At 43.7% G+C, this 71,405-nt stretch overlaps 1 protein-coding gene and 2 long non-coding RNA genes across 3 annotated transcripts; 1 reads left to right on the forward strand and 2 right to left on the reverse strand.

Moving 5' to 3' along the window:
• Nucleotides 1–20,082: 20,082 nt before the first annotated feature.
• On the reverse strand, nt 20,083–21,210 carry LOC307070990. Its single transcript, XR_013811606.1, has 4 exons — nt 20,980–21,210; nt 20,819–20,883; nt 20,517–20,662; nt 20,083–20,220 (listed from the first exon to the last, which is right to left on the reverse strand). It is a non-coding gene; the product is annotated as an uncharacterized lncRNA (long non-coding RNA).
• Nucleotides 21,211–21,238: 28 nt separating this feature from the next.
• LOC307071334 (uncharacterized protein) lies at nt 21,239–39,628 on the reverse strand (the record flags this gene model as incomplete). The annotated part of the gene is made up of 4 exons (XM_079730320.1): nt 21,239–21,253; nt 38,415–38,609; nt 38,835–39,066; nt 39,618–39,628. The coding sequence occupies 4 exons, from the start codon at nt 39,626–39,628 to the stop codon at nt 21,239–21,241; spliced, it is 453 nt and encodes a 150-aa protein (XP_079586446.1).
• Nucleotides 39,629–67,511: 27,883 nt separating this feature from the next.
• Nucleotides 67,512–70,575, forward strand: LOC307070988. The gene is made up of 6 exons (XR_013811604.1): nt 67,512–67,623; nt 68,450–68,495; nt 68,666–68,877; nt 68,986–69,050; nt 69,207–69,352; nt 69,680–70,575. It is a non-coding gene; the product is annotated as an uncharacterized lncRNA (long non-coding RNA).
• The last annotated feature ends 830 nt before the right edge of the window (nt 70,576–71,405 follow it).

Genomic DNA, 71,405 nt, shown 5'->3' on the forward strand with positions numbered 1-71,405 from the left:
CACACACACACACACACACACAAACATTTTAAGAGCATGCTAGACAGTCTCCACCTACAATCTTCTCACAAACTCAATAATGTGGTTGATCATTTAGATAGTTTAGGTAGATTCCACATTCCATCATTAGCATTTCAACAACTACTAAAGGGGAACTAGGGGAACATTTTTGGCTTAATTTACCTTAATACAACAGGTTAAGTGTCATTGTGATGGTTCTATAACACCTTATGGGTCGATTGGTCCCTGTTTCGACTCCCCATAGCGCATCTTGACGGAGAAAGGTAAGATGGAAGTTTCTGCCGGCGACCCGCCGCCCACTCTCGCGGGGGTCTCGGGTCTCGCGAAGTAACGAATTGCTTTACGGTACTACAGACCCACAAACACGGAACCGGCTCGATATAAACACAAGCAGCGAAAGGATTGTTACATTCATCATGGCTCAGCCAACTAAAAAGAGATAGAGAAACTCAATGTCGGAGGTACAGAAGAAGAAAAAAGGGAGACTGACCGACAGAGAGGCCAGACACGAGTAAACAATGGGCGAGCTTCTCAGGAATAGCGTGAACTGAAGGAAAAAGAAGACTGCAAATCAGGTGCCAACTTGGCCGTGTTGCTCTTGAAATTGTAAGTACCCTTGGGTGAACCTTGTCCTCCTTCTATTGTGGCTTTCTTGATGTTGGTGGTCTCTGTACAAATGTGTTTGCTCAACCGTTTTTTTGTGGGCCATGTATGTTTCTAGCTATCAAACAAGTCTGTTTCCATGGTTGTTTTGCTGTTCGTCTGTCTCATCCCCCAGATAGAGGCTAAAACCCTGAATCCAGGTTCTTGTTTATTTAGATCACTAGACCGCTATTCGAATGCCTCAGATTTTCCTGAGTGTATAGCCTATATCATGTGATATGTCCGGCTGGCCATATAATGCAGTACCCTGCACGAGAGCTGCTAGTTAGCACATATTCGTCGTAACAGAACTTTTAAATTTTACGAGACGTGAACCTCCATTATAGCTTTGCCCATGTTATACTTTTGGTGTAGTTCCCCGCCTGTAAACATGTATGTAAAAATATTGCTTTGCATTGTTTCATAGTTATAAGCGTTGGCAAACAGCATTGTTATGAGACACGTTACGAGGCTTGATGACCCAAGACGGCTTGGCCTGCCTGCCCCGGTACAGCCACCACCCACATCCAAACTTGTGCGGGTACAAGTGTCACGAAGAAATCCAGAGAACCCTCAAGAAGATGCTACACAATAGCCCTAAGGCCAAAAACAAACCATGAAGAACTGTCACTTGCAATTTTTTCAATATCTCAAATAAATATTTATCTAACCAAACAGTGTGTATTATTGAACAAATGAAAGAAAGGTGGTGCAAACATCTGTTATATTATGAAAGGGAAACATTTTAAAACCCTATACAATAATATTTATTTAAAATGTTTATTTGCAAACATTTACACGTAAACATAAATGTGTCCCTAATTTTCCAGACACAGCATATGGCTATGACAACTCTCTTGCGGGGACTGGCGACAGCATACCCTCTCGATGTCTGAATCCATCTCCCTGCAATTCCGTACACAAGTGACGTACTTGAGCAGATACATAAATGTACGATTGCTGCGCAAATTGTTCATGCTATCGTTATGTATTATGTTACTCTTACACTGATCGTTCTGTTCAACAACCAAACATAAAACAATTCTAATCCAGGATATAACATCTCCCCGTCAACTTTAAAAAAGGATGGGTTTATGTTTATTGTCACACAAATACACCATTTCAAAATGTATAAACTTGCCTACTCTTTATGAACACCTACCTCGGACATGTTTTCTTTAAAAACAAATGCATATGGCTAGCGTAGAAGTGGATGGGGAAGGGTCGTCAACGAGTTGTTACAACAGTGTTGTAAAATATCTAGTACGAAGCTGTAGGGGGACCTGTGTAGAGAAAAGTGTGAGCGCAAACCGAGAAAACAGCTAAGAAATGGCCAATCCTGCATAGTGGGCCTTTAATCTGTTTCTCTATTCCTTATTAAGTGAGTGCTGGAAAGAGCGGTCGACTCTTGTTATTCTTAGGCTTTATTCTTTCTTTCTTTTGTATTCTCTACACATTTTGGGAACCTACTACGAATTTTACCACAGAGAGTCCATTCCACTTTTAAGATATTCACGTTAGATTTGAGTCATACACTACCATTATTATTTTTTTGAATGTTTTAAACTTTTTAAGATATCCTACTTTAAAAAATATTTTTATAATGGGAGTCAATGATAGGACGATGAAGCCGTCCGCCCATTCTTTGACGCCTCAACTCTTTCAGGCTTCGCAACTTGACCAATTTGTAACTGTTAACCTTCTTTCAAATATTTAACAAATCTACACACTTTGGTCTTCAAATATATCTTTACATTTTTTTTTGATTTTTTGTAACTTTTCTTTTTTACATAATTTATACTTTTTTCAGAATCAACTGTTTAATTTTATACCCACTTCATATATTTTCAGTTGGTCTCATTGATTTACGTTGAGGCTAGAGCATGAGAATTCCATCCGCTCTAGCCCAAGGCAGCTTTCACCAAAGCTAACCATTTCGGACGTTGCAGAGTCTAACAACGTCAATATTTAACCTAGAAACAAAATGTTAAGCTTAAACGGTTATGATATTTCTTGTTTCACTGGTGCTAAAATTATTAATCGATTGGAAGTATGATTGTTATATATCAGTCGTTTGTATGTGGGGAGCCCCACTAATATGGCCAGAGGCAAGTTGCTTCCTAAATATCTGGGGTACTTTCGGTAGAAGCTAAATGCTCATGTGCAAAAATACAATATTTTTCACGCCATTCATTTCTTATGAAAGCTGAGACTCAAAGGAGTCCAAAGTTATCATTGGACATAAGTCCAGCCTCATCATTTTGTGAGCTTATCTCGATTAACTAGATGTGAGAGAATAAGGTCAATAATACACACACAGGGTGCGATTTGTGAAAAAACCAGAGGGGGGGATGATTTTGAGAAACATTTTAAAATGTTTCAAAATGAAGACGGACCCTGTGTATTTTGGTTGTTAATAATTACGATGTAATGGTGAAAATACTTTGGGTGGGGGGGATAATTTTTATCCCCACCGAGGATAAAAATAATTCAGCAGAGGGTAGGACGTGTAAACCAGAGGGGGGGATAATCCCCACCATCCCCACCGGCAAATCGCACCCTGCACACACACTCTCAAATACACACACACACACTTGACTGTAACACTAACTTTAGTCAACCATTTGGAACAGCTCAGCTATTCTATATTTTATTTAAATTGTATTCAATGTACTTTATCACTTTAGATATTTGTTTAACTCTTTACTTTATTTGTTTCCAACCATTTTACATTTTTTAATTGGTGTGCATGTTAACATTCTTTGCTCCATTTAGACTTTTGAGCTCTGTTCAAATCTTTTCACTTGATTTCAGCCATCAACATTTCTTTATGTCTTAAACTATGTGGCTTTATTAAAACACAGTTTTCAACCACACTTTGCACCACAGCACTCACTGCATTTTCTGCAGCAAATGCATTTTCTAGTTCCTATTAATATTAGTGCATGAGGAATAACCTCTCACACATTAGGGGGCAATTGCACTACTTGCATAGGCACTACTCGTCTGGCGCACCTTAGAATAAACTGTACTAAATAATATGAATATGTGCGTGCGTGCTACAGAATAGAATAGATAATGGCCATAGGTCGTGAAAAACGGCTGTGGTTTGGGGATTCCGAACAGAATTGTAACAAATGGTTCCACATTGAAATATGTGTTGTGTAATTGAATATATAACTTCTGTGTGTTTCAGCCTTTGAAAAACCTACTTGTAATTGCTCATAAGGGGACAGCGAACATTCATTGGTCCATCTCCCTCTCTCTCAAACGCACTAACACAAACACACACACACACACACACACACACACACACACACACACACACACACATACACACACGCAGACATACACAGACACACACACACGAAAGAACAAGAAACTTCAACAGAAAAGAGTTGCTGTAGAAGCACAAACATGCCCAACCCTTATGCATTCTAGAGACGTAGGCCTACTACTCACAAGGTTGGTGGTGGTGGTGTTTGAATGCAAAATAGAAAAACGTATCCTATTTGGGCCAATTATGTGGCCATTCTTGACTTATAATGTGGTCAAGTTACTTGATATTACTTTACGTTAATGTATTTTCGATGAAAAAATTCACTGTTTAACATTGATACCCCATGGATTACAAACGTATTTAGTGTGTAACATAAAATGCTATTTAATGTAAATCATTAGGCTTGCCTTATCAGACCTGTAATTGTGTATAGGCTGCTACACAAATGTTTCCTACCGCAATATATATTTCGAAATGGCCTTTTTCAAATCTGAATACACTTGCCAAGGCATATCCGTCTGCAAAATTCACGCTCTTCCCTCCGACAGAGTTGTTAACGTTATGCTCTTAAAATACCTGATATTAGAGCATCACGCATAACTCAATGCAGTGCAGTAAGACTGCATTCCAATGTCTGGTATTCGTCCAATCAGCGGAGACCGAGCTCAAAGATGATATAATGTAATATATAACTATTGCTATTCTATGTTGTAGGTCATTAATGCATTATACAACATACATAACTGTATTCAATATTAGGCCTAAATTCAAAACATTTAGGCATATTGAAGCTTAATCAGGACTTGCCGAACTCTGACACAAGACATTTCTGTTTGCTTTAGAATTCTACTAAATCTTAAATACATTGCACTTTCTACAATGCATTTCTTAACTTTGCTATTTTATTATATTATTTGATTTGATTGTATGCATTTTTTTTACTTTGCCTTTGTTTTCTTTTACTTATATATTTTATTTTATCATTTCATTTCATGATATGATAAAATAATATATCATAAAACGAGGCAGCACTTTTAGTCTGCCTCGTGTATGAAAAGTGCTATATAAATGAAGTTGCTTTGCCTTGCCTAATCTAAGCAGAACACAATGCACTGTATGCCCACTAATCGATATTGGGAAACTCTTAAGAGTGGGGAATTTTAGATTATATTGCTTTTAGTTTTAATTTGGTTTTAACTAATGTGTTCTAATTTCGTACATTAAACACAGGCGTGTTACCACACGCATTTATTCACTTTAACGAATTCAGGTTCGATCGCAGCTGTCTGTCTAGCTAAAGTACTACACGGAACCCAAACATTTTGAAATGACGCTGAATTCTCTGAAATTAGTCAGACATTTGACATAACCTATAGGTTTAGTAGTCTGTATTAAGCGCCATGATTTGTAGCGCTCCCAGCCTTCAACCGGTCCATGATAGTTTTGGATAAGAGACGAGGACAGTGTCAGGTGCGTTCCAATCTCCCTCTCCTCCACGCTGAATACCATTGAAGACAATATTAAATTAATAAACAAAACACATACAGCAGCCTACTTACTATATATGGAAATGTTAGATTACGCATATTTTAAACATGGTTTCATAAAGACACTCAAAACGAAATGCCTAGAATATGGATAGAGGTCAGACAAAAGAGAAGATGAAGGCTACTGACACGTAACCGCTCTGCTTGGTGTAGCCAGCTCTTATCTTTACATCTGCAATTGCTCACTGAATTACCCTGAGTGACGGCATTTATCTCTTCCACATTTGATAATTAGTCAACAAATGCAACTTTGAGATTTATTTTAAGCCGTATGGAGTGAATAGGCCTATTATAAAGGCCCAGATACAGGCACTGTGTATAGGCTACTGACGTGTAATTCGGGCTTTATTTCGATATTGTATGCCGTTTAAACATTCTTTCCTTTGAATTTGCTTATGAGGAGACATACATTCACCGTTTAACATTGATACCCCATGGAATACAAACGCATAGGCCTACAGTGTATAACATAAAATTGTATTTAATGGAAATCATTAGGCTTACCTTATCAGTCCAGTAATTGTGTTTAGGATGCCACACAAATGTGTCCTATATCAATATATATTTCGTAATGCCCTTTTTCAAATATGAATAAACTTGCCAAGGCAAATCCGTATGCAAAATTCACGCGCTTCCCTCCGACAGAGTTGTTAACGTTATGCTCTCAAAATACCTGATCTTATAGCATCACGCATAACTCAATGCAGTGCAGTAAGACTACATTCCAATGTCTGGTATTCGTCCAATCAGCGGAGACCGAGCTGGAAAATGATATAATGTATAATTTAACTACTGCTTTTCTATGTTTTAGGTCATTGATGCAATACAACATATATAACTGTATTAAATATTTGGCCCATCTTTAATTCAAAACATGTACGCATATTGAAGATTAATCAAGACTTGCCCGAACTCCGACCCCTTTCAAAACAAGACAAAAGACGTTTCTGTTTGCTTTAGCTTTCTTCTAAATCTCAAATACATTGTACTTTATACAATGCATTTCTTAACTTTGCTATTTTATTATATTATTTAATTTGTTTGTATGCATTTTTTGTACTTTGCCTTTGTTTTCTTTTACTTATATATTTTATTTTATCATTTCATTTCTTAACATGATAAAATAATATATCATGAAACGAGGAACCACTTTGAGTTTGCCTCATGTATGAAAAGTGCTATATAAAATAAGTTGCTTTGCCTTGCCTTGCCTAATCTAAGCAGAACACAATGCACTGTACTAATCGATATTGGGAAACACTTAAGAGTGGTGAATTTTCGATTATATTGCTTTTTGTTTTAATTTGGATATAATTTGTTCTAATTGTGTACATTAAACACAGGCGTGTTACCACACGCATTTATTCACTTTAACGAATTTAGGTTCGATCGCAGCTGTCTGTCTAGCTAAAGTACTACACTGAACCCAAACATTTTGAAATGACGCTGAATTCACTGAGATTAGTCAGACATTTGACATAACCTATAGGCTTAATGGTCTGTATTTAGCGCCATGATTTGTAGCGCGCTCAGCCTTCAACCGTCGGCCGGTCCATGATAGTTTTGGATAAGAGACGAGGACAGTGTCAGGTGCGTTCCAATCTCCCTTTCCTCCACGCTGAATGTCATTGAAGTTAATATTAAATAAATGAACAAAACACATACAGCAGCCTACTTTCTATACATTGAAATGTTAAATTACGCATATTTTAAACATGGTTTCATAAAGACACTCAAAACGAAATGCCTAGAATATGGATAGAGGTCAGACAAAAGAGAAGATGAAGGCTACTGACACGTAAGCGCTCTGCAGCTCTTATCTTTACATCTGCAATTGCTCACTGAATTAACCTGAGCGAGGGCATTCATCTCTTCCACATTTGATAATTAGTCAACAAATGCAACTTTGAGATTTATTTTAAGTCGTTTGGAGTGAATAGGCCTACTATAAAGGCCCAGATACAGGCACTGTGTATAGGCTACTGACGTGTAATTCGGGCTTTATTTCGATATTGTATGCCGTTTAAACATTCTTTCCTTTGAATTTGCTTATGAGGAGACATAGCCTACATTCACCGTTTAACATTGATACCCCATGGAATACAAACGCATAGGCCTACAGTGTATAACATAAAATTGTATTTAATGGAAATCATTAGGCTTACCTTATCAGTCCAGTAATTGTGTATAGGATGCCACACAAATGTGTCCTATCGCAATATATATTTCGAAATGCCCTTTTTCAAATATGAATAAACTTGCCAAGGCATATCCGTATGCAAAATTCACGGCCTTCCCTCCGACAGAGCTGTTAACGTTATGCTCTCAAAATACCTGATCTTAGAGCATCACGCACAACTCAATGCATTGCAGTAAGACTGCATTCCAATGTCTGGTATTCGTCCAATCAGCGGAGACCGAGCTGAAAAATGATATAATGTAATATTTAACTACTGCTTTTCTATGTTTTAGGTCATTGATGAATTGCAACATATGTAACTGTATTAAATATTAGGCCCATCTTTAATTCAAAACATGTAGGCATATTGACGATTAATCAATACTTTTCTGTTTGCTTTAGCTTTCTGCTAAAGCTTAAATACATTGCACTTTCTACAATGCCTTTCTTAACTTTGCTTTTTAATGATATTATTTAATTTTATTGTATGCAGTTTTCTTTTACTTTGACTTTGTTTTCTTTAACTTACCTTTTTTTTTATTCTTTCATTGTATTGTAGGCTATGTGATGCACTTTGAGTCTGCCTCGTGTATGAAAAGTGCTATATAAATAAATTTACCTTGCCTTGCCTAATCTAAGCATAACACAATGCACTGTACTAATCGATATTGGGAAACCCTTTCGACTATATTGCTTTGCTTTTAATTTGGAACTAATTTGGTGTAATTTGCTATTTTTCACACAAGCGTATTACCACACGCATTTATTCACTTTAACGAATTCAGGTTCCTTCGCAGCTGTCTGTCTAGCTAAAGGCCGAAACGGAACCCATAAATGTTGAAATGACGCTGAATGCACTGAAATTAGTCAGACATTTGACATAGCCTACTAGTCTGCTTATCGCCGCACAAGAGGGCCCCAAGACCTTTGCAAGTGGCCCACGATGAAAAATTCCATTTCTCTCTGCTGCGTCCTTACATCCTTACACTAACTCATATTGTCTTGTATAGGCCTATTGTTTATTTAAATTCGATTATTTTTATATGAGATGGAAACTGTACTGAGGGATACACTCTAAGAAATGCTGGGTTAAAAACGACCCAATCTTAACCCAACTGCTGGTTTAATATAGGACCGACCAAGCGTTGAGTTAGGATAACCCAACCAAATGGGTTGACGATTTAACCCAACATGTTGGGTTAGCCATTTACCCTGACTGCTGGGTTATTTTAACAAAGCTTTTGGTTACATTTTTACCACAGTTGAGTTACTTTGCTTACCCAGTATTTTGGTTGTTTTGACTACAGAATTGGATTAACTAGTCAACAAGGTTGGGTTAAATTAATTTCATTTATGAGTTAAAACAAATGGGCTATTTCTTCTTATTTAATGTTATCACAATTCAGTTATAATCCTGAATACACTTATTTTAAAGTGCAATGATCATGTGCAAATCACAATAGTAACAATAACAATAGCAATAGCAAAAGCAACATCAATAGCAACCCTTACTCAGCAATAACTCAAAAATAACTCATAAAAATCACAAAATCTATAAGAATACAACAATTCTTATATATTTTGTATATACAAATCACAATAGTAACAATAGTAATAGCAACAATAACTGAACAATAACTCACAAAAATCTCAAAATCTATAACATTTTCAAAATTTGTCCAACAGGCGCATTTTGCCCCCAGCCACTCTTGGCCAACCCGGTCAGATAGCCGGTTGGGAGGCCACAAATGACACAGCAGGAGCTATTGGTCCTTCCATGTTGTATAGGGTTTGGAACAGCTCCCACACATGGACACACTGCCTGGGGTATTTGATATCAAAGACATAAAATATCTTGAAACAAATGTCGACAGCCCCTATCAATGTCCGCTGCTCCAGTGCCTTGCCGGCAAAAAACACAAAGGCCTGGGAACAGTTGTCCCCCAGGACCAGTATGTAGGGGTATGCCCTCGCTGCCCCAGCGTCCAATAGTCTGCCATGTTCGTTCTAATCTACAGTACAGAAAAGAAAGGGGGAAAGGCCTCATATTAAAAAAAATAGTAGAACATAGTATAGTTATAAAGCAATAACCAAAACAGTAGCAATGTTCAAAAAGGGGAGAAAGGACTTACTGGTTGAACATCGAGGAAGGCTCCTCTGGCCTCCTCGACACTATGACGAAGGGTTCGTCTTCAAACCCAGGCTGTACAGACTATTGGGCGCCACGGCTGGAAGGATCTTCACGGCCAGGAATGTCTTGGTTTCTACAAAATCAGAAACAGAAATGTGCTTTAATATCTTTATCTTATCATGTAGTATAATATTATCAAGGGAGGGCATTCTGCCATATTGGGAGTTTAATAGTCTTCATAATTTAACTGTAACCTTTAGGCACTATTCAGATTTTGTACAGTTAGTAATTAAATTCATCAAGGGGCTTTATGTAAAGCTACAAAAAGAATACAAATAAATGAATGAATAAAAAAGTAAACGCAACTCTGACGTTCCCCAGCTGGTGGGGGGCTAATGACGTCATCGTTTGCGTTTCAGGCGTCCACACGAATCCTAACACGAAACCGCATAGGTCCGGATAGATTTGAAACCACCTCCGAGGGTGGTTTCAGAAATGTGCGGTTTCGGGCACCGGATTCGCCGGCTCCGTCTGGACGGTCGGCCGAAACGCACAAGACTTATGCGGTTTCACCCAGAAATCGGCTCCGTGTGGACAACTGTGTTGTTTCTGAGTTATTACTCCGGACACCGTCACAGAGAGGTTTATTTTAATTAGTTATATTGAGTGTTTTGGTGCATCATGCAAGCAACTCTCGTAGTCGTGCGATGTAAGGGGCGCGAGAGTTGTAACTGCTGAACCAGGCTTGTGACTCATAACGTGCGAAAAGTTAAACGCCAAAACGCGTTAGTTAATCAGACGAGGCGATGGGAGAATGTGCGGGTGGGGTCGCCCTCCATGAACTCGTGTTTACTAAAGAATATCAGAGGTGAACCAGGGTGGGTGCAGGGCCGGCTGCGGTTACAATTCAAGGATGAGAGGGAGAAGAAAAAGAGGCATTTGAAGTAGCCTACCACCCAGGCCTGGCGCTATATAATATGACGCCCTAGGCGAGATTTCCGAGAGAGGGGAGCGAGCTTCAGTGATGGTTTCAATAACAATTCGATAGCTGTTGTCCCCCCGTTCCCCGCATTCTCCGTTCCATTTCGAAACGTGTTTGGACAGCATGTTTTATTTAGCTTGTTTCTTTAGCTTTTTTTTTTTATTTAGCTTTTTTCTTTCAGGGGGCGCCCCAACGCTTTTGTCGCCCCCAACCCATTTGCCGCCCTAGGCGACCGCCTAGTTCGCCTATTCCTAGCGCTCTGCTACCTAATTGGTGCCAGTTATTGTCGTGTTTGCATTGTAATGCACAACTTTGCCTCTCCTTGTTATAAATCAACGTGCATCCAAACAACTTTAGCCAATGCAGCCTCCTGTGTTACTTTAAAATATATAGCATATCGGATTATCAAAAAATGTTAAGTGTGTGCGTGTGTGTGTTGTCATGTAGGCAAAATACTAATTGTCTTGCATCCATGACATATTGTAATGTTATAGGCCTACTGCAAAATGTATATCGGTATTGGGTTGGATAAGATGGGGTTAAGAAAACTGCTGAGGTTAAAACTGGCGCGGACATAATAACTGTGCCAAGAATCACAATTGTCTTCACTAATCTGGAGGGACTATCCCGTCGACCAATTGCACATACATGCGGAGCAGTCTCAGAATTACCTTTCACGTACAACTCCTACCCTGAGCTGCTGATGGAGATGGAAAATGTACTTTCCAGCAATTATCTTCTAATGGACATTATGTAGTAATTGCAATCTGAGTTGTAACAAGCCATGCTGCAACTTCCAGAATCTTTTTTTGTTTGTAATCACTTGTTGAAATATTGAAATTTTATTTAACATCATAACATACTGCCAAATCCCTTTGTTAAATCCTTCAGAAGGTTAATGAAAAGGTTAAACATAAGTTTGTTAGTGTATGCTGCTCATCACTTGTTGAAATGTTTTTTGATACTTTCAGAGTAAGTACACAGGGACAATTCCCATGACCTAGAAAACAACCATCTGTATTGCATTTCATGTTATGAATTTAAATTGATATGGTGGTGCTCACCTTGTTTGTGGATGTCCAAATGAGAACTTGCATGTAATGCATTGACCAATTGAGGTGCCTTATGTTTATGAATGTCCATTGTCAACAGAAGAGTTTTAAATGACTGAAATGTTACTTGAAGTGCCTTAATAAATGGCAACATTTTATTGCAATTTGTGAATTTAATTTGCTGTAGATTCAGTTAATAACAAACAAACAAGAGAATATATGGAGAAAAAGAGAAGTCTAAGCGGTCCAGAAAATGTTTGTGGCATGTTGGGATGCAATCTTATTTAACATCATAACATACTGCCAAATCCCTTTGTTAAATCCTTCAGAAGGTAAAAAAACGAACAAAAAGTTTGGTAGTGTATAATGCTCAAGTGGAGCCATTTGTTTAGCCTAGGGAAATGGAGTTGAGATGCAGAACGAAGGAAAAGATGTGAGAACTTTCCTTAATGCTATCAATCAAGCATAGTTTTTTCAATTTTGCGATACTTGGGAGGTGATAAAAGGGGAGATTTGTACAGTATCAAGGCTCTTGAGGAGGTAAGAATATAAGACATATACAGTATGACAGAGTTAATCTATCTTGCAGGGGAGATGCTCTTGAAAAGATGGGGTAAAATCTCATAATACCAGGGGAAAAAATCACAGCTAGAATGCCTTTTGTCACAGTTAAGTGGAAATAAAGACTTAGTTTGAACATTATTTTTCCTGTCTGAAAGAGAACATAGGGGAAAAACGGGCAAAAGACAACCCAAAGGTGTTTTGGTCTGTATGTCTCCCCTTACAGCAGAGTATGGATGTATGCTCGCAAAAAAAGGTACAGTTCAATGGCTTCTTCTGTGTGTGCAGATGATTATGAGCCATTCATTACGAGACAGCAAATGTCAAAAACAGTCTCTTCACATGGAAATGGTCCTCTTAGTAGGCATTTCTCTCGGCATTGTTGTACTTGTTGAGGTTGTACAGTTTTCAAGTGATCTGTATTGCCAAACAGTTGTTGAAAGCTGTACAATATGATTGGTCGTCCACTTGGAGAAACGGCTTCCTGCTTGGGCGAATTCTGTGGCAGTTCCAAAGCTATGCCACTTGCTGCAGCTCCCTCTGAAAAAAATGACTAGAAATAGACTATGCAGGGGCCCCTTTACAGACCAAAGACAGCCCCTTTAAGTAACAATGTGGTACAAAATAAATGTTTTTGTTCGTTGAATCAGGAATTCAAAGAGAAACTCATGTTGAGGAAAATATAATTTAGTCCAGTAGAACCTCAGGACAACCATAATGCTGATTACAAATGTATATTTTGGCTGAAAATAACAGTCCTGACGGGTGCTGCTCCAGCACCAGCATTGTGGAAAAGAATTATCCCCACCACATGGACATTAGGTTTTGGAGATATGTCATATTTAGTATTAAATTAAATGGTATTGAATGGATAAATCAAATATCACAGTGGGAAAGTGCTTTGGTCAATCAGATGTGCCCCACTCAAAGCAAAATATTCATATTCAAAAAGTTTTCTTTTCTGTTGATTAAGGGCTATGGGCTTTCATTATAGACGCCGGAATCATCAGGGTTATAATTCCCTAGGACGCACCCATCTGGATGTGGAGGAAGAGAGGTCTGTCTGTCTGTCTGTCTGTCTGTCTGTCTGTCTGTCTGTCTGTCTGTCTGTCTGTCTGAGTGCAAACTAACTCAAGAGGTTCTGTGCGGATTTTGATGAAATTTTCAGACAGCGCGGGTATTAGGACAAGAAACAAATGTTTACATTTTGGCGACACCATCTGGAACTTGTATTCCAGTCAGCTGAGAGCTGAGATGCGCTCTCCAACGCAGTTTATACATAAACTGGACTCTACCGCAGGGTTACCATACCTAAAAATTAAACAGCCCCCATCGCCATCGCCCCCCAGACGCCGGGATGCCACCCCGCTGGCTGTTGGCGGTCGCGGAGGTGGCAGGGCAGTCAGAACGGGCCCAGCCGAGGTTCAGCTGGACTGCGTTGGTAGCTCCTCAGGACAAGTTACAGCCCGTGGTAGGTCCATCTTCTCTCAGGGCGACTGTCTATCGCCGCTGCTGGTGACCCATTGCATCCTTGGATAGCCCTTCTGTGTCCCAAGCAGTTTGGAGGAGTGGGGCCTCTCTGTGTAGTGTAGCAGTGCAGCCCCACAGCAATCAGACTGCCGGAGGAGGCTGCTTAAACCATCATCCATGCACACTCCCAGTCATCATTTAATTTTGTGATTTAAATGATATTCATCGCTGCATTGAAGTCAAAAGGGCTGGATGGAAGGTGTTAGAAATGTAATTTTCACAATGCATCCCCCTAAAATAAAGTCAGCATCCAGAAAAGAAAAGACAAAGAAGCTAAACAAAGAACAAAATAAGACAAGACAAAAATTTCAGGCTGTTTTTCTCAAAGACAGGTGTTGCAAATGAACACATTATTAATTAGTGATGGATCGTTGGGGACCGAATCAGTTTGAATGAACAAATCTTTAACAAGAACGATACCATTCAATATCAGTGAAATGGTAATTGCATGCTGTCTTTGTACTTTCTGCGTCATGCCAGATGAATCAAATATTTGAATGTCTCGTCAATCTGGCTCATTATTTCATGGTTCGTTCTCCACCCGGGACAACCACCATCATTGCTAAATCAAGTCTATTATCTTGCTGATAATAGACCCCCCCCCCCCCCCCCCGTCCCGCTGCGTTTGGTTAAAGTTGTAATGTTGATTGATGACAGACTTCCACGATCGCTTGAGAACGAATGAGAACGAGGGAGGAGCTGAGTTTGGCTGACTCAGCTAAGAACCATGCATTCCATGTTTAGATTCACCGCTACCGGAAACTCGACTGAATGAACGAAGGAACCATTCTGATGGACTCTTCTTGGCAAACTGACCGACGCGAAGTGAATCAAGGAAAAGAATCATTGAATCCATCACTATTGCTAATCCCATCTTGTAAGCATGTCATATTATATTAATAACTGCCACCTATTGGACGATATAGGATACTGACTATGACAGATAGAAAAATTACCCTGTGACAAAGCTATATTCTGTTGTACCTACGGTACAGTGCTAAGGACAAAGCGCCATGGCATGAAAGGCTGTTAGACTGTTTTAACATCGCATCTACATTTGCACAAATCATAGGTTGTTTTCCGTTTTCCTGTTAAGTACATTCATCAACCCTGTATTGTCACTCACAACCAGTTAAGAATCACACTAGACACTTAATCGCTCTGCGCAGTGTTTATTGTTTGCCGTTCCATTTACAGTTTCAGTTTAATTTGCATCGGATAGGACTTCCATTACATCCGCCATCTTATCTGTACATTGCTGTATACTCACTATACATATCAAACCATTTCAATCACTCATAACAATATTCAGTAGTCTGTGCAAACAGTGTCATTTGTTAGAACTGCCGGAGCTCTCCAGTGTTATCTGGCAAACACGCACTGCGCCCCCGGCGGCGAAATATTTTTTCCCAAACAGGTTTACCTATTCTCGCCTCTAATTGGTTTGAAGGGCTCTCCTTTAGATCATGTTTCAATTAGTCCTAGCTGTTTCCGGGAGTTTACCATAACCAATCGGAGAGGAGCCATTCTAACCAATCAGAGGCGAGAAATGTAAACCTATTTGGACTGTGTTTTTCGTAGGAGGAATCCGGAAAAAGTCATGTCTCAAGCGCTAGGATTGGACAAGTAGCCTGTCCGTCAAACGCGCGAGCTGACTAACCCTAACCCTATCCCTAACCTTATCAGAGAATTGTGTTTGACTAACGTTAGTTTAATGTAAATTAAAATTTTAATTAACTTCCCTGCGGTCACGTGACGGATTTTAGCCTTTTTGAATTGGATCAGGGATTTAAACCAATGTGATTAGATAATCTCCAGCTGTCACCTCATTAATATTCAAGATTTTCCCGGATTCTGCCTACGATAAACTAATTTGCATCCCGTACACACTGTCTGTATTATGTGACGGGATTGTGCTGGGGTAGACCACCGGATTAAAAGGAAGAGGGGTATTTAAAGGTGTTCACAAAATACCAATTGAAATTGTGTGTGAAATATATGAATGAAGATGTACTTTGTTGTTATTATATTATGGGATGACAATACAACTTAGTTTTGTGTTTTGGCTGGTTAAGCTTTGTATTTGAATTAATCGATTAATCAAAACTTTGTATAGCTCAGAGGTAGAGCTAACCAAATGTTTTTCTCGATTTAGCCCTGGATGACTTCATAGAGTGCAACAGTGTGGTTCCGGAAGTGCAAATTACATTCATATTCCGCATAGAGGTTTTGATGAAAAGCTCCATTGTGTAATCGGGAGGTGCAGTTGACGAAGGGCCTCAGTCTATTTGTTAATGTCAGTTTCTGTCTGCATTCTTGTTTGTCAGTGCTTCAGTTTTTGATTATAAACTCTCAATGCAACCTCAATGCATTGCTTGAACTTCAATTGAATATATGACACAGTAACCCTACGACAAACCCAACATGTTGCATGTTAACTTTAGGGTTCTGCTGGGATCCTTTGGAAGTTTTAGTTTTCAACCTTCTTAAATGTATCTTGAATACATATTTGATGATGTAAAACAACTACACAACATGTATTCTGATGCTTTGGTTCTGGATGTTGGGGATGCTGTCCACACCATTGCTGATTATTTATCTTCCTCCCCAAGAGAGATACTAAACTTAGCACAAAAAGTAAGAAAATTAGTGTTTGGTTGATTGTTTCTCTGTGGTAACAATGCTTTTTGGCAATAAATCGTATACCGTTGGAAAGCCTGTATAGTTCCCTTTCAAATGGTTCCCCATTCGTAAGGAACATGCACTTGTGGGATGAGCAGCAGAGCTGAGTATGTGGGTTGCGCCCATGAAAAAATTGCCAGAAAGCCTGTATAGTTCCCTTTCAAATGGTTCCCCATTCGTAAGGAACATGCACTTGTGGGATGAGCAGCAGAGCTGAGTATGTGGGTTGCGATCTGCCAAATCTTCTCTGCCAATGCCAAAAAAGCTTATTCTGCCATTGACTTGTTTGGTGTTTGGTGGAATGGATGATTGAAGTTTGAAGAAACAAGACATATTGGCAATTTAACAATTTATTCATTTCACAAACAGGAGCCTCAGTAGCGTGTGGAAGAACCATACACAGCCACAACAGCCTGGCACCTCCTCCTCATGCTGGTCACCAGCCTGGTCACACACTGCTGTGGGATGGCATCCCATTCTTCAACCAGCATTTGTCGCAAGTCAGCCAACGTGGTTGTGTTGGTCACTCTGGCACGAACAGCACGCCCAAGCTGATCCTACAAGTGTTCAATGGGGTTGAGGTCAGGACTGCTAGCAGGCCATTCCATCCTCTCCACTCCCACATTCTGGAGGTAGTCTCTGATAAACCCCGCCCTGTGGGGGCTAGCGTTGTCATCTTGGAGGAAAGAGTTCGGTCTCAGACTGTGGAGATATGGGATTGCCACTAGTTGCAGAATCTCATCTCTATATCTCTGTGCATTGAGATTGCCTCCAATGATGACAAGCCTTGTTTTTCCAGTGAGGGAGTTGCCGCCCCACACCATCACACTGCCTCCAACAAAAGATGTTATTCTATCAGTGCAGGAATCAGCATAGCGTTCTCCGCGTCTTCTCCACACTTTGACCCTGTGATCCAACTGCCATAGGCAGAATCTGGACTCATCACTGAACATAACGTTCCTCCACAATTTCAGGTTCCAGTGCACGTGTTGCACTGGAACAGGCCTGATGGTGAAGGGCATTCATGGGAGGACTCTTGGCAGCCCTATGAGACCGGAGATTGGCTGTGTGTAGTCTGTTCCGGAGTGTCTGGGCAGAGAGCCGTCGGCCAAATCGTCCTGCAAACCTTGACTGCAAATCTGTAGAAGACAGTCTTCGGCACCTAAGTGCTGACAGGGTGATGAAATGGTCTTCTTGGGGGGTCGTCTTCTTGGGACTCCTACTTTGCGGCCTGTCTTTGACATTACCCATTATATGGAACTTGGCCTTCAGTTTGGAGAGGGTACTAGGGCTCCCTCCAAATAATGCCGCAACTTGGTTTTGCGGAACACCAGCTTGAAGTTGCCCTATCGCAAGGGCCGATTCTTGGAGCAGACACTTTCTGACTGTAGCTGTACTTACAGTAGTAGGGCCAATGCTCACAGGTGCTTCCAATCAGGTGCCAATCAGGCACCTGATTGGCAGTACCTGGGGGTACCATAAGCTCAAAACAAGTGTCAATAGCAGCAGCAAAATAACCTGTTTGGCAATGGCAGAAAATATTTGGCAAATTTTTCATGGGCGCAACCCACATACTCAGCACTGCTGCTCATCCCACAAATGCATGTTCCTTACAAATGGGGCACCATTTGAAAGGGAACTAAACAGGCTTTCCAACGGTATAAGATTTATTGCCAAAAAGCATTAGTACCACAGAGAAATAATCTACCAAACACAAATTTCGGGAACAGCTTCTGGATCTCTTTGGAACCCTCAGCATGGCCCGAGACCAACAGACTCTACAAACTGGTGAGGAAGGCCGCCTCTGTTATTGGGCTAGAGCTGGACAGTCTGTGTATTGTATTATATTATATTATATTATATTATATTATATTATAATATGTATATTATACAATAATATGTATATTATACTGCAGTGTGTCTGGTTGTCTGTGTAAAGAGTAGGTTTGTGCTGGAGCCACAAACCACTAGGAAGCAATGATTCATTTACTTGACTTTATTTATATGATAATTATAATATCTCTCTTAAAAACATAAGTATGGCCTTAAAATCAAATTAAATACTTGACATTGCAGTGCTTTATAACATAATGTAACAAATTAAAGACAAGCCATTAAACCATCATATAATTTCTAAAACAAACACTAATCCAATAAGTAAAAATAAACGTACATTGAAGTTAATTCAAAAGACACACAGCAAACACCTTCACACGCTCAATCATGGTGAAACAAAGGGCAGAAGGCCTCACTAGGACTCTATTTATAGTGGGAGGAGCCAGCCAGTATACTAAATAACCAATTGGTGTCTCTTGTAGAGGCGAGGTGGAGTGAAATTCACCTGCAGTTTCCAACAGCCGCCCCCAGATTTGTGCAGCAAATACTTTTAATTTGTTTGCAATGCACCTGCAGTTTCTAACAGCCGCCCCCGGATTTGTGCAGCAAATACGTTTCATTTTTTAGTTACTTAATTTGTGATTTCCGGGAGGAGGATTAATCTGGAAACAGGGCGTATGTATGCTCGGTCCTTAACGATGACTTTAGCACTGCGGACCCTTCCATCCTTTCCAGGGTAGGTTTCGGTTATCCTTCCAATTGGCCAAGATGCTCGAGGATGTTGGGGGTCCACTACCATCACAGCCTGACCTGACTCCTGATCAGTTTCCCATTTCTGCCTAACCCTATATATATGTATATATATATATATACACTTGATGCTTCAGGGCTTCAACCCTCAATGTTGATAATTGTAGTCTTTTGAAAATCTTTTTCTTCTACCTTATAATTCATTGATTTTCTTTACGCTTCAAAAACCTTTGAGGCGTTATTGATCTTTATCTTTATAATCTTATCAAACATAATGTATGCATAAAATAAACCTTTCTAACACACTTTTTGGAAAAGCAATGGTGAACATAAACTGCCTCACAAAAACAGGATGGCCTAGTCTGTTGTGTTTTTGTGGGTAGAAGAAGAAACGTAGACCGGGGTTCTCTAGTAACGTTTTTATTGAAGGAACATCATCAGAATCAGTGACATAACATAACATAAACTATAATGCTAAATATATAAATAAAATATAGTTATTTGCAGTAACCTTTCAACAATACATATTGAACTGTAACCTATTAAATTTGAAGATATAACCATTTGATAGCAGCCGAGATATTGAACAAAAGTGCATCTATAAAAGTAACTCTAGTCCCACAGGTCCGAGATAGTCAGTGTAAATGTGTTCAGCTCTCTATTAGGTCTGTATAGCCCTCTTAAGACGTCTTATGGGAAGCGCTAGGCTATTTGTGACCCTGAGCCCCTTTCAGTAGCCCCTGCTACAGAAAAACGATTAAGCTTAAATTAACTTCAAAGTGTTGTTTTACTCAGTCTCCAACTCAAGCTGGTATGTGGGGAGGGTTCTGGTTCTTGATTTCATTGGTTATTGGAATAATAAAAACAAAAGATTATAATAAATAAGTAACTCCACATTCCACATAATACAAGACATGGGGGTTCTATGAACTGAACAACAGTCCTTTGATGACCGTCAAGAAGAAAGGCAAACAAAATGCAGTTGTGGTGGTCATTTTCAGAGTGGGTCCTCCTGAGGTGATTGTTGCTGTTAAAGTAACCAAACACATTGTGTTAGACCCCATATGTCTGCATTACATGTGAATAAGTATTTAAACAGTTATTTCAAAATGCTTAAGCAAAAATCCTGACTAATCTTCTGATTATAAATTAAGTCAATTCTTGACTTAAAGATATTGTATTTTTTCTACAATATCAAGAGAGAACATTTACCAAGATTAAAACAACATATTTCTTTAATGCTGTTAGCAGATATGTTTTAATCACAATAGCCAGCACTATTGGTTAATGCTGCAATGCTTTAAATTCTAGTGTTCAACTTACTTGCGTTAATTGTAGAAACATCCACGTTGAGGTTGGTGATGCCCATGGTTACGACACTCATGAATACCTGTTCTGCCGTCAATCCATTCGGAACCACTGATTGGTTATGGTAGACCAGAGTCATATTCACACGAATTGAGCCATTACTAGAAAAACATAGAAAGACAACAAAAAAGAGGTTACAAGTTTATCATATATTACATTTTCAAAATTGTATTATTTCTAATAATAATGTTGAATAAAAACAGGAATTTCAAATTAATTATTAATATTTAAATTGAGGAAGAGAATGAAATGCTTACCTGAAAGACCGTATTAGACATCGGGAATACGTACGTGGAAACACGGATCTGAAGCCTCTGTTGACCTAAAGTAAATAATTAAAAACATGTATATTATGGAATATAAGATGTATTGTAAATATAAGGCTAATGCAAACTTAATCAAAACATGATTATCTCACCTCTCTTGTGACTTCATTAGCCAGCACCCGATATGCTGGGGAAGTAGAATCCGACAAAGAGCTTTCAAATGTGCGTCTCAAACTGAAATTTAAATCCAAAGTGCCTTCGCCTGCTGCAGGAGACTCTGTAGAGTCAGGTGTAGTAGCTGCAATGGGTACAGGTGTTGTTGTAGTTGGTACAGATTGACTTGTCGTGGTAGTGGTTCCAGGTGTAGTTGAAGTGGTAGTGGTTCCAGGTGTAGTTGAAGTGGTAGTTGGATCAGGTGTAGCTGCACTGGTAGTGGGTCCAAGTGTAGGTGTACTGGGTCCAGGTGTAGTTTTATTTGTAATGGGTCCAGCCGTGGTTGGTGTTGCTTTAAATGAACCAAACAAATTGTGTTAGAGCCAAAATGTCTACATTGCATATTAATTAGTATTTGAATAATGATTTTTTGCTTGAACGATAACATTGACTTAATTTTCATGCTATGACTAGGTTTGCTTCACTCTATACTTCCAACTTATCTATACTATTCATTAATGTTGTTTGACTAAGCTCTGCAGCCTTTATGACAATTTAGTATTCATATAATCATTTCTGATTATAAATCAACTTAATGCTTCACTTAATATTAGCATATTTGATTTAATGAGGATGAAGAGAGAACATTAGGGGTTGCTAAGATTAAATAGGAAAGTGCCATGTTCTACTCATTGTAGAAGATGTTAAAGTATTAATCACAATAGCAAGTATTACTGATTAAAATTGCAACACTATTGTTAGACGTACTTGAGACATTAGTAGAAGAGGCTACAACAACATCTGTTGGAAGTGGCTCTGTTGGTCCATCAGTGGTCATGGTTGATGCAGCAGTTGTCGTAGTTGGTGCAGCAGTTGTTGTTGTTGGTGCAGCAGTTGTCGTTGTTGGTGCAGCAGTTGTTGTTGGTGCAGCAGTTGTTGTTGTTGGTGCTGCAGTTGTTGTTGGTGCAGCAGTTGTTGTTGTTGGTGCTGCAGTTGTTGTTGGTGCAGCAGTTGTTGGTGCAGCAGTTGTCGTAGTTGGTGCAGCAGTTGTCGTTGTAGGTGCAGCAGTTGTTGTTGTTGGTGCTGCAGTTGTTCTTGTTGGTGCAGCAGTTGTCGTTGTAGGTGCAGCAGTTGTTGTTGTTGGTGCTGCAGTTGTTGTTGTTGGTGCAGCAGTTGTCGTTGTTGGTGCAGCAGTTGTTGTTGTTGGTGCTGCAGTTGTTGTTGTTGGTGCAGCAGTTGTCGTTGTTGGTGCAAAAGTTGTCGTTGTTGGTGCAGCAGTTGTTGTTGTTGGTGCATCAGTTGTTGTTGGTGCAGCAGTTGTCAAAGTTGGGGCAGCAGTTGTTGTTGTTGGTGTGGCAGTTGTAGTCGTCGGTGCAGCAGTTGTTGTTCTTGGTGTGACAGTTGTTGGTGCTGCAGATGTCGTTGTTGGTGAAGCAGATGTAGTTGTTGTTGCAGCAGTTGTAGTCGTCGGAGTAGCTGTTGTTGTTATTGCAGCAGTTGTCGTTGTAGGTGCAGAAGTTGTTGTTGGTGCAGCAGTTGTCGTTGGTTCAGCAGTTGTCGTTGTTGGTGCAGCAGTTGTCAAAGTTGGTGCAGCAGTTGTCGTTGCAGGTGCAGCAGTTGTCAAAGTTGGTTCAGCAATTGTCGTAGTTGGTGCAGCAGTTGTTGTTGTTGGTGCAGCAGTTGTTGCTGCAGCAGTTGTCGTTGTTGGTGCAGCAGTTGTTGTTGTTGGTGCTGCAGTTGTTGTTGGTGCAGCAGTTGTTGGTGCAGCAGTTGTCGTTGTTGGTGCAAAAGTTGTCGTTGTTGGTGCAGCAGTTGTCGTTGTTGGTGCAAAAGTTGTCGTTGTTGGTGCAGCAGTTGTTGTTGTTGGTGCTGCAGTTGTTGTTGGTGCAGCAGTTGTTGGTGCAGCAGTTGTTGTAGTTGGTGCAGCAGTTGTCGTAGTTGGTGCAGCAGTTGTTGTTGTTGGTGCAGCAGTTGTCGTTGTTGGTGCTGCAGTTGTTGTCGGTGCAGCAGTTGTTGTTGTTGGTGCTGCAGTTGTTGTTGGTACAGCAGTTGTTGGTGCAGCAGTTGTCGTAGTTGGTGCAGCAGTTGTTGTTGTTGGTGCAGCAGTTGTCGTTGTTGGTGCAGCAGTTGTTGTTGGTGCAGCAGTTGTTGGTGCAGCAGTTGTCGTAGTTGGTGCAGCAGTTGTTGTTGTTGGTGCAGCAGTTGTCGTTGTTGGTGCAGCAGTTGTTGTTGGTGCAGCAGTTGTTGGTGCAGCAGTTGTCGTTGTAGGTGCAGCAGTTGTTGTTGTTGGTGCTGCAGTTGTTGTTGTTGGTGCAGCAGTTGTTGTTGTTGGTGATGCAGTTGTTGGTGTTGGTGCAGCAGTTGTTGTTGTTGGTGTGACAGTTGTTGGTGCTGCAGTTGTCGTTGTTGGTGAAGCAGATGTTGTTCTTGCAGCAGTTGTAGTCGTCAGAGCAGCTGTTGTTATTGCAGCAGTTGTCGTTGTTGGTGCAGCAGTTGTCGTTGTAGGTGCAGCAGTTGTTGTTGTTGGTGCAGCAGTTGTCGTTGTTGGTGCAGCAGTTGTTGTTGGTGCAGCAGTTGTTGGTGCAGCAGTTGTCGTAGTTGGTGCAGCAGTTGTTGTTGTTGGTGCAGCAGTTGTCGTTGTTGGTGCAGCAGTTGTTGTTGGTGCACCAGTTGTTGGTGCAGCAGTTGTCGTTGTAGGTGCAGCAGTTGTTGTTGTTGGTGCTGCAGTTGTTGTTGTTGGTGCAGCAGTTGTTGTTGTTGGTGATGCAGTTGTTGTTGTTGGTGCAGCAGTTGTTGTTGTTGGTGTGACAGTTGTTGGTGCTGCAGTTGTCGTTGTTGGTGAAGCAGACGTTGTTGTTGCAGCAGTTGTAGTCGTCAGAGCAGCTGTTGTTGTTATTGCAGCAGTTGTTGTTGTTGGTGCTGCAGTTGTTGTTGGTGCAGCAGTTGTTGATGCAGCAGTTGTCGTAGTTGGTGCAGCAGTTGTTGTTGTTGCAGCAGTTGTCGTTGTTGGTGCAGCAGTTGTTGTTGGTGCAGCAGTTGTTGTTTGTGCAGCAGTTGTTGGTGCAGCAGTTGTCGTAATTGGTGCAGCAGTTGTTGTTGTTGGTGTGGCAGTTGTAGTCGTCGGTGCAGCAGTTGTTGTTATTGGTGCAGCAGTTGTCGTAGTTGGTGCAGCAGTTGTTGTTATTGGTGCAGCAGTTGTCGAAGTTGGTGCAGAAGTTGTTGTTGTTGGTGCAGCAGTTGTCGTTGTTGGTGCAGCAGTTGTTGTTGGTGCAGCAGTTGTCGTAGTTGGTGCAGCAGTTGTTGTTGTTGGTGTGGCAGTTGTAGTCGTCGGTGCAGCAGTTGTTGTTATTGGTGTGACAGTTGTTGGTGCTGCAGTTGTCGTTGTTGGTGAAGCAGTTGTTGTTGTTGGTGCTGCAGTTGTTGTTGGTGCAGCAGTTGTTGGTGCAGCAGTTGTCGTAGTTGGTGCAGCAGTTGTTGTTGTTGATGCAGCAGTTGTCGTTGTTGGTGCAAACGTTGTCGTTGTTGGTGCAGCAGTTGTTGGTGCAGCAGTTGTCGTAGTTGGTGCAGCAGTTGTTGTTGTATGTGCAGCAGTTGTCGTTGTTGGTGCTGCAGTTGTTGTTGGTGCAGCAGTTGTTGTTGTTGGTGCAGCAGTTGTTGTTGGTGCAGCAGTTGTCGCTGTTTGTGTGACAGTTGTTGTTTGTACTGCAGTTGTCGTTGTTGGTGCTGCAGTTGTCGTTGTTGGTGCAGCAGTTGTTGTTGGTGCAGCAGTTGTCGTTGTTGGTGCAGCAGTTGTCGTTGTTGGTGCTGCAGTTGTTGTTGGTGCAGCAGTTGTTGTTGTTGGTGCAGCAGTTGTTGTTGTTGGTGCAGCAGTTGTCGTTGTTGGTGCTGCAGTTGTTGTTGGTGCAGCAGTTGTTGTTGTTGGTGCAGCAGTTGTTGTTGGTGCAGCAGTTGTCGCTGTTTGTGTGACAGTTGCTGTTTGTACTGCAGTTGTCGTTGTTGGTGCTGCAGTTGTCGTTGTTGGTGCAGCAGTTGTTGGTGCAGCAGTTGTCGTAGTTGGTGCAGCAGTTGTCGGTGTTGGTGCAGCAGTTGTCGTTGTTGGTGCAGCAGTTGTAGTCGTCGGTGCAGCAGTTGTTGTTGTTGGTGTGACAGTTGTTGGTGCTGCAGTTGTCGTTGTTGGTGAAGCAGATGTTGTTGTTGCAGCAGTTGTAGTCGTCGGCGCAACTGTTGTTGTTATTGCAGCAGTTGTCGTTGTTGGTGTGGCAGTTGTAGTCGTCGGTGCAGCAGTTGTTGTTGGTGTGACAGTTGTTCGTGCTGCAGTTGTTGTTGTTGGTGCTGCAGTTGTTGGTGCAGCAGTTGTCGTTGTTGGTGCAGCAGTTGTTGTTGTTGGTGCAGCATTTGTCGTAGTTGGTGCAGCAGTTGTCGTTGTTGGTGCAGCAGTTGTCGTTGTTGGTGCAGCAGTTGTAGTCGTCGGTGCAGCAGTTGTTGTTGTTGGTGTGACAGTTGTTGGTGCTGCAGTTGTCGTTGTTGGTGAAGCAGATGTTGTTGTTGCAGCAGTTGTAGTCGTCGGAGCAACTGTTGTTGTTATTGCAGCAGTTGTCGTTGTTGGTGTGGCAGTTGTAGTCGTCGGTGCAGCAGTTGTTGTTGGTGTGACAGTTGTTGGTGCTGCAGTTGTTGTTGTTGGTGCTGCAGTTGTTGTTGGTGCAGCAGTTGTTGTTGGTGCAGCAGTTGTCGCTGTTTGTGTGACAGTTGTTGTTTGTACTGCAGTTGTCGTTGTTGGTGCTGCAGTTGTCGTTGTTGGTGCAGCAGTTGTTGGTGCAGCAGTTGTCGTAGTTGGTGTAGCAGTTGTAGTTGTTGCTGCAGCAGTTGTCGTAGTTGGTGCAGCAGTTGTAGTCGTCGGTGCAGCAGTTGTTGTTGTTGGTGTGACAGTTGTTGGTGCTGCAGTTGTCGTTGTTGGTGAAGCAGATGTTGTTGTAGCAGCAGTTGTAGTCGTCGGAGCAACTGTTGTTGTTATTGCAGCAGTTGTCGTTGTTGGTGTGGAAGTTGTAGTCGTCGGTGCAGCAGTTGTTGTTGGTGTGACAGTTGTTGGTGCTGCAGTTGTCGTTGTTGGTGCAGCAGTTGTCGTTGTTGGTGCAGCAGTTGTAGTCGTCGATGCAGCAGTTGTTGTTGTTGGTGTGACAGTTGTTGGTGCTGCAGTTGTTGTTGTTGGTGCTGCAGTTGTTGGTGGTGCAGCAGTTGTTGATGCAGCAGTTGTCGTTGTTGGTGCAGCAGTTGTTGTTGTTGGTGCAGCAGTTGTTGTTGTTGGTGCTGCAGTTGTTGTTGGTGCAGCAGTTGTTGGTGCAGCAGTTGTCGTAGTTGGTTTAGCAGTTGTTGTTGTTGGTGCAGCAGTTGTCGTAGTTGGTGCAGCAGTTGTTGTTGTTGGTGCAGCAGTTGTCGTTGTTGGTGCAGCAGTTGTTGTTGGTGCAGCAGTTGTTGTTGGTGCAGCAGTTGTCGTAGTTGGTGCAGCAGTTGTTGTTGTTTGTGCAGCAGTTGTTGTTGGTGCAGCAGTTGTTGTTGTTTGTGCAGCAGTTGTCGTTGTTGGTGCAGCAGTTGTTGTTGGTGCAGCAGTTGTCGTAGTTGGTGCAGCAGTTGTTGTTGTTGGTGCAGCAGTTGTCGTTGTTGGTGCAGCAGTTGTTGTTGTTGGTGCTGCAGTTGTTGTTGGTGCAGCAGTTGTTGTTGTTGGTGCAGCAGTTGTTGTTGGTGCAGCAGTTTTCGTAGTTGGTGCAGCAGTTGTTGTTGTTGGTGTGGCAGTTGTAGTCGTCGGTGCAGCAGTTGTTGTTATTGGTGTGACAGTTGTTGGTGCTGCAGTTGTCGTTGTTGGTGAAGCAGATGTTGTTGTTGGAGCAGTTGTCGTAGTTGGTGCAGCAGTTGTTGTTGTTGGTGCTGCAGTTGTTGTTGGTGCAGCAGTTTTTGGTGCAGCAGTTGTCGTAGTTGGTGCAGCAGTTGTTGTTGTTGGTGCAGCAGTTGTCGTTGTTGGTTCAGCAGTTGTTGTTGGTGCAGCAGTTGTTGGTGCAGCAGTTGTTGTTGTTGGTGCAGCAGTTGTCGTAGTTGGTGCAGCAGTTGTCGTTGTTGGTGCAGCAGTTGTCGTTGTTGGTGCAGCAGTTGTTGGTGCAGCAGTTGTCGTAGTTGGTGCAGCAGTTGTTGTTGTTGGTGCAGCAGTTATCGTTGTTGGTGCTGCAGTTGTTGGTGCAACAGTTGTTGTTGTTGGTGTGACAGTTGTTGGTGCTGCAGTTGTCATTGTTGGTGAAGCAGATGTTGTTGTTGCAGCAGTTGTAGTCGTCGGAGCAGCTGTTGTTGTTATTGCAGCAGTTGTAGTCATCGGTGCAGCAGTTGTTGTTGTTGTTGGTGTGACAGTTGTTGGTGCAGCAGTTGTTGTTGGTGCAGCAGTTGTCGTAGTTGGTGCAGCAGTTGTTGTTGTTGGTGCAGCAGTTGTCGTTGTTGGTGCTGCAGTTGTTGTTGGTGCAGCAGTTGTTGTTGTTGGTGCAGCAGTCGTTGTTGTTGGTGCAGCAGCTGTTGTTGTTGGTGCAGCAGTTGTCGCTGTTTGTGTGACAGTTGTCGTTGTTGGTGCAGCAGTTGTTGGTGCTGCAGTTGTTGTTGGTGCAGCAGTTGTTGTTGTTGGTGCAGTAGTTGTTGTTGGTGCAGCAGCTGTCGCTGTTTGTGTGACAGTTGTTGTTTGTACTGCAGTTGTCGTTGTTGGTGCTGCAGTTGTCGTTGTTGGTGCAGCAGTTGTTGTTGGTGCAGCAGTTGTCGTTGTTGGTGCAGCAGTTGTTGGTGCAGCAGTTGTCGTAGTTGGTGCAGCAGTTGTTGTTGTTGGTGCAGCAGTTGTCGTTGTTGGTGCAGCAGTTGTCGTTGTTGGTGCAGCACTTGTCGTAGTTGGTGCAGCAGTTGTCGTTGTTGGTGCTGCAGTTGTCGTTGTTGGTGCTGCAGTTGTCGTTGTTGGTGCAGCAGTTGTTGGTGCAGCAGTTGTTGTTGTTGGTGCAGCAGTTGTCGTTGTTGGTGCAGCAGTTGTTGTTGGTGCAGCAATTGTTGGTGCAGCAGTTGTCGTAGTTGGTGCAGCAGTTGTTGTTGGTGCAGCAGTTGTCGTTGTTGGTGACACAGATGTAGTTGTTGTTGCAGCAGTTGTAGTCGTCTGAGCAGCTGTTGTTGTTGTTGCAGCAGTTGTAGTCGTCGGAGCAGCTGTTGTTGTTATTGCAGCAGTTGTCGTTGTAGGTGCAGCAGTTGTCGTTGTTGGTAAAGCAGTTGTCGTTGTAGGTGCATCAGTTGTCGTTGTTGGTTCAGCAGTTGTCGTAGTTGGTTCAGCCGTTGTCGTACTTGGTGCAGCAGATGTAGTCGTCGGTGCAGCAGTTGTTGTTGTTTGTACGACGGTTGTTGGTGCTGCAGTTGTTGGTGCAGCAGTTGTCGTAGTTGGTGCAGCAGTTGTTGTTGTTGGTGCAGCAGTTGTCGTTGTTGGTGCAGCAGTTGTTGTTGGTGCAGCAGTTGTTGGTGCAGCAGTTGTCGTAGTTGGTGCAGCAGCAGTTGTTGTTGGTGCAGCAGTTGTCGTTGTTGGTGCAAAAGTTTTCGTTGTTGGTGCAGCAGTTGTTGTTGTTGGTGCAGCAGTTGTTGTTGGTGCAGCAGTTGTCGTAGTTGGTGCAGCAGTTGTTGTTGTTGGTGTGGCAGTTGTAGTCGTCGGTGCAGCAGTTGTTGTTGTTTGTGTGACAGTTGTTGTTTCTACTGCAGTTGTCGTTGTTGGTGCAGCAGTTGTCGTAGTTGGTGCAGCAGTTGTTGTTGTTGGTGCAGCAGTTGTCGTTGTTGGTGCAGCAGTTGTTGTTGGTGCAGCAGTTGTTGTTGTTGGTGCTGCAGTTGTTGTTGGTGCAGCAGTTGTTGTTGTTGGTGCAGCAGTTGTTGTTGGTGCAGCAGTTGTCGCTGTTTGTGTGACAGTTGTTGTTTGTACTGCAGTTGTCGTTGTCGGTGCTGCAGTTGTCGTTGTTGGTGCAGCAGTTGTTGTTGGTGCAGCAGTTGTCGTAGTTGGTGCAGCAGTTGTTGTTGTTGGTGCAGCAGTTGTCGTAGTTGGTGCAGCAGTTGTTGTTGTTGGTGCAGCAGTTGTCGTTGTTGGTGCAGCAGTTGTCGTAGTTGGTGCAGCAGTTGTCGTTGTTGGTGCAAAAGTTGTCGTTGTTGGTGCAGCAGTTGTTGTTGTTGGTGTGACAGTTGTTGGTGCTGCAGTTGTCGTTGTTGGTGAAGCAGTTGTTGTTGTTGGTGCAGCAGTTGTTGTTGGTGCAGCAGTTGTCGTTGTTGGTGCTGCAGTTGTTGTTGGTGCAGCAGTTGTTGTTGTTGGTGCAGCAGTTGTCGTTGTTGGAGCAGAAGTTGTCGTAGTTCGTGCAGCAGTTGTCGTTGTTGGTGCAAAAGTTGTCGTTGTTGGTGCTGCAGTTGTCGTTGTTGGTGCAGCAGTTGTTGGTGCAGCAGTTGTCGTAGTTGGTGCAGCAGTTGTTGTTGTTGGTGCAGCAGTTGCCGTTGTTGGTGCAGCAGTTGTAGTCGTCGGTGCAGCAGTTGTTGTTGTTGGTGCAGCAGTTGCCGTTGTTGGTGCAGCAGTTGTAGTCGTCGGTGCTGCAGTTGTCGTTGTTGGTGAAGCAGATGTTGTTGTTGCAGCAGTTGTAGTCGTCGGAGCAGCTGTTGTTGTTATTGCAGCAGTTGTCGTTGTTGGTGTGGCAGTTGTAGTCATCGGTGCAGCAGTTGTTGTTGTTGGTGTGACAGTTGTTGGTGCAGCAGTTGTTGTTGGTGCAGCAGTTGTCGTAGTTGGTGCAGCAGTTGTTGTTGTTGGTGCAGCAGTTGTCGTTGTTGGTGCTGCAGTTGTTGTTGGTGCAGCAGTTGTTGTTGTTGGTGCAGCAGTTGTTGTTGTTGGTGCAGCAGTTGTCGTTGTTGGTGCAGCAGTTGTTGTTGTTGGTGCAGCAGTTGTTGTTGGTGCAGCAGTTGTCGTTGTAGGTGCTGCAGTTGTTGTTGGTGCTGCAGTTGTTGTTGGTGCAGCAGTTGTCGTAGTTGGTGCAGCAGTTGTTGTTGTTGGTGCAGCAATTGTCGTTGTTGGTGCAAAAGTTGTCGTTGTTGGTGCAGCAGTTGTTGGTGCTGCAGTTGTTGTTGGTGCAGCAGTTGTTGTTGTTGGTGCAGCAGTTGTTGTTGGTGCAGCAGTTGTCGCTGTTTGTGTGACAGTTGTTGTTTGTACTGCAGTTGTTGTTGTTGGTGCTGCAGTTGTCGTTGTTGGTGCAGCAGTTGTTGTTGGTGCAGCAGTTGTCGTTGTTGGTGCTGCAGTTGTCGTTGTTGGTGCAGCAGTTGTTGGTGCAGCAGTTGTCGTAGTTGGTGCAGCAGTTGTCGTTGTTGGTGCAGCAGTTGTTGTTGGTGCAGCAGTTGTTGGTGCAGCAGTTGTCGTAGTTGGTGCAGCAGTTGTTGTTGGTGCAGCAGTTGTCGTTGTTGGTGACACAGATGTAGTTGTTGTTGCAGCAGTTGTAGTCGTCTGAGCAGCTGTTGTTGTTGTTGCAGCAGTTGTAGTCGTCGGAGCAGCTGTTGTTGTTATTGCAGCAGTTGTCGTTGTAGGTGCAGCAGTTGTCGTTGTTGGTAAAGCAGTTGTCGTTGTAGGTGCATCAGTTGTCGTTGTTGGTTCAGCAGTTGTAGTAGTTGGTTCAGCCGTTGTCGTACTTGGTGCAGCAGATGTAGTCGTCGGTGCAGCAGTTGTTGTTGGTACGACGGTTGTTGGTGCTGCACTTGTTGGTGCAGCAGTTGTTGTTGTTGGTGCATCAGTTGTCGTTGTTGGTGCTGCAGTTGTTGTTGGTGCAGCAGTTGTTGGTGCAGCAGTTGTCGTAGTTGGTGCAGCAGTTGTTGTTGTTGGTGCAGCAGTTGTCGTTGTTGGTGCAGCAGTTGTTGTTGGTGCAGCAGTTGTTGTTGTTGGTGCAGCAGTTGTCGTTGTTGGTGCAGCAGTTGTTGTTGGTGCAGCAGTTGTTGGTGCAGCAGTTGTCGTAGTTGGTGCAGCAGTTGTAGTCGTCGGTGCAGCAGTTGTTGTTGTTGGTGCAGCAGTTGCCGTTGTTGGTGCAGCAGTTGTAGTCGTCGGTGCTGCAGTTGTCATTGTTGGTGAAGCAGATGTTGTTGTTGCAGCAGTTGTAGTCGTCGGAGCAGCTGTTGTTGTTATTGCAGCAGTTGTCGTTGTTGGTGTGGCAGTTGTAGTCATCGGTGCAGCAGTTGTTGTTGTTGGTGTGACAGTTGTTGGTGCAGCAGTTGTTGTTGGTGCAGCAGTTGTCGTAGTTGGTGCAGCAGTTGTTGTTGTTGGTGCAGCAGTTGTCGTTGTTGGTGCTGCAGTTGTTGTTGGTGCAGCAGTTGTTGTTGTTGGTGCAGCAGTTGTTGGTGCAGCAGTTGTTGTTGTTGGTGCTGCAGTTGTTGTTGGTGCAGCAGTTGTTGTTGTTGGTGCAGCAGTTGTTGTTGGTGCAGCAGTTGTCGTTGTTGGTGCTGCAGTTGTTGTTGGTGCTGCAGTTGTTGTTGGTGCAGCAGTTGTCGTAGTTGGTGCAGCAGTTGTTGTTGTTGGTGCAGCAGTTGTCGTTGTTGGTGCAAAAGTTGTCGTTGTTGGTGCAGCAGTTGTTGGTGCTGCAGTTGTTGTTGGTGCAGCAGTTGTTGTTGTTGGTGCAGCAGTTGTTGTCGGTGCAGCAGTTGTCGCTGTTTGTGTGACAGTTGTTGTTTGTACTGCAGTTGTTGTTGTTGGTGCTGCAGTTGTCGTTGTTGGTGCAGCAGTAGTTGTTGGTGCAGCAGTTGTCGTTGTTGGTGCTGCAGTTGTCGTTGTTGGTGCAGCAGTTGTTGGTGCAGCAGTTGTCGTAGTTGGTGCAGCAGTTTTTGTTGTTGGTGCAGCAGTTGTCGTTGTTGGTGCAGCAGTTGTCGTAGTTGGTGCAGCAGTTGTTGTTGTTGGTGCAGCAGTTGTCGTTGTTGGTGCAGCAGTTGTCGTAGTTGGTGCAGCAGTTGTTGGTGCAGCAGTTGTTGTTGTTGGTGCAGCAGTTGTCGTTGTTGGTGCAGCAGTTGTTGTTGGTGCAGCAGTTGTTGGTGCAGCAGTTGTCGTAGTTGGTGCAGAAGTTGTTGTTGGTGCAGCAGTTGTCGTTGTTGGTGACACAGATGTAGTTGTTGTTGCAGCAGTTGTAGTCGTCTGAGCAGCTGTTGTGGTTGTTGCAGCAGTTGTAGTCGTCGGAGCAGATGTTGTTGTTATTGCAGCAGTAGTCGTTGTAGGTGCAGCAGTTGTCGTTGTTGGTAAAGCAGTTGTCGTTGTAGGTGCATCAGTTGTCGTTGTTGATTCAGCAGTTGTCGTAGTTGGTTCAGCCGTTGTCGTACTTGGTGCAGCTGTTGTTGTTGTTGGTGCAGCAGTTGTAGTCGTCGGTGCAGCAGTTGTTGTTGTTGGTACGACGGTTGTTGGTGCTGCAGTTTTTGGTGCAGCAGTTGTCGTAGTTGGTGCAGCAGTTGTAGTTGTTGGTGCAGCAGTTGTCGTTGTTGGTGCAGCAGTTGTTGTTGGTGCAGCAGTTGTTGGTGCAGCAGTTGTCGTAGTTGGTGCAGCAGTTGTTGTTGTTGGTGCAGCAGTTGTCGTTGTTGGTGCAAAAGTTGTCGTTGTTGGTGCAGCAGTTGTTGTTGTTGGTGCAGCAGTTGTTGTTGGTGCAGCAGTTGTCGTAGTTGGTGCAGCAGTTGTTGTTGTTGGTGTGGCAGTTGTAGTCGTCGGTGCAGCAGTTGTTGTTGTTTGTGTGACAGTTGTTGTTTGTACTGCAGTTGTCGTTGTTGGTGCAGCAGCTGTTGTTGTTGGTGCAGCAGTTGTCGTTGTTGGTGCAGCAGTTGTTGTTGGTGCAGCAGTTGTTGTTGTTGGTGCTGCAGTTGTTGTTGGTGCAACAGTTGTTGTTGTTGGTGCAGCAGTTGTTGTTGGTGCAGCAGTTGTCGCTGTTTGTGTGACAGTTGTTGTTTGTACTGCAGTTGTCGTTGTTGGTGCTGCAGTTGTCGTTGTTGGTGCAGCAGTTGTTGTTGGTGCAGCAGTTGTCGTAGTTGGTGCTGCAGTTGTCGTTGTTGGTGCAGCAGTTGTTGGTGCAGCAGTTGTTGTAGTTGGTGCAGCAGTTGTTGTTGTTGGTGCAGCAGTTGTCGCTGTTTGTGTGACAGTTGTTGTTTGTACTGCAGTTGTCGTTGTTGGTGCTGCAGTTGTCGTTGTTGGTGCAGCAGTTGTTGTTGGTGCAGCAGTTGTCGTAGTTGGTGCAGCAGTTGTTGTTGTTGGTGCAGCAGTTGTCGTTGTTGGTGCAAAAGTTGTCATTGTTGGTGCAGCAGTTGTTGTTGTTGGTGCTGCAGTTGTTGTTGGTGCAGCAGTTGTCGTTGTAGGTGCAGCAGTTGTTGTTGTTGGTGCTGCAGTTGTTATTGTTGTTGCAGCAGTTGTTGTTGTTGCAGCAGTTGTAGTCGTCGGAGCAGCTGTTGTTGTTATTGCAGCAGTTGTCGTTGTTGGTGTGGCAGTTGTAGTCATCGGTGCAGCAGTTGTTGTTGTTGGTGTGACAGTTGTTGGTGCAGCAGTTGTTGTTGTTGGTGCAGCAGTTGTCGTTGTTGGTGCTGCAGTTGTTGTTGGTGCAGCAGTTGTTGTTGTTGGTGCAGCAGTTGTTGTTGTTGGTGCAGCAGTTGTCGTTGTTGGTGCTGCAGTTGTTGTTGGTGCAGCAGTTGTTGTTGTTGGTGCAGCAGTTGTCGTTGTTGGTGCAGCAGTTGTTGTTGGTGCAGCAGTTGTTGTTGTTGGTGCTGCAGTTGTTGTTGGTGCAACAGTTGTTGTTGTTGGTGCAGCAGTTGTTGTTGGTGCAGCAGTTGTCGCTGTTTGTGTGACAGTTGTTGTTTGTACTGCAGTTGTCGTTGTTGGTGCTGCAGTTGTCGTTGTTGGTGCAGCAGTTGTTGTTGGTGCAGCAGTTGTCGTTGTTGGTGCTGCAGTTGTCGTTGTTGGTGCAGCAGTTGTTGGTGCAGCAGTTGTCGTAGTTGGTGCAGCAGTTGTTGTTGTTGGTGCAGCAGTTGTCGTTGTTGGTGCAGCAGTTGTCGTAGTTGGTGCAGCAGTTGTTGTTGTTGGTGCAGCAGTTGTCGTTGTTGGTGCAGCAGTTGTTGGTGCAGCAGCTGTTGTTGTTGGTGCATTAGTTGTCGTTGTTGGTGCAGCAGTTGTTGTTGGTGCAGCAGTTGTTGGTGCAGCAGTTGTCGTAGTTGGTGCAGCAGTTGTTGTTGGTGCAGCAGTTGTCGTTGTTGGTGACACAGATGTAGTTGTTGTTGCAGCAGTTGTAGTCGTCTGAGCAGCTGTTGTTGTTGTTGCAGCAGTTGTAGTCGTCGGAGCAGCTGTTGTTGTTATTGCAGCAGTTGTCGTTGTAGGTGCAGCAGTTGTCGTTGGTAAAGCAGTTGTCGTTGTAGGTTCATCAGTTGTCGTTGTTGGTTCAGCAGTTGTCGTAGTTGGTTCAGCCGTTGTCGTACTTGGTGCAGCTGTTGTTGTTGTTGGTGCAGCAGTTGTAGTCGTCGGTGCAGCAGTTGTTGTTGTTGGTACGACGGTTGTTGGTGCTGCAGTTGTTGGTGCAGCAGTTGTCGTAGTTGGTGCAGCAGTTGTTGTTGCTGCAGCAGTTGTTGGTGCAGCAGTTGTCGTAGTTGGTGCAGCAGTTGTTGTTGTTGGTGCAGCAGTTGTCGTTGTTGGTGCAAAAGTTGTCGTAGTTGGTGTGGCAGTTGTAGTCGTCGGTGCAGCAGTTGTTGTTGTTGGTGTGACAGTTGTTGGTGCTGCAGTTGTCGTTGTTGGTGCAGCAGTTGTTGTTGGTGCAGCAGTTGTCGTAGTTGGTGCAGCAGTTGTTGTTGTTGGTGCAGCAGTTGTCGTTGTTGGTGCTGCAGTTGTTGTTGGTGCAGCAGTTGTTGTTGTTGGTGCAGCAGTTGTCGTTGTTGGTGCTGCAGTTGTTGTTGGTGCAGCAGTTGTTGTTGTTGGTGCAGCAGTTGTTGTTGGTGCAGCAGTTGTCGTTGTTGGTGCAGCAGTTGTTGTTGGTGCAGCAGTTGTTGTTGTTGGTGCAGCAGTTGTCGTTGTTGGTGCAAAAGTTGTCGTTGTTGGTGCAGCAGTTGTTGGTGCTGCAGTTGTTGTTGGTGCAGCAGTTGTTGGTGCAGCAGTTGTCGTAGTTGGTGAAGCAGATGTTGTTGTTGCAGCAGTTGTCGTAGTTGGTGCAGCAGTTGTTGTTGTTGGTGCAGCAGTTGTTGTTGTTGGTGCAGCAGTTGTCGTTGTTGGTGCTGCAGTTGTCGTTGTTGGTGCAGCAGTTGTTGGTGCAGCAGCTGTTGTTGTTGGTGCAGCAGTTGTCGTTGTTGGTGCAGCAGTTGTTGTTGGTGCAGCAGTTGTCGTAGTTGGTGCAGCAGTTGTTGTTGGTGCAGCAGTTGTCGTTGTTGGTGACACAGATGTAGTTGTTGTTGCAGCAGTTGTAGTCGTCTGAGCAGCTGTTGTTGTTGTTGCAGCAGTTGTAGTCGTCGGAGCAGCTGTTGTTGTTATTGCAGCAGTTGTCGTTGTAGGTGCAGCAGTTGTCGTTGGTAAAGCAGTTGTCGTTGTAGGTTCATAAGTTGTCGTTGTTGGTTCAGCAGTTGTCGTAGTTGGTTCAGCCGTTGTCGTACTTGGTGCAGCTGTTGTTGTTGTTGGTGCAGCAGTTGTAGTCGTCGGTGCAGCAGTTGTTGTTGTTGGTACGACGGTTGTTGGTGCTGCAGTTGTTGGTGCAGCAGTTGTCGTAGTTGGTGCAGCAGTTGTTGTTGTTGGTGCAGCAGTTGTCGTTGTTGGTGCAGCAGTTGTTGTTGCTGCAGCAGTTGTTGGTGCAGCAGTTGTCGTAGTTGGTGCAGCAGTTGTTGTTGTTGGTGCAGCAGTTGTCGTTGTTGGTGCAAAAATTGTCGTTGTTGGTGCAGCAGTTGTTGTTGTTGGTGCAGCAGTTGTTGTTGGTGCAGCAGTTGTCGTAGTTGGTGCAGCAGTTGTTGTTGTTGGTGTGGCAGTTGTTGGTGCTGCAGTTGTCGTTGTTGGTGAAGCAGATGTTGTTGTTGCAGCAGTTGTCGTAGTTGGTGCAGCAGTTGTTGTTGTTGGTGCAGCAGTTGTCGTTGTTGGTGCAGCAGTTGTTGTTGGTGCAGCAGTTGTTGTTGTTGGTGCAGCAGTTGTTGTTGTTGCAGCAGTTGTCGCTGTTTGTGTGACAGTTGTTGTTTGTACTGCAGTTGTCGTTGTTGGTGCAGCAGTTGTCGTTGTTGGTGCAGCAGTTGTTGTTGTTGGTGCAGCAGTTGTTGTTGCTGCAGCAGTTGTTGGTGCAGCAGTTGTCGTAGTTGGTGCAGCAGTTGTTGTTGTTGGTGCAGCAGTTGTCGTTGTTGGTGCAAAAGTTGTCGTAGTTGGTGTGGCAGTTGTAGTCGTCGGTGCAGCAGTTGTTGTTGTTGGTGTGACAGTTGTTGGTGCTGCAGTTGTCGTTGTTGGTGCAGCAGTTGTTGTTGGTGCAGCAGTTGTCGTAGTTGGTGCAGCAGTTGTTGTTGTTGGTGCAGCAGTTGTCGTTGTTGGTGCTGCAGTTGTTGTTGGTGCAGCAGTTGTTGTTGTTGGTGCAGCAGTTGTCGTTGTTGGTGCTGCAGTTGTTGTTGGTGCAGCAGTTGTTGTTGTTGGTGCAGCAGTTGTTGTTGGTGCAGCAGTTGTCGTTGTTGGTGCAGCAGTTGTTGTTGGTGCAGCAGTTGTTGTTGTTGGTGCAGCAGTTGTCGTTGTTGGTGCAAAAGTTGTCGTTGTTGGTGCAGCAGTTGTTGGTGCTGCAGTTGTTGTTGGTGCAGCAGTTGTTGGTGCAGCAGTTGTCGTAGTTGGTGAAGCAGATGTTGTTGTTGCAGCAGTTGTCGTAGTTGGTGCAGCAGTTGTTGTTGTTGGTGCAGCAGTTGTTGTTGTTGGTGCAGCAGTTGTCGTTGTTGGTGCTGCAGTTGTCGTTGTTGGTGCAGCAGTTGTTGGTGCAGCAGCTGTTGTTGTTGGTGCAGCAGTTGTCGTTGTTGGTGCAGCAGTTGTTGTTGGTGCAGCAGTTGTCGTAGTTGGTGCAGCAGTTGTTGTTGGTGCAGCAGTTGTCGTTGTTGGTGACACAGATGTAGTTGTTGTTGCAGCAGTTGTAGTCGTCTGAGCAGCTGTTGTTGTTGTTGCAGCAGTTGTAGTCGTCGGAGCAGCTGTTGTTGTTATTGCAGCAGTTGTCGTTGTAGGTGCAGCAGTTGTCGTTGGTAAAGCAGTTGTCGTTGTAGGTTCATAAGTTGTCGTTGTTGGTTCAGCAGTTGTCGTAGTTGGTTCAGCCGTTGTCGTACTTGGTGCAGCTGTTGTTGTTGTTGGTGCAGCAGTTGTAGTCGTCGGTGCAGCAGTTGTTGTTGTTGGTACGACGGTTGTTGGTGCTGCAGTTGTTGGTGCAGCAGTTGTCGTAGTTGGTGCAGCAGTTGTTGTTGTTGGTGCAGCAGTTGTCGTTGTTGGTGCAGCAGTTGTTGTTGCTGCAGCAGTTGTTGGTGCAGCAGTTGTCGTAGTTGGTGCAGCAGTTGTTGTTGTTGGTGCAGCAGTTGTCGTTGTTGGTGCAAAAATTGTCGTTGTTGGTGCAGCAGTTGTTGTTGTTGGTGCAGCAGTTGTTGTTGGTGCAGCAGTTGTCGTAGTTGGTGCAGCAGTTGTTGTTGTTGGTGTGGCAGTTGTTGGTGCTGCAGTTGTCGTTGTTGGTGAAGCAGATGTTGTTGTTGCAGCAGTTGTCGTAGTTGGTGCAGCAGTTGTTGTTGTTGGTGCAGCAGTTGTCGTTGTTGGTGCAGCAGTTGTTGTTGGTGCAGCAGTTGTTGTTGTTGGTGCAGCAGTTGTTGTTGTTGCAGCAGTTGTCGCTGTTTGTGTGACAGTTGTTGTTTGTACTGCAGTTGTCGTTGTTGGTGCAGCAGTTGTCGTTGTTGGTGCAGCAGTTGTTGTTGTTGGTGCTGCAGTTGTTGTTGGTGCAGCAGTTGTTGTTGTTGGTGCAGCAGTTGTTGGTGCAGCAGTTGTCGCTGTTTGTGTGACAGTTGTTGTTTGTACTGCAGTTGTCGTTGTTGGTGCTGCAGTTGTCGTTGTTGGTGCAGCAGTTGTTGTTGGTGCAGCAGTTGTAGTTGGTGCAGCAGTTGTTGTTGTTGGTGCAGCAGTTGTCGTTGTTGGTGCTGTAGTTGTTGTTGGTGCAGCAGTTGTTGTTGTTGGTGCAGCAGTTGTTGTTGTTGGTGCAGCAGTTGTCGTTGTTGGTGCTGCAGTTGTTGTTGTTTGTGCAGCAATTGTCGTTGTTGGTGTGACAGTTGTTGGCGCTGCAGTCGTCGTTGTTGGTAAAGCAGACGTAGATGTTTTTGCAGCAGTTGTAGTCGTCGGTGCAACAGTTGTCGTTGTAGGTGCAGCAGTTGTCGTTGTTGTTGCAGCAGTTGTCGTTGTTGGTGCTGCAGTTGTCTTTGTTGGTGAAGCAGATGTAGTTGTTGGTGCAGCTGTTGTAGTCGTTGGTGCAGCAGTTGTTGGTGCAGCAGTTGTTGTTATAGGTGCAGCAGTTGTCGTTATTGGTGCAGCAGTTGTCGTTGTTGGTGCAGCAGTTGTCGTTGTTGGTGCAGCAGTTGTCGTTGTTGGTGCAGCAGTTGTTGTTGTTGGTGCACCAGTTGTCGTTGTTGTTGCAGCAGTTGTTGTTGTTGTTGCACCAGTTGTCGTTGGTACAGCAGTTGTCGTTGTTGGTGGAGCAGTTGTTGTTGGTGCTGCAGTTGTTATTGTTGGTGCTGCAGTTGTTGTTGTTGGTGCAGCAATTGTCGTTGTTGGTGTGACAGTTGTTGGTGCTGCAGTCGTCGTTGTTGGTGAAGCAGATGTAGTTGTTTTTGCAGCAGTTGTAGTCGTCGGTGCAGCAGTTGTCGTTGTAGGTGCAGCAGTTGTCGTTGTTGTTGCAGCAGTTGTCGTTGTTGGTGCAACAGTTGTCTTTGTTGGTGCAGCAGTTGTCGTTGTTGGTGCAACAGTTGTCGTTGTTGGTGCAGCAGTTGTTGTTGTTGGTGCTGCAGTTGTTGTTGTTGGTGAAGCTGTTGTAGTCGTTGGTGCAGCAGTTGTTGTTGGTGCAGCACTTGTTGTTATAGGTGCAGCAGTTGTCGTTATTGGTGCAACGGTTGTCGTAGTTGGTTCAGCAGTTGTCGTAGTTGGTGCAGCAGTTGTCGTTGTTGGTGCTGCAGTTGTCGTTGTTGGTGCAGCAGTTGTCGTTGTTGGTGCAGCAGTTGTCGTCGTTGGTGCTGCAGTTTTCGTTGTTGGTGCAGAAATTGTAATTGTTGGTGCTGCAGTTGACGTTATTGGTGCAGCAGTTGTCATTGGTACAGCAGTTGTAGTTGTTTGTGCAGCCGTTGTTGTTGGTGCAGCAGGAGTTGTTGTTGCTGCTACAATTGTCGTCGTTGTTGCAGCAGTTGCTGCTGGTGCTGCAGTTGCTGTCGTTGGTGCAGCAGTTGTCGTTGGTGCAGCAGTTGTTGTCGTTGGTGCAGCAGTTGTCGATGTTGTTAAAGCAGTTGTTGTTGTTTCTGCAGTTGTAGTCTGTGCTGCAGCTGTTGTTGCTGGTGTTGCAATTGTCGTTGGTGCAGCAGTTGTCATAGTTTGGCTTGCAATTGTCGTTGAGGTTGCTGCAGTCACTTGTCCTCCATTTTTGGTCATTATGGTTAGTACTAGTTTTGTGGAGGAAGAGTTTTTACAGAATAAAAATAATTATTTCTTTTTTTTATTGTTTTTAATACTTTTGCCCATAGTATCAGGTCTCAATAACAGAAAGATTTCAATACACAAAATGCATTTATATATTTTAGTGTCCTTCATTTTATAATTTATGCTTCGTTTAACAATTATTTAAAATCAAGGCTTACCAAAAAATATAAATCCAACAGCCTCCATATTCATCTGCATTCGCCTTGAGCTTTTGGAAAAATCACAAGTTTTGACAGCACTTTAGAATATTTGCTACCTTGAGTAACAACATATGTTTAGGAGCTTGCAAAGAATTATTTATATTATTTTTATTTGCCATTCTTTCACCTTGAGAGGTTTGTCGGCGAAGAGCAGAGGTGTGTGATAATGATACATGGTGCAAATTATACATGGTGCTATCTTACAGATCGATAAAGCAGTTGCGCAACTGAACGAAAAAGACCTGGTCTAAGTGAACTAGCTGATAGCGCAGTTGGATTTGCCATTTTGACGTACCATGGCAGGTTGGAACAGCAACATAAGCTTAAACACCAGTAGGCTATACACAGCACAAACATGCAAACGATTTTCCTAATTGAAATATTATGATGATGATGTGGATTGTGGAAAAAAATCCAAAAGGGGTTAAAATAATAATAATAACAATAACTAGAAAATGCATTTCCTGCAGAAAATGCGGTGAGTGCTGTAGTACAAAGTGAGATTGAAAATATTTTTTTGCAAACACGCTGTCAAAATATCAACTCGTCAGGTTCAAATGCACGCATATGCTCTTAAAGGGGATGGGAGATGACACTCTCATTGGTTTATTGCATGTTACGCCCAAAATACTCCTACGGGTATTCAGACCAACCCATTTTAGATTTGCGTCGGGTGCAAGAATAATTAATCCGCCGGTTTAATAGCAACAGCTCCAGAGATCCGCCCACAAAGCCATGTCCGTTTTGTGCTTCTCACTTGCATTTCAGACAGTTTCAATCAGTTAAAATAGGGCCCTACGAGACTTTTTCAAGATGTGAAGCGCAGTCAAAGTCGCTTTCTCCTTTTAATGCAGTTTCACTAGTTTTAAAAGCATCAAATCACTCTACAGGTTTTCCTAAAAAGTCGGGGAGGCAACTATGGAGTTGGGGGAGGTCTACGCCTATAATTGTCAATTCTAAACACATTTTGTCACACCAATACTAAACAGCACCATCTACTTTTCAGTTAAATAAAATAACAATCAACCTCAACTTCATATTGATGAGTCTGTGTGTCACTAACTGTTTGTAATAACGCCGTTCAAAAGAACAGCGTTAGGTAACTCCGTTGTTTTTTCAGTAACAGGGTAATCTAACTAATAACTGTTTCCGTCGTTACAACGACGGAAACAGTCGTTGTAACAGTCGTCGTCACTGTACGTTAAATGCAGTGCGTTACTATTAATTGATTGAATTGAACTGTGTAATCCAAACGCACCCCTGGCTCCAGGGAAGGAGACCGGTTGGGTTAACAACAAGATAAGCGATTATGATTGGCTAAGGCAGAGCCATGTTTCATGGTAGCCAATCGGATCCAGTGTTTTTACACACAAGCCAGGACACGCACACACACACATCAAACTGATTCGATTAAGCAGCTGAAATGGCGAGTCCGGAGCAATCCGATGAAATGTTGGCATTTTCTGTAGTATTCGACAGATGTTCCACAGCCTTTGCAACCAAGCAAATTAAAATTCAGTTGGAAGTATATCAGGGCCTTGAATGGGCAGTTCAACCATTTAACAAATCCAAATCCAAAATCCAAATTCTTTGACATATAGCAACTTTTTTTTTTTTACAGTAATGCAAATTTTTACTTTCCCTGGTAACTAGTTACTTTTATTATAGAGTAATTCAGTTACTAACTCAGTTACTTTTTGGAACAAGTTGTGAGTAACTATAACTAATTACTTTTTTAAAGTAACATTCTCAACACTGGTCACTAATAAATCCCGAGCATATATCGAGTTCGATGCTAAACCATTTAGAATTTAAAATGCGTAGGGAGACAACTAGCGAAATTTCAACAGACTACTGTAGTTTTCAAATTTCGAACATTTAAATCGTAGAATATGTAAATCAAACATGTCAACCTTTAAACCCTTAAAAAATATCTATGTATACTTAAAATAAGGGTGATTTTCAGATATATATATATTTTTTCTAGTTTTTACACTTTTGCTGGGACACTTTTGCTTGCTACTGTTGGCAGGAAGGGCATTGGGCTGAACGAATTACAAGTCTTTCTTCCTGCTGTTTAAAATCCAGATTGATAATTAAAACGACGGGTTTCCTGTTGTTTAGTTGGATCAGGTTTATCTAATGTAAATTTGAAAATGTGCGCCTCCAGCTGTGTGCGCCTCCAGACGATATTATGAATCACAAACAACTTCGTCGGGTTCTCCGACGTCTCTGGTTCTTCCACTTCCACATCAATCTGTTGTAGACTGAACCGCGCACTGCCTGCTGCCGGCTGCCCGCTGCCGGGCGGTGCTGCTTTGCGGCGGTGGTGCCTCGCGGCAACCGGCGCCTTGCGGCAACCGGAGGCAGGCAGCATGTCGCAGTTCATACTTCAGGGAGTCAAAGCCAAAGTTCCTATCCCCCAGTTCCTTCTCAACCATGGCTGAGACAACCTCAACTACAGTCTTGTTGTGGAAACACAAGAGACATCAAAGAACCGACGTGTTATGTGCCATAACATCAACAGCAAACACTGTGTGTAATCACACACACACACACACACACACACACACACACATGTGGTGCTCGCACGGTCGTGTCTCATTGGCGGGCCAAATTCTCTGGGCGGGCCAGGGAGAGAAAGGGGAGGAGTTTAGATCATTTATGACAACATATGGGACCACATTCCAAATCAGCGCGCTTGAGCCTCCGTTTTTTCAAAGGCGAGCAGAACACCTAGTGCTCGTTTTACACCAAACTTAAGTTTTAGCCACTGGGGGACCAAAGGCAGGCTAGGGGAACTCATATTTATGTTAGAAAACCTCATAAAGTGAGATTTTCATGCCATGGGACCTTTAAGTTTTAGAGCAATGCAGCCTACACATCATGCCTCTTGATTCGATTATGTACATATTAAAGATAGACCTTGTTTGTTGTGATGTGATCATTTTGGTGACTGTTATGTAGCTATACATATCCGTATGGCTACATACATTGGCCATTCTCCTCAGTGTGTTTGGGGCAAAGATGTTAAAAAAGGACATTTAGCTCAAATGTGACCAGAGCTCAAAGTGAAAGGTTAAGCCTGGGCAAGGGACAGCTCAACAGGCTCGGGCAGCCCCTCATCACCTGGAAGAGGCAGATGAAGAGGTAGTGTGGACCTACGACACGTTTTGGGTGGAAACGGATGAGGAACCACTTGAGCCTTTTTATTCCATGTTAATGTTGCTATATGTTGCAAATGCCATGTTTGAAAATAAATGATTAAAATAACAAGTATTCTAAACCACAAAGCATGTGGGCAACAACACAGGACGTAGGTGTACCCATGCAGTCTGGGTTGGAAGAACGCGGGTTGGCCACTTGTCAATGACTTGATTCCAAAAGCTTATGGATTAGAATTTCTGGCATGCTGTTATGAAAAGGTTGTTCCTGGTTGAAATGAATAAATAATGCACAGGTCATGCCGTAGGATCGTTAAAATAACATGAAAACTATGTGGGGGTGCTTTATTGCCACCTGAATTAAAATTAAATAAAGGAATTCGAGAGAACAATGTTCCGTGAAAAAGGGATAGGCATATTTTACTGTTGCAATATTGCCCTTTGTCACATTATTTGATTGGCATCTGAAGGTGTTGTTGTGCTGATCCTTGAAACATTCCAGGCTTATTTAATATATTGCAATTAACATTTAACAGTGCTGAATATTTACCATAACTTTGCCATTTTGAAAACAGACCTAAGCATAAGGTCGGATAGTATTAAGAGGAATGTGTAACCGATTTTGGAACATTTGGGTTTTCTGGTCGGTTTTCACGATTTTTTCAAGGTACAGCTAAATCGATCCTGACGAGGCAGAAAGATTCAGCATGTCAGATAAGGCCCAGATACCAGGTTTCAGACTTGGTTATAAAACGGGGTGGGGGCTGTTGCCGTTTAGATTTTACAGCGAGCTAAAGCGCCCCCAGCGTGATTTCTCTACAGGTGAATAGCGCTAGTGCTGTCGTGCAATTTCATCCAAACTTTGCACTATGTTCAAACCAACCATTTCCCTGGGATAATTGGAATTGTGCCTATGGCAGCCTTGTGCCTTCGGAAACGTTTTGGTAACATTGAAGCTCCGCCTGACTCGGACCGATGAGCGGATTATGTAGCAGTGGTTTTCTGCCTGCTCTGATTCGGGCAGGGAAAGATAGGTGACACTGACAAACTATACATTTTCTTACTTTTCGTTTCAAAATTTTCACATTTTCAAATTTGCGTTAGATAAACCTGATCCAACCTCATCTTAAAATTAGTTATTCAGTCAAGCCCTAAATGTTACTGACACAGATAGCCAACTTGCATTGTTATATTTCCTAACTTTTCCTAGTTGCTCAGCCGTGTTGCAGTCACGCACCTGTAACTGGCTGGCAACGTGTATTCCCCAAACTAATCAGAGAGGAGATAATTTGTTTATTAGTCGAGCTGTTGTGTGATTCAAATTGTGTGATTCAGACGCATGCGAAGTTAAGCGGAACAAATATTATCACTGGCTTGTCGCAGTCTAAAAGCAGACGGGTTGCTTTGTACCAATTCTTTCTAACAAATAATCTAATTTCAATAACAAATAACTCATCTTACAGCCCTTTCAATGTTTTCTGCTTCCCTTGTCTGATAATCGCTTGCGTGATAACACATTTCTCACGACTGGCCTATGTGGGCTATTGTCCTGTTCTCGCTCCGAAAAAACAGTTTAGTTTTGCAAATTGTAGACCGGTAACTTGTACTCTGTGTCAAATAAATAAGTCAACAGTTCAATTGTTATAATAAAAGCAGTGTTATTTTTATGTAGCCTAGGCCTATTTGTAATGAGTAGCCTGGTTATATAGGTCTAGCACTATGGCAGAAAGGTTGGTAACTATAAATGTAGGGTATAAGGCCACATTAATTACAAACAAACATTTTAAGTTACGTAAGCACAACAAATAGGGATACACAGTTATTAAATTCAAACAAAACCTAAATAAAATAGATCAATCTTCCAAACACTCTTTCTGGTAAAGGCTGATTTCTACTTCTTGGTCGACTAGTCGCCATGGGTATTGCTTGTCCCTATTTATAAATCTGCTCCGACGAGCCGGCAACGCAAGGCTAGTTAATTTATGCAGCACTGTTCAAACACAAAGCCATTTAAAGTGCTTTCCTAATTAAGGAATCACATATGAAAACGAATCGTTCTTTTAATGTAAATAATGTATAATACATGAAAAAATATTACCTACTTTATGAACAATTTATGTAAAATATATATACCATTAACTACCTGAAATAAACTAGCCCACAATCCACGACATATGCATCACGCTTCTGGAAAATAACGAGAATATTGGTTTGTAAATACTTTGATAGGCCTAAACCAAAATCATATATGATCAGGGCATCCTATTGCATTTGCAGAACTCTTAAGTTAAAAATCATCCGCTGATTCAAAATAGGATTCCATGGATAATGAAATGAATATCCTTCCAAATTATGTAGGTTAAGTATTAAATGCATACCTTGTTAACTTTCCTATACGTTTGAATTCAAGTCCCACTTGGTCCAACACTTCTTTCAATTTGCTCTAAATTGGTCTATATCATGAATGTGAAGGTAAATCCGTATCCACAACTGAACCTGTTCTGCACACTATCAATCTGTTTTATAAACCAGTAATATGGGCGGATCGGAGTTGCATTCAAAAGCCATTAGTTGGTTGCCGTTCATGTAATATGAAGTGTAGTAAGTCAATGCACATAATTGGGTTATTCTTTTTGAACATAATTTACACTACATAGGCTATGGGAAAATATTTTAGTCTGATGGATTTGCGCAATTGTTAAAACCCCGACAGCGTGTATGTAGATTTAATTTGAGGGCTGTAAAAGGAAAATGACATGTAAAGTCCAAGATTTACTATTAGAAATAAAATATATTTTTAAGTATTAAAATGCACTTAACTCCATTTAAGTATTTATTAATGAATGATTAAATGAAAAAATATTCTAATCCACAAAACATGTGGGCAAACAAAAATCACGTAGGCGTGTCCCTGCAGTCAATGGTCGAGGAATGCAGGGGGGGCACATGTCGATGACTCGGTTCCAAAAGCTTATTGATTTTAATTTCTGGCATGCTGATTTTAAACGGGTTTTTCGACCGAAGGAAGAATGCACACGTCAAGCCGTTGTAATAACATGAAAACTATGTGTGGGCGGTGTGCCTTTATGCCACCTGCATTGGAATTCCGGATCGGAGCTCAACAGAAGATTAAAGGCCGATTCCGAGAAGAAGGAATAGGCACGTTCTACTGTCACAATACTGGCAGTAGTAGGTTATAATTTAAACGACATTTAATGATAATATAATGTCCCGATCCTTGAAACATTTCAGAATGTTTTTCTATAAACTGCCAGGGCTATTTACTTATTGCAATGAACATTTGACGCTGCACTCAACTGACGCTGAACCTCAATATAACGAAATCAGTTCGCCGTCAACATCCTTGGTATTGTGGCGAGCAGTAGCCCTACGGGAAGGACGAGACGGGACGGGAGCCCAGGTTAAGCGGTAATGCAACTCTCGAGGAGGATGAGCTCTCTGAGTGGCCAACGACGTGCGTCGCGACGTAGGTCGCATTGGTCGCTGTGTCGGTCGCTCGTCTGGCTGCTTTCAGTCGCTGTGGTCGCTGGCTGGCTTGGTCGCTCGAAGTCCATAGCGGTCGTTAATCAGTTAATTTGCATGTTATAAACGTTTTTTTGCGACAGTTGCAGTACCAGAAAGTCATGCTCTCTGGCGAAAGCTACCTACAGCTCTTTATTGCTAATATTATTTTAATATTTTTCTATTCAATTAGTTTAAAATGATGAAATCGTTGCTCTATCAGTTTCAATAAAATATATTAGTTGTAATTTGGGGCGTACTCAAATAATGTATTTTATATATTATATATAGCCTATTTGTTTTGTTAAATGTCATTAAGCCTAATAAGGTATATTATATACAAAGTTCTTTGTAACATCGTCTAACATCTTTCGTTAAAGAGTGATATAGTTTAATATAAGTGTGACAATTGGAAGTCAATGCCACAGTGGTACAAGCGGTAGTGATGCTGGTTTAGTATTCAAGAGGGCGGGTGTCCAATCTCTCCACGGTCAGCTATGTTTTTGCTCTTTTAGTCAAACTTATTGACGCAACCGACCTCTTCCATTTTAACATTTTAGTATGATGGTATGATAATTATACGACGTAATGACGGGCTGCGACGCCTGGCTGGTGTCGGCTGGCTGGCTGCGACGACAGGCCAGCCACGGCTGGCCGCTGGCTGCGGCTGGTTCTGGCAGGCTGAGCGACTAGGTCGCGACCATCAAAGCGTCGCGACCTTTTTTGCGGCAAATAGGTCGCAACCAACCAGAGGTAAGTTCTCCGGGGCAACGCAGCTTGAGCCGTATCTTGCCCAGTTCCGGCTTGTTGAGTGGCACAACGGCTGGGTGCTGGGGAGGCGGTCGTCCACCTCGCTCTGGCGCTGGAGGGGATGGCGGTGCAGGTGCTCCTGGACCTGGCCCTAGAGGACCAACGGGACCTTCGGGCCCTGATCCGGGCGTTGGAGAGGCGTTTCGGGCAGCGGGCGGCCGTGAATCACAGCCGGGAGCTGCTAACCAGCCGCCGCCGCCGGGAGGGGGAACACTTGGGGGACTACGCAGCAGATTCAATTGTACGCCCGGCGTGGCTACCCCAACTTCCCTGCTGCAGCTAGGGATGAGCTAGCCCTTCATGCGTTTGTAACCAATAAACAGAATTTACTCGGGTTGTGATAGCAGTTTACTATCGATCCAGTTTTATTTAACATTTGCTGAACTGAAATGCATCTTACTTGATCACAATGTAGGTCAGGAACAACATAAAACAGTAAACCTTAAATCACATGGAAATGTGATTATATTTTTGGTAACCCTCAATAAGAATAAGAAAAAAAAAATAAAAAATATATATTTCCCCTTTTTAGGCAGTTAACCAAATACTTGTCTGATGTCTGAACAACACCCTGTTATTCAGTACAAAAATACCTGAAGGAATGTTACTCGTCCTCTTTAATTAAATGTCTTTTTCAGTCCATGAAAACAAAATGGATACCGAACGGTCTTCTTATAGAACATAGAACAAATCTTGAAGTGTCCTTATATTGTCTTTAGCAACAAAAAAAAAAAGCAAAATAAAGTAAAGTGCTGGCCAGCAATAATATTATAGAGCTCTATATGTGTGTGGTGGTTTAGTAGTTTTGCCTGCAATCCTCGGGATATTCAGAAGATGACGACGGCTCCTCACGAGCTCACTAGCCACAGGAAAGCACTCAGGAAACAGCGGCAGCGTCTCGTCAATGTTCATTCACTCGGCGGAGTTAATTGCAAACGGTCTTCTTGTGGATAAACGTTGCCGACGGACTTCCGGATATTATCCAAAGAAAACCGAGTACTTTGTACGGTAAATATTTCACTTAAAAATACTTTTAACAAGTTAAACTCCAAAATTAAACAGCAGGAGAATCACAGCTTGACCACACGTTGCTTGCAGGCATTGAAGAAGAGATCTACCCGTGAAAACTTAGTCTCCAAGGTAACAATAACACACACCGTAAAACAACAGTCGTAAAGCTGCCGCAACATAAAGTGGTCGTAACCCTTAAAGAGACAAACACCAAAAACAGTGATAATACAGAAAAGCATTAGCTGACTGAAAATATATCTGGGTTACACGTTCCTTCAGGGACTTTCCCCGCCGCGGCTGGGGCAGCACGTCCGCCTCATCACGCCCCCGACCCTCGATGAAGCCCTCGACGTGGCGGAACGGGTGAAGCGGGAGTTTTCCGACCAACCCAGCCTGCAGCCGTCCACGGAGGATGATTGCCAGGACCAGTCTGGTCCAGCCAAGCACTGCTGCCGTCGCTGTGGTGCCCGGGTGGACGCGGCTCGGCCGGCCCTCTCCCGTGGCACAATGACCGTGGCGTTCCAGTCCAGGCAGCGGAAGGGCCGGGTCCGGACGGCCACCCTTCCCGCCACCGAGACGGCTGAGGCTTCCCATGCCCTGTGGCTGCACGACAGCGCTGACCGTGAGCCGCAGCAGTGTCGGCAGCTGGGGTGGGTCGAGGACTGCGGGTGGACGGGGCAGCGTGCCACCCATTCTCGTCCCAGCCGCCGGCGTGGCCGTCGGAGGGCCAGACGTCGGAGGGCGGTCGAGGATGGGGTGATCGGACGGCGCTCCAGCGCCACCCTACGGCAGGAACTGGTGGGGGCCCCGATGGCGGTGGTCCATGACCACACCCCAAGGGCTCCTGCTGACCTGTGGGTTCGGCAGAGGAGGGCCTATTCCGCCCGCTGCGGGAGACGGGCGTCACAGACTCCTCCGCAATTGGACAGCCACCGGCAGGGGCCGAGGCAGCGGCGCCGGCCACCGGAAAATCGGACTATGTGATGGGTGTTGGGGGTCGTCGGGACGTCTGACCCCTAAGGTGGGGGCTGTGTGGCGACCGCAGGTGTAGGCGCTCGTTCAGTTGCGCAAGGGATTCTGGGGGGTTCACTTATCCTGGGGGTTTGGACCCTTTCGGGGACAGTGTGGTTGTTGGGTTGAGTGGGGTTAATGGGTTGGGGTAGTTAATTAGTTGTGTGTTGAGTGTTGACATGATGTGTGCATCGTTGCCGCCACCGTCACCGAGAGTGACGTGTTCGTTTAGGGTGCGCTGGTTTCCATGCATGCGGTTGGTCGTTAATAAAGGCAGTCCGTAGTCGTGCGGTGTATGGGGCACGGAACTGCATAATTGGTTCAACCTGGGCTCCCGTCTCGTCCTTCCCGTGCTGCTCGCCACAATATATAGCTTAGATATTGATAGGCCAATAGGCCTTTTTATAATGTATATAAATAAATAGGCCTATTAGCCTAATTTTAAATTAACTTTGTAATTCATTGATGTATACGAATTTGTATTGATTATTATATAACCTATATTATTGTATAACCTATTGGTTTGTTAAACGTCAAAGACTGAAAAATATCGTATGAAGAAAGTAACAGGAGAAAAAATAGATGCCACAGTGGTGCAAGCATGCTTGGTAAGTAGGTAACCTAATAAACCTAATAAAGAGGATGCCCGTTTGATTTTCTCCACACTCAGATTGTTTTTGCCCTTTCAGTCCAACTTATAAATTGAATCCAAAATCATACGTAATATGTGTAATATTTCAATATCTAGTGGGCTTTACATGTATTAGTTGGGCTTTTATTGTGAATATATATCACAACGTCCGTACATTTCCTTTGATAGTATTTGCTTTTAATGACTGTCTTTCGGTATGTACCAGACAAATGCTTTTATTTTGAAACTAGTTCTGAGGCGCTGAGGCGCTATTACCGTAATGGCAAGTATATACAGCAGGGGTGCCCAATACGTCGATGGTAGAAGGTAGCGTGGGTAGACCGCATGGCATTGAAGGAAAAAAAAATCATTAAAAAAATAGACGTCAGGCTATCATCCATCCCCCCTATGAAATTCGCGCATGCGCAAACAACGGTGCTAAGTGCGGGAAAATTAAAAAAAAAGCTTCCGAGTTGCCTAGTTAGCCTCCAATCTTTAGCCCTCGTTTTTTCTCTTAATCTTAAGAAAGGGTATACAAATGAGTGGGGGAGCTGGACCGAGTAAGAAACCAAAAACGTATCACCTTCATACGGAATGGGAGGAGGGGTTTTTTTTCGAAGTGAGTTTGCCTCATCTGCCAGTCTACCATTGCAATACCGAAGAAGGGAAATGTGGAGCCGCATTTTCGGACTGCTCATAAAAACTATGACACCAACTTCCCGCCGAAAAGCGAGCTGAGAAAGAGAAAGGTGAAGGAACTAAAATGCCAGCTGTCCGGACAGCAGTCATTTTTCTCACAGCTAACTTCAAAAGACAAAGCCGCCACCGAAGCATCGTTCCGGGTGATCCACTTAATCGTTAAGAACAAGAAGTCCTTCCAAGACGGAGAGATGGTAAAAGAGGCATTCGTTAAAGCAGCTGACTCATTGTTCCGAGACTTTAAAAACAAGGCAGAAATATTATCTTCGATCAAAGCTCTCCAGCTGTCAAGCACAGTTACACGGTGCAGTGAAGCGATGGCCGAGGATTTGACGCAGCAACTTTGAAAGGACATCGCAGATTGCGAGTGCTTCTCACTGCAGTTGGACGAATCTACGGACGTGAGTGACACAGCCCAGTTGCGCATTTTTATTCGGATGGTGTTTACTGACATGACTGCAAAGGAGGAGCTGTTAACACTACTGCCCATGAAAGAACACACGCGAGGAGAGGATATATTTCAGTCTTTCAATAACTTTATCACGAAAACCCAGCTCCCAGTGCACAAATTGGTGTCTATCACCACGGATGGAGCACCCGCAATGGTTGGCCGCGTGAATGGATGTATTGCCAAGTTCAGGGAGGACGATGCTTTCCCGGACTTCCTGAATTACCACTGCATAATACACCAACAAGCGTTATACGCTAAAATGCTCAACATGAAAGAGATCATGGATGTGGCAATGAAGATCGCCTGTTCTATTCGCGCCAGATCTCTTCAAAGACGGCTATTCCGTGCACATCTGGAGCAGGCTGACTGCGACCACTCTGAGTTGTTGCTACACACTGACGTGAGATGGCTTAGTCGAGGGAAATTCCTGCAAAGATTTCGAGAGCTCTGTGCGGAGATTAAGGAGTTTTTCCGTGTAACTGGACATGCAGAATACAAGCAACTAAATGACGGTCAGTGGCTGTTAGACTTGGCATTTTTAACTGATCTGACAAACCTATTGAATGACCTTAATCTAGAGCTGCAGGGAAAAGACAAAACAGCGATTAATATGATCAGCTCAGTTAATGCATTCAAACGAAAGATGCAACATCTCTCCTCAGAGCTGCGGCGCCATGATTTTCTTTTCCCACATGAAGATCATTAAGTCCAAGTACCGTTCCACCATAACTGAGGATCATTTGGAAGTGTGCTTGAGGCTGGCTGTCAGGAGCTACTGTCCGGACTATGCATCCCTGGCTGATTCCATTCAGTGCAAGTCATCAGAATAAGGTAATGACAAAAAATGTACATGGTTAATTGTGTTGTGTTGTGCAATATGGGCTCATGCTGTTATGCAAGGGACATCAACATAAATTGTACATTATTCTACAATTCTCAATATATTCATGAATAAATATGTTTAGCATTTTTGTAGTAGGTAGATCATTTTGACTTGGTCATTTTATAAGTAGCTTGCATGCTGAAAAAGTGTGAGCCCCCCTGATATACAGGTACAGCAAAAAACTGGGTCGGCTGGCTTGACCGCCGATCTCGATGGGTCGGCTGGCTTGACCGCAGACTCCGGAGGGAGACAACCGCTGACAACAATCCCTTTCTCCTCCATGTCGCAGTTCATGTACTTCAGGGAGTCAAAGCCAAAGTTCCCTTCCCCCAACTCCTTCTCAACCATGGCTGAGAAAACCCCAACTACACTCTTGTTGTGAAAATACCAGAGACGTCAAAGAAACCAACGTGTTATGCGCCATAACACCAACAGCAGAACTTTTATCCAAATAACAAAGAAGTGTACAACACTTGCATTACAGTGTGTGTAATCACACACACACACACACACACCCACACACACACACACACACACACACACACACACACACACATCTGGCGCTTGCACAGTCGTAACTCATTGTCTCATTGGCAGGTCAAATTCTCTGGGCGGGCAAGGCAGAGAAATTGTGCATTTTAGTATTCTCTGCGAACCGACTCGGACCTCGGATGTGACGTCACGCCCACCCTTCAATCGTTTTTTGATTCGCTCGGTCGTTGGAGGAAAACATGGACGCCACCCGGAAAGCTGTTGTCGCGGTAGCATTGGCAGAGTACCAGGCGCTCCAAAATAGGCCATAGGCAGAGATACGGACGCAGTAAGGTATTGCAGTAATACGAGTGTAGCCCTTTTACCCCTATAATAAAGAGGGCAGGGCCCTAGGTTCTTCTATCAATCTTAAATTATTATTTTTGAATTCCTATATTTGGTAACCATATAACAAGAGCATCCTTAATGAATATTAAACACTAAACATACACAATATCAACACTACACGTATTAGTAAGCAGCCAACAAAAAAGTAAGTAGTAGAACGTTTACTTATTTTAGAACAAAATATAAATGCATGTGCATGTCACAGATACCATATCACAATATCACAATACAGGCTATAAGTAATAATAACATTACTAAACTAAACTAAGTAATATATAAAAGAAAACAAAAGAAAACAATCCTGTACAAAAAGAAAACCCTGTTGCAGGCCTGTTGATTTTAGTAGTCCTCTTCGCTCCTCCGAGCCAACGGGAACACGGTAGGCTACTCACACGTCCAGGTGAACGGCAACGGGCGTCCTTGAATGTCCGTGGAAAGGCCAGTATCGGGAAAGTCTGCGAAAGTCTGTCGAAAGGACAAAGACGCTCCTCACTGGCTTGTCGCTTGATTCCTCTTCGCCAGAGGCAGGTGAACCAACTCTCGTGGTCACACTCACTATCTGGTGCGGCGGTCCACGGGAAAATCCCTTTGTAGTAGAGTCGCTAGCTGCGCTAGTTAGCAGGCCACTACTGTTCAGCTCCTTGCGTTAATTAACTGACCGGGTCGTTAATGTGGACTGGTCCGTTGGAGCTTTTTAGTAAAGTTCGTATTGAACTTTATCTTGCATCTTCAGAGTTGCTGATATGTCATCAACAGACGGTACTCCAACGAAAAACATCTAACGAACGTCTTTCCTCCATTCTCCCCAACTCCAGCACGTCTTCTCTCCTCTCCCTTCCCGCCTTCACCACATTCACCCACAAACACCTCATCGCGCCCCCTCCTGGCTGGATGGCCATATCACAGTTCAATTAAGCAAAGGATATATACAACATTTACAATACATCAAATAACATCTACAAAGTTTGCAACTATTACACAAACGTCAAAAAACATTATGAAAAATAATACTCGTATATAATGTTGTTTATTCTTATGAATAATCAGAACCCGAATCCCAACTGGGTTACACGAGTGATTGAAATGGACATTTTAATTACCAAAGCGATACAAGCACAATGAGAACAGTTCATACTTCAAGTCACACCGGGCGCAGCCATCCTGAAATCTGTCTCGGAATTTTGCTCGGCCTCCTCTGAGTTCATCCGAGCAAGCAAGTTCGCCATCCGAGGAAAAGGGGCGTGTTCCTGCGTGTCGCTAGGGAACGTCCTCGGACCTCCGAGACAGATGGACAATAAAACGCACCAAAAGGGCAGGTAACTTGGCCCCTTATGACGACATATGGGGCCACATTCCAAATCAGCGTGCCTGAGCTTCCATTTTTTCAAAGGCAGCAGGATAACTAGTGCTCGTTTTACACCTTAGGCAAGTTGTAGCCCCTGGGGGGCGATAGGCAGGCTAGGGGAACTCATATAAATGTTAGAAAACCTCAAAAAGTGAGATGTTCATGCCATGGTACCTTTAAGGCAGCTGTGGCCAGGCGCTTCGTTAGACCTGGGCATTCGAGGTTATAGCCCCGGATCTTTAGGGATCAGCCCCGGATCTCTGTGCCGTGAAAAAAAAAATATATATATATATATTTATATATATTAACCTCTTCAACTCTAGGGTCAACTCTAGACTCTCGATCACTCTCGAGCAGAAACCTAAAAAATAGGCTGGAGCTTAAGAGGTAATAATAATAGCTGCTTTCACATATACCAGACACGCAAGCGGCGCGCTTTTTGGCGCGAGTCGCTTTTTTATCATAGATTTTGGGGACCTGTGTGGTTCGTGCAGATCCGAAGTTTTTTTTTGGGGGGGGGGGGGCGGGGGGGGCGTGTGCGTGTCGATCGGTGCGCGCGTGCAGGTGTCAATAATCCGTAATCTGACTGAGACCCCTCGAGCCTTCTAAGTAAAGAAAAGTGATTCCGGCAATGATTTTGTTAGGGGACCAATCACAGCCTTTGCCGTCGCATCGACTGATAAATATTGGATGCGCATGCGCACGTAGAGCTACGTAGAGGGTTTCTGACAGGGTCTCCTGTAGGAGTCGATTCACTGGGGACGCTGTGGACAAGTACCTACTAGTTTTCAGATAACTTCGATAACTTGTTTAACTAAGTGGATGTGGTAGGCTACACCACGGGATGAGATCACTGCCACATAAATAAAGGTAAGACACAATCTTTTTGCTTAAGATTAGCTGGTGCTGTCTGTCCGTCTGTCTCTTATGAAGCAGTGTATACTAAATTGAATTTCCTATTTATTAAAGCATATAGCATAGGCCTTCTCATGTTAATAGTATATTACGCCGTCAAAATTTTTCCGACTTTGGGTAGCGCTCTCTTTTTTTGTCATACATGTGTTTGCATCCCTGATATACACGGAAGTACTGCTCTTCTGAATATCTTCTGAATATATGCTGCATCGTTGCAGCAACATTGAAGACGATCGCGATGAGTTCTGCGGTCTGCTCTGCCTCCGTGCTGTCTGCGTGCGTCAAACCAAAACAAACCTGAGTGACAGCGGCCGCACTTATCCCGCCTACTGCGAATTTACGTAATATCCTTCACCTTGCAATGCAGGCGCCGGCACTGGCCGCTGGAGCAAGACGTTATTCAAACAAAAAATATCCCCAATCTTAAATCACATCACTCATTGTTTTATTCTTCCATTACACATTTTCTTTCATTGTTAATAATAAATAAATAATATAAATACATATATAAATCTAGCCAACTTGGTGTTGCTAAACAAATTCTGGTGTTGCTATGGCAACACCCTGGCGCCGCACCACTTCTCAGCGGTCTTCTCAGGTCAAGTACCGTAATAAAATATCGTTGATAAGAGATGGATATAAGAAAAATATTTGGGAAGAAAAGGGCAGAGCAAGAACAAGAGGTGGAGAGTGTGGCATCATCTCCCGCAACCCCTGATGAGGACACTTCGATCAGCTCAGGTTCGTGAAAAGCAGCCAGCCGTTAGCACATATCATCTCATGCGAGCGAGTGTTTACTTCCTAGTTACAGGTCGCGCGATAGCACATATCATCTCATGCGATCTTAAAGAGAACATGACGTGAACAGTTTAGGAATGCATATTTCGGGAAAACAGTAGAACTCTGAAATGCTGGCTAAATATAAAGCATGTATTCATCTGTAACATTGAACCTACACTGACAACAAGTAATAATTTAAAAATGAAACTTAAAAGCAGACTACTACTTACTTGCCATTGCCGGGTCGGGGGAGAAAGGCCCGTCGGAGCAGTGATGGCTTCTTGACATCTTGCAGGTGCATGACAGTGTTTATTAGGCTATATAGGCTATTCTAATGTCTCATTTTTGCTGCTGGCAGGGCCGGCGCTCGGCATGGGCAACCTATGTGTTGGAGGCGCCCTTAATTAATTATACAAAACAAACAATAACAAACGGAGAAGGGAGGGGCGCGGGAGCAACTGTTAGCCCCCCAAGCCCCGGATGTTTTCAATTGCTAGCGACGCGCTTGGCTGTGGCCATTGTGCCTAAGAATGGCTCGTGTCCCTGCTGTGGCTGGTGTTGCGTCAACTATGTGAGTAGCATTTTGATGGATGGACCGAGTGCACTTTTGTACGGGCTTCCCATTCATTTGATTTGTTTTATTTAGCTTTAGGATAGCCCCCTGTGGTCGAGTGACTTGGGACTCATTCCCTCAAACCTGTGGTGGTGACTAGTGTGGGCCACACCAAGTGTTGCCAGTGTGCAGCATGGTGAGCAGGGCTAATTCCATTCTCGTTCATTTTTGTAGGTGCTGTTTTGCCATACTTTCATCTTACTAATCTTTTGTTCATGATTACAATATTTGGGGTTTATTGAACCAACTGGGGGCTAAATGTTTGCTTTGATACTGTTTTTAGTTCCTTTTCTTTAGACTTGAGCAGGGCGCCAAACTGTAGGGAGGCTAGGCACCCATGGTGAGGTCCATTCACTTGCATGCGAGTTAAAGCACTGGGATACAATACATTTTTCCACCAGTTTTAGTTTGCAGTGATGATTGATGTGAGGCACTGGAGGTGAGCGGTAGCACCCCTAGGCACTCCTCTGCATAGCGGTAGTTGGCCTCAGCTTTAGTCTGGTAGGTTTTGTTTTAGTTTTGGATTGCTATTTTAGATTGAGATTTTTAGATTTTGTGTACAAAATATCTCAGCTGATTGTAATAAAGAATATGTTCTCCTTATTTAGCTATCTCGCTTAGGAGTTTTACACTAATCCTTATTTTCAGCAGTTCCAGTTTATGCACATTTTTGTTCCCATTTAAATAAAGATTTGGTTTATTTTGGAATTACCCTCTCTGTCCGTTCAGTTAAACGAATCTGCTTGCCTCATCAGTATTGTCAATAATATTCAAGAACACAAAGTAACATGTCATCTTATACTGATTTCCAGGGGTGTAATTCCCCTGGTGGCGTTGTAGGTTCTCCCCTCAATTCTCCCCGCTCTTGCCCTCACTACACATGCCTGATCTCAATTCATGCCAGCCCTGTGTCTTTGACGTAACATTGAAGCTTCGTTGTAACTGAGCCGGACTCGACTCGATTGAACTTGATCCATGTTAAACAAATCTGGATCTTTATCGATCACATCTTCATCTTCATGGAATAATTCAAGCGTGCATGGATCTCCTCTCATTCAAATGTTAAATATATGTCTGTTAAAGGAAGGTTGATTTTCAGATAGGCCAGTTAAAAGTAAGCAATTTCTCTATCCATTAGTAGTACCATACAATTATAAGTTAATTTTAAAGTTGGAAAGCAATGCAGCCTACACACCATGCCTCGTGATAGCCCATAAATATGTTTCTGTTTATGAAACAGAATAAAAACATGATAAGATCCTGCCATTGAATTTGCATGAAGTAGGCGATGGACTCTTGTAGACTTACGTTTCAAATTGTTTGCCAATTCAAAACAAGCTGCCCTAGATATTGAAATTAAAATCCTTTTTGATTATGTACATATTAAGGACAGACCTTGTTTGTTGTGATGTGTTCGTTTTGATGACTTCTATTGAGCCATACATAACCTTATGGCTACATACATTAGCTTTTTGTATGTAATTACTTTACTACTTGTAATAAGGTGACTGAGATGGATAAAAGCGTGCCTTTCTCCTCAGCGTGTTTGGGGCAAAGATGTTAAAAAAGGACATTTAGCTCAAATGTGCCGGAGCTCAAAGTGTAAGGTTAAGCCTGGGCAAGGGACAGCTCAACAGGCTCGGGCAGCCCCTCATCACCTGGAAGAGGCAGATGAAGAGGTAGTGTGGACCTACGACACGTTTTGGGTGGAAACGGATGAGGAACCACTTGAGCCTTTTTATTCCATGTTAATGTTGCTTTGTGTTGCATATGCCATGTTTTTCAGCCGTGAGTGGTGGTACACTGTGTTTGAAGCACTAGTATGAATTAATTTTTGAGTATAGGAGTCGACAAGTAGCTGACACCTCTGCTTTTGTTCTCCCTGTTTAGTTACATTTTGGGAATGTTGGATCTTACTGGGGATGGAGTGTTGTGATGTTATAGTTTGGGGTGTGTAATGTAGCTATACTTCCCGCAACCTGGTCTCACAGGCTTCCCGCTAGGGGAAGCTGTGAGACATACCGTCGGAGGCACTCCTCTAGCTCCATCTACTACAGGCCACTGCGCTGTGGTAATATGCAAGATTGACACCATTTATCTATAAAAGGAGATTTAAAGCAAGAACTTTGTTACGTGGTTATTTCTGAGTAGTAGTTAGTATATTGTTAACCTTCCAATAAGTTTTGATTCACGTTCCACTTGCTCCCGCACTTCGTTGAGGATGTTCTTTAAATTGGTCCATATCATGAATGTGAACGTAAATCCATATCCACAACTGAACCTGTTCGACACACAGTAAGCCTAATATGGGCGGAATCTGACTTGCATGTAAGAGACAAACTAAATTTTGGTTATTCTATTTGTCGTATACAAGGTTTGTATACAACTTTTTTTTTTTGTTTGTGAATTTGAGACCGGTCACTCACAGGTCGCGAACAAGGCACTGTGATTTATGGACTAACGGCGAACGGTTGTAACGTTTAACTCTAAGTGGAACAGCTAAGCGAAAATTAAAAAAATGATAATACTTTGCTGTTGACTTTTATTGAGGCCGCCGTGCCTGCGCAGTTTACTTAACTTACCTGATCTGTCACTTTCTTATTGAACTGCCTCAAGAAAATTATATTTTACTATTCTTATAAACTAACGAAATTCGTCCAAATCGCCAAAAATGGCAACCCTTGTAAATTCTTCTTTGTTTAAATAAAGATGTATTTATTTGTTATTATTATGTGGAAATTGCATTAAATGAAGGATGCAATTTCGCACGTTGAGCACACAGTTGTGTGACTCGTTTATTTAGTTTTTGAAAACAGGAATCAAAACGTGCTGCAAGAGAACATATGCCGCATCGGGCTCCGCGTCATGAGAAGCTCGTAATCCTTAAAGGGACAGCGATCCCTGAAACACAGAGACAGTAAAAGACATGCCTAACACAGTGTAAAGAACAACACATAACAAAATACTGTAGGTGAATTATGTAACACTCACTACACATGTCCCCCCAGAATTCACCATCAGGAGAAAACAAAAACAAAACAGTCATCGCGGGGGCGGGCGTATTAACCGGCCACAACGACTGCGTCGTACAGGAGGTCGAGGAGCCACAACTGTGGCAGGCGTCCCGCCATGACACGGGTATGAGGCCTGGAGTGTGGGAGTCCCGGGAGGGAGGGGAGCAGGGGGCAGGGGCAGAGCTGGAGGTCGTCCGCGTCGTGGGGGCTGAGCCAATTCAATGGGCCTGGCCACGTCCAAGTGAGCTGTCTTGAGGCAGTCAATGGAGAGTCGCTCCGGCCTGCCGCCCATGTCCACCACAAAATGTTTGTCCCCCGTCTCCAAAACCCGGAACGGGCCCTCGTAGGGGGGGCGTAACGGTCCCCTGTGGGCGTCGTGGCGAATGAAAACGTAGTCAGCCGTCCGAAGCCCAGCGGGGATGTGCGACTGAGGGAGGCCGTGACGGGAAGTGGGGACAGGTGCGAAAAGCCTTGCATTGTCCAGTAGCGTGGACCGCTGGAGAGTGGCAGACCAAGGAACGGTGGTGCCAGAGACGAAATCCCCTGGAACCCGCAGCGGCTGGCCATACACAAGCTCTGCGGAGGAGGACTGTAGGTCTTCCTTTGGTGCACTCCTGATGCCAAGCAGTACCCATGGGAGCTTGTCGACCCAGTTGCTGTCTTTGAGGCTGGCACGAAGAGCAGCCTTCATCGACCTATGAAATCGCTCACAGAGTCCGTAAGCCTGTGGGTGATATGCGGTCGTGTGGTGGAGTTTCACTCCGAGGCTCTGTGCGACAGCGTTCCACAGCTCAGAAGTAAACTGCACGCCCCGGTCAGAGGATATGTCGGAAGGAATGCCGAAACGGGCGACCCAGGTGCTGATAAACGCCTGTGTCATTTCGACCGACGCTAGCGACGTCAGTGGCACAGCCTCAGGCCAACGGTTGGTCCTGTCAACCATGGTCAACAGGTAGGTGAAACCGTGAGAGGAGGGCAGAGGGCCGACCAGATCCACGTTCACATGGTCAAACCGTCTCTCCGGCACCGGGAACAACCTCAACGGGGCTTTAGTGTGGCGGTGCACTTTGGCCCGCTGGCACTCAAGACAGGTGTTAGCCCAGTCCCTAACGTCCTTCTTGAGGCCATGCCAAACAAACTTAGCCGCAACCAATCTCTGTGACGCTTTCGAACCTGGGTGGGAAAGACTATGGATGGCATCAAAAACTTTTCGTCTCCATCCCGTGGGAATGATTGGGCGAGGACTGCCTGTGGAGACGTCACACAGGAGCGTGGTGCCGGCATCGCTAAAAACCACATCCTCTATTTTCAGCCCTGTTGTCGAGGTCCTCAGGAGTTGCACGTCTGGGTCTGTGGTCTGGTCCGCTGCAATGCGGTTGTAATCCAAACCAAGATGGACTGCTCCTACCACAGCCCGTGACAGGCAGTCCGCCACCTGGTTGTCCTTACCGGCAACGTGTTGTAAATCCGTGGTGAACTCGGAAATGTAGGACAGATGACGTTGCTGGCGGGCGGACCACGGCTCAGCCACCTTGGCCATGGCGAAAGTCAGCGGCTTGTGGTCGACAAAAGCGGTGAAGTGTCGACCCTCCAACAGGGAACGAAAGTCTCTGATGGCGAGGTAGAGACCAAGCAGCTCCCGGTCGAAAGTGCTGTACTTCTGCTCGTTGGGACGCAACTGACGGCTGAAGAAGGCAAGTGGCTGCCAGGCCCCGCCCACCCACTGCTCGTAGACGGCACCGACAGCGTAGTCCGAGGCATCCGAGGTGATGGCGATGGAGGCTGTGGGAGAAGGGTGTGCCAGCATGGTTGCGTTCGCCAGGGCTGCCTTAGTGGCAACAAAAGCCTTGTCCCTGCCCTCAGTCCACTCCACAGCGTGCTTGGGCTTACCTTGCAAGGCCTCATGCAAGGGTCGCATGAGCTGGGCGGCTCGAGGGATGAAACAATGGTAAAAATTCACCATGCCGAGGAACTCCTGCAGGGACTTGACAGTGAGCGGGCGTGGGAACTGTGCGACCGCCTCCACCTTTGATGGGAGAGGGGCTGCACCGTCCTTAGTGACTCTGTGTCCCAGGAAATCGATGGTGGAGAGACCAAACTGGCACTTGGCGGGGTTGACAATTAGCCCATGTTGGCTGAGCCGCTCAAAAACCATCCGGAGGTGCGCCAGGTGCTGGGATTTGGACGTGCTCGCCACTAGGATGTCATCCAAGTACACAAAAAGAAAAGGCAGCTCCCGCAAAACAGAGTCCATGAGGCGTTGAAAAGATTGAGCTGCGTTTTTAAGGCCAAACGGCATCCGCAGGAACTCAAACAGACCAAACGGAGTGATCACTGCTGTTTTGGGAACGTCCAGTGAGTGTACAGGCACCTGATGATATCCCCGGACAAGGTCCACCTTGGAAAAAATCACCATACCAGCCAGGTGGGCCGGAAAATCCTGAATAGTCGGCACTGGGTACCGGTCAGGCGTCGTTGCCTCATTTAGCCGCCGGTAGTCGCCACACGGGCGCCAGCCGCCGCCGGGTTTGGGGACTATGTGGAGGGGTGAGGCCCACGGGCTGTCGGACCGGCGGACTATACCCAGGCGCTCCATGTTCGCAAACTCAGCCTTCGCAACGGCAAGCTTGGTCGGGTCGAGGCGCCGAGCACGGGCGTAGACGGGTGGACCAGTAGTGGCGAGATGGTGCTCCACACCATGCTTCACGGCAGACGCAGAGAAAGTAGGCTGAGTGAGGGCTGGGAAACCGGCAAGTAGATGGTGGAAGTCATCTGAGGTGGAGAGCATGCTAGACAGTCGTATGGAGTCAGCCCGCTGAGCATGCACGCATAGGAACAAAACGTGACGGCGTCAATCAAACGGCGGTTCTTTACATCCACCAACAGTCCATGCGCACACAAAAAATCGGCGCCGAGGAGGGGAACGGAGACCTTTGCTGTAATAAAGTCCCAGCCAAACCGGTGGCCTCCGAAACACAACTCAATATACCTCGTTCCATAGGTACGGATGGGGCTACCATTAGCAGCTTCCATAGGGGGGCCGTGGCCATCGGTCACCATGTCCAAACGGGAAGCAGGAAGGACGCTCCTCTGTGCTCCCGTGTCGCACAGGAATTGCCGTCCGGAGATGCTGTCGCGGATGAAAAGCAGCCTGCCAGCACGGCCGACGCTCATGGCCACTACCGAGCGCCGGCCCTGGTGTTTCCCAACCCGCCGTAACTGCATGGCGGACGGCATTTAAGAGCCTTCGGTCCAAACTTTGCATGGTAGAAACACATGCCTGAAGACTGCTGCGGGCCTGAAGACTGCTGGGGGTCAGAAGACAGCTGCCGACGAGAAGTGGTGGCAGCGATGAGCGTGGAGTCGTCCAGTGTCACAGGAGCGATGTGCGCGGGAAAAATCGCGGCCACACAGTGCCCTTGACCCGCCAGGAAAAATTTATCAGCCTCCTCAGCCAGCCTCCGACAGTCAGTGATCATAGTGTTGGCCAAAGCAGCCCTCACTTGGGAAGGCGGCTGACGCAGGAAAAGCTGAACAAAAAGAAAATCGGGTTCGTGCTCACCCATTAGATCCAGCATACGGTCCATGAGCTCAGACGGTTTGCTGTCGCCGAGCCCTTGAAGTGAGAAAAGCCTGCTGGCTCTCTCAGCGTCCGACAGTTCAAATGTCTTTAACAGGTGGGCTTTGAGTGCCGCATACTTCTCCCTTGCCGGAGGATTTTTAAGGAGGCTCACCACTCTGGATGCTGTCGAATTTCCAAGAGCTGACACAACGTAGTAGTACCTCGTCGTATCCGCGGTGATCTCCCGCAACGCGAACTGCGCTTCGGTCTGGGCGAACCATGCCGACGCCGACGATTCCCAGAATTCGGGGAGCTTGAGAGTAACAGCGTTCGCGGTCATGGTCGTGTCGGTCGTGTCGTGTCCCTGGATACGTCCAGCAGACTAACGTCGGGGTCACCAGTGTGGAAATTGCATTAAATGAAGGATACAATTTCGCACGTTGAGTACACAGTTGTGTGACTCGTTTATTTAGTTTTTGAAAACAGGAATCAAAACGTGCTGCAAGAGAACATATGCCGCATCGGGCTCCGCGTCATGAGAAGCTCGTAATCCTTAAAGGGACAGCGATCCCTGAAACACAGAGACAGTAAAAGACATGCCTAACACAGTGTAAAGAACAACACATAACAAAATACTGTAGGTGAATTATGTAACACTCACTACAATTATTGTGATGTTGCCTTATGTTCCACAAATCCTGCTGAGTTGCAGGTGAATGTATAGGCCAATGACTTAGTTAGGCTGTTATTATTGCCAATAACTGTGTGTATCTGGGTGCGTGTGTTTGTGTTGTGGGGGGGGGGCTGCGGTGTCCACGTGCCATTATATCTCATAATACGTCTATGGTCTTATACATTTGTTGTAATTGACAATAAAGCTGACTTTGCGCTCGAAAGCCATCAGTTGGTTTTATATCCGTTAATGTTATCTGAAATGTAATTACTCAATGCACATAAATGTATGGGTTATTCAGTTTGGAAATTATTTGTCTGAAGGATATGCGCAATAATTTAACTGGCATTAGCCAGTGGAAGCCAGTATTAAATTGATTTTAACCTGATTTAATGTTTGAAAAAAAATGATTAAAAGAAAAAGTATTCTAATCCACAAAGCATGTAGGTGTGCTCATGCAGTCTGGGTTGGAAGAATGTGGGGTGGCCACTTGTCAGTGACTCGGTTCCAAAAGCTTATGCATTTGAATTTCTGGCATGCTGTTATGAAAAAGGTTGTTCCAGGTTGAAGTGAATAAATAATGCACACATCATGCCGGATCATCAAAATAACATGAAAACTGTGTGTGGGTGCTTTATTGCCACCTGAATTAAAATTATATAAAGGAATTCAAGAAAGAATGTTCCGTAAAAAAGGGATAGGCCTAGGCATATTCTACTGTTGCAATATTGCCCTTGTCAAATTAGTTGTTTGGCATCTGAAAATGTTGATGTGCCGGTCCTCGAAACTTTTCAGGCTTATTTAATATATTGCAATTCACATTTTACAATGCTGAACTCGAGTATTCTGATATTCGGTCATATATATTCTTCCTTTAACAGCATGATCTAATCAGGCAATGTGCGACGTGCCTGGCTTCACCTATAAAAAAAGAAAAGAAGCTCGGTGAGCACCTGCAACGGTGGTCATTTGAAACTGTCCCTTGGAAATCATTTTCTGCTATGATACAAAAATTACTGTAGGGGGGTATGAATGTAGGCCTACTGAAAACATAATTATTTAATGCGGATGTAATTAGCCACTTTTTCACAGTTTAAACGATGTCAATAGAAACTAAGCCCTATCTACTCATAAAAAGGGTTGATATTTTAATTAAATGAGCCGACAGCAATCCTCTTTATGTGTTCTCCGGCGATCCGTCCCCCACGATAGCCCCTGCGCGATTTCTCTACAGGTAAATAGCGTTAGTGCTGTCGTGCAATTTCATCCAAACTTTGCACTATGTTCAAACCACCCATTTTCCTTGGGATAATTGGAATTATGCCTATGGCAACCTTGTGTCGTCGGAAACGTTTTGGTCACATTGAAGCTATGCCTGACTCGGACCGATGAGCGGAGCTGGGGTTTTCTACCGGCTCTGATTGGGACAGGGAAAGATAGGTGACACTGACGCACTATACATTTTCTTACTTTTCTTTTTACATTTTTCACATTTTCAAATTTACATTCGATAAACCTGATCACCTCATCTTGAAATTAGTTATTCAGTCCTAAATGTTTGGCTACTGACACACATAGCCGGCTTTCATTGTTATGTTTCCTAACATCAGAGAGGAGATTATTGGTTTATTATTCGGGCTGATAACAATCGAAATTGTGTCATTCTGACGCATGCAAAGTTAAGCAAAAAAACAAAAGCTTATTGATATTATTTTCTGGCATGCGGGTTTTTCGATGGTGACAGAGGGAACAATGCACACGTCAAGCCGTTGTAATAAAAGGAAAACTATGTGTGGGCGGTGTGCGTTCATGCCACCTGCATTAGAATTCCGGATCGGAGCTCAGCAGAATATTATAGGCCTATTCCGAGAAGAAGGGATAGGCACGTTCTACTGTCACAATACTGGCAGTAGTTTGCTACAATTTAATTGGCATTTAAGGGTTATCTATAGAAATTGCGGTCAATCTTTGCAGTTGACATTATAAAATAAAAACCTTTCAACTTAACTTCGGATACGTCAAATAACAAGACCTATGTTGTGTATTGACTGCTAAATTGGTCCCTCCTGGGACGCGGTCTCTGTTATTCTACGTGCGGACGTTGTTGTACGTACCTTCTCTGAGTTCAATACTAAAGCAGTGCATGTGAAATGCTCACGGGCTCACGGGCCCCTACAACGAGTCTGCAGAAATACGTGTTTCGTAAGGCTGTCTATAAATTAACTGGGATCTACCTATAACTCATACAGTCGCCTTTGTCTGTCTGTTACATTTAGCCCTTGACCCAATTCTTTTAAGATTCGGATAGTGTTAAAAAAGTATATTCATAGTGCGTAACCTATCTTCCTCTGCAGGACCGGTGGAAAACCACTGCTGATGAATCGCGTTTTTAATCAACTGATCGGGATTCCATACATTTCAGTGTTCTTTTAATGACGCAGAAAGCCAAACTAGCCCTATAGCTTACAAAATAGTATTTCTATGGACGAGTAGTTGGAACGCCGCAATGGAATACAAAATCATGGGGAGAACCTTTGAACATTTAATAGCCTACATATTATTTTCTCTTATTATTAATATTATTATTATGATTGTTATTATTGCTATTACTACAACAACCAACTAAAAAAGCCACTTGCAGCATACTTTAAAAAATATATATTTCACGTTGTGTTCTCAAAAGAAAGAAGATATCAAGGATGAGGGTTTTTATCTGACGACATCGCGACCCAATACAGGGCGCGGCGCGAAACGCTCCGCTCCATGTGGGCTAGCTTCGCTATTGTTAGAACTTGACGTAGGCCTAGTTAAAAAGGCATGAGGTTAAAACCTGCGTAGGCACCCTGACTCAAAGCAGCCTGGGGCTTTTAATCAGCTGTGATATTTTACCATTAAAATACAGCTGTTATTCTAAGCATATAGTCTTTACATCGAAGTGCTACCAAAGTACAAACACAAACACAAAACTAACGAAGGATAATTAGATCATCACTGTTCGGCCCTTCTGATGATGGCTCCCTCCACCTTCACTTCAGCATTTACCTGAAGCATTCTCTGCCTATGACGTCTGGCGCCCATTATGTCTCTTATATATTTGATCTATATTTCAGATTTTTTTTTTTAACGTAACCTTCTTATTCGTTTCGGCAACATAAGCACATAACATAACAAATAAATGATGAGTAACATTTTCAATTAAAAAACGATGCATTCGTATCCTTAATACTTTTTATTATAATTACTCCAATCAAAACAACAATGAGATTCAAACAAGTCAATACTTAAGATTTAAATGAGATGAGATACATTTTATACCATAATAATTCCACAATGTGATGTGGTCGTAAAGATCCAGATTTTGTTTTAACATAGATCAAGTTCTATGTTTATTGACTATTATAATGTTGTTATGTAACAACGGATTGACACCGTTTATTGACATCCTACATTAATAATTGTATGCGTTTCCAGGTGTGTGTGTGTGTGTGTGTGTGTGCGTGTGTGTGTGTGTGTGTGTGTGTGTGTTGGGTGCGTTAAACTAAACAGGTCACCTCCCAGAGGTGCAACATTCAAGACAGCTGATTGGCTTAACTAAGACAGGCAGACTACACCTAATATACAATCCTGATTTTCAAGAGGCACTCTAATTGCGTCGAATTAGTTGCAGACAGATCTCAGGAGAAACAGGGACACGAAAGAACAATAAATATTTGGTTGGATCACTTAGGGTGAAAGCATCCCAACGCTATCGCTGGAGCATTTACACATCAACAGGTCAGTCAATAGGTTTTTCATAGGCTAGGCCATACAACTCTTGGACTGAGAGGAGCTCCCTTATTTGGAATCTGTCCAGAAAAAGTAGTTTGTTTGAAAGAATAAAAGCTGTATTGATGTTACTAATGTTATCGGACCATCCGAAAAAAAAGAAAAAAAAAACATTGGCGCGTTCAGCTGAACAGTCCCCGATTCCATTTAATCTAGGGATTATTTGACTCGCTCAACGGGAAATCGTAATGGGTGTCCTTGTGCGTCTTCATTCGACGCAGGGGGTTTTCAACTCATTACAATGTAATCCCTCCGCGGCAAACCCTAACCCTAACCCTAACCCTCCGCGGCTGAGAAGTGCGTAACCCTAAACCTAACCACTAATACCCTAACCCTAACCTGTTTCACTGCCATATTAAATAACCAATCGGAGGAGAAAAAAAGATTTGCGGGAGTGCTTTCCCTGGGCGTCAGATATCACCGTGGGGGGATTTGAGAAGGAGTTGAAAACCACCTGCGTCGAATGAAGACGCACCCTTTGCGTCAGCATTTAACGCCAAAAGCCCCCAAAAGGCGTCGATTTTTGACCAACTCGGAGTGATACTGTGTTGTCAGACAATTTAACCCTTCACGTGTATATGACTGTAAATGTTACTAGGTTTTGAGCTGGCAAATTGCCTGGACAGATTTCCCGGAATATTCAAATGTCAGTCTTGGAGACTGTCCCAGTTTAAAAAACATATTCACCAAGAAAACAATCAACAAACCAAAACCAACCAACTCATTTCAAATTGGGATCTAATCTCTAATCGAATATTTATGTACAATCCTTTAGATTAAAATACAAATGAATATGGACACATATGGATTCATCTTTATTGGTAAGTAACAGTCTATCTTTTTATATATATATATATATATATATATATATATATATATATATATATATATATATATAGACAGACACACACACCACACACACACTGTATAATGAATTGTCACCGACAAGAACAATGGTTTTGATAGTCCTCTCCCTAAAACACGTCTACAGTTTTAACAATTATAACAAGAGTGGATCCGGCTGAAACGACGAGTACTGCAGTACCAACAAAAAAAACGACTACACCGGACTCCACACAGCCTCCTACAGCAGGCGAAGGGACATCATCTTTGACATTCAGTTTGAGACGCTCATTTGAAATCTCTATGTCGGATCCGACTTCCACAGCATATCAGAGCCTGGCTATGGAAGTCACAAGAGAGGTGAGATAATAATGTTTAGGCATTTTGATTACATTTGCCTTAGAGAAATAATTTATTTCAATGCAGTTCATGTTCAATACCTATAATGTGCTTTATTATTGACCTTAGGTAAACAAAGGCTATAGAGCCATATTTCCACTCACTTATTCCCGATGTGTAATCAGGTCTTTCAGGTAAGAATTTTACTCTTCCCCGAAAATGTAATGTTGCTTTGTTTATTATATATGTGTATTTTTCAGCATTATTATATTATTTCATTTTTAACTAATTAGAAATTTGGAAAACGTTTAGGCTACTTATTTTTGGTTAATTTTCGTTTTCATTCGTAGTAATGGCTCAATCCGTGTGGCTATGAGTATGGTCTACCAGAACAAAACAGTTGTTCCGACTGGAATGCTGGTAGAGCAGGCACTGCGGGACGTGATCATCTCAGGGATCATCGACCTCGATGTGAACGTTTCTACTATTTCCACAAGTAAATTTAACACAAGCATTACAATTTGACAGTAATAACAGTAGTCCTGGCTATAAAAACATATCTTCTCTCAGCAGAAGGCAATGTGCTCTTTTTATTTCGGTGTACCCTCCCTTCATTCTTATTGAAGAGATATATTTAATCAAAAAAACATAAAACCCAAGTATTGACTTAATTTTAAATCAGAAAGGATGGGATCAAGAAGAAATGGTTCAAGAGGATAACTTCTCATAAAAGCTACAATTCATTTTACAAATGGTTTTGTACTTATTCAGATGTAATTCAGACATATGGGCTGTAACACAATGCGTTTGGTTACTTTAACAGCAACCAGCACCTCAGGAGGACCGACTCTGAAAATGACCATCACAACTGCATTTTGTTTGCCTTTCTTGTTGACGGTCATCAAAGGAATGTTGTCCAGTACATAGTACCCTCATGTCTTGTCTTATGTTGAAGATGGAGTTACTTTTTACTCCTATATTGTTACCTTGTGTTGAATTATTCCCATGACCAATGACATCAACATGCTTAGGTTAGTAGTTAGTTAGTTAGTTATAAATCAGCACCCATTCCGATAATGGTAAGAAGAATTTGAGAAATTTATAATTTCCACTGCTGAGCATTGTTAACCAAATATAATTTAAACATATTTATTTCATGATCACCGAAAGTGGAAACTCAAAGTGCAAAAGAAAGCACTTAACTAAATAAATGAACTATGTTCAGCCTTGCAGTATGAGCTCCTTTAGGTAATTTGACAGTTCAATGCCATATGCCAAGAATGGCAAATATAGTACATAATTGACACATTTGGCAATGAAGAAAATAATAAATTATATCATAAGTATATTTCTATATAAATTCTATGTTATATTTAATCATATTTGTTTCATAGACTATTTGTTACACTTGGGTCAGTCTCAGACGGTTTGTTTCTTTATAAACCTACCTCTGAGGTATAATCAAATAAAGGTCAGAATCAGAGATTGGGCATGTAACGGCACCGGTTCTGAGATTCATGATGATGATCTGTCTACTTAAATTAAAAAAGACCACAAGTTATGTTTTGTATTCCTAACAGCCGGGGGTTGAACAGTGAGTTGCTGCCAGAGCTGTTGTTCCACATATAAAGTATTTGTTTGTGTTTGCTATATGTTCTTACAGCAAAACAAGCATTGTCGAGTGCTATCTGTACCGATATAGCTAAATCTTAGATTTTTTTTAGGATGCAACTTTTTTTTGTTGAAATAAATAGTTTTGCTTCTTTTACTAATAAAATGTAAGTTGTAACTCCATATTTCACTGCTCATAGATAAGTACAATAAACTATAATCCATTGGAGCCTACCTGTATTGTATTATGGGGTTAATTATTGTTATAATAATAATTATAATAATTGATCAGTTTTTTATAGCACTTTTCTAAATGCTCAAAGATGCTTTACAAATAAGAAAGGAATGCATACAGACAATACAGACAATCAAATAAAAGGGAAAAAATAAACAACACCACAACAATAGGCAACACATTAAGAGAGCGGGAGATAGTTGAAGATGGCGGAGGGTGATTTGTCAAATGTTGTAGGCGGTCCTGAAGAGATAGGTTTTAAGTCGACTTTTGAATGAACAGAGTGTATAAGAGTTTCGGATGGCCAGGGGGAGGGAGTTCCAGAGGGTAGGGGCGGCGATGGCGAAGGCTCTGTCCCCCAGGGTGCGATACTTGGTCTTGGTGATGGAAGTGAGAAGGTTGGCATCAGCGGAGCGGAGGCGGCGAGTGGGGGATTGGCGATGGAGGAGATCTGTTATGTACGAGGGTGCAAAGTTGTTTAGCGCTTTGTAGGTAGTGAGGAGGATCTTGAAATTGATGCGTTGTTTTATTGGAAGCCAATGAAGTTGACGGAGGATGGGAGTAATGCGTTCTCTGGAGGGGGAGTTAGTAAGCAGTCAGGCAGCAGAGTTTTGTACATATTGCAAATTTTGAAGAATAGTGGAGGGGAGGCCATACAGAATGCTATTGCAATAGTCGAGTCTGCAAGTGATGAAGGCGTGGA

Source organism: Pollachius pollachius, assembly GCF_949987615.1.
Source record: "Pollachius pollachius genome assembly, chromosome: 2".
Taxonomy (NCBI): domain Eukaryota; kingdom Metazoa; phylum Chordata; class Actinopteri; order Gadiformes; family Gadidae; genus Pollachius; species Pollachius pollachius.